General features: G+C 56.2%; 3 protein-coding genes across 3 annotated transcripts in view; all 3 read left to right on the forward strand.

Moving 5' to 3' along the window:
* LOC142821094 (granzyme B-like) overlaps positions 1–1,662 on the forward strand; it is a 7,445-nt gene extending 5,783 nt beyond the window's left edge. Inside the window, exons 4-5 of the mRNA XM_075911885.1 lie at positions 1,063–1,323; positions 1,513–1,662. Of these exons, the coding sequence (XP_075768000.1) occupies positions 1,063–1,323; positions 1,513–1,662 (411 nt within the window). The remainder of the gene's footprint in view (positions 1–1,062; positions 1,324–1,512) is intronic.
* A 911-nt stretch (positions 1,663–2,573) lies between these two features.
* On the forward strand, positions 2,574–15,341 carry LOC142821095 (mast cell protease 1A-like). The gene is made up of 5 exons (XM_075911886.1): positions 2,574–2,596; positions 4,119–4,277; positions 12,206–12,341; positions 14,748–14,963; positions 15,192–15,341. Exons 1-5 carry the CDS (start codon positions 2,574–2,576, stop codon positions 15,339–15,341), a joined length of 684 nt encoding a protein of 227 aa, XP_075768001.1.
* Positions 15,342–63,208: 47,867 nt separating this feature from the next.
* On the forward strand, positions 63,209–68,366 carry LOC102455167 (mast cell protease 1A-like). Its single transcript, XM_075911833.1, has 5 exons — positions 63,209–63,284; positions 64,526–64,673; positions 65,135–65,270; positions 66,937–67,194; positions 68,223–68,366. Exons 1-5 carry the CDS (start codon positions 63,209–63,211, stop codon positions 68,364–68,366), a joined length of 762 nt encoding a protein of 253 aa, XP_075767948.1.
* Positions 68,367–70,354: the final 1,988 nt, after the last annotated feature.

The raw sequence follows: 70,354 nt of genomic DNA on the forward strand, positions 1-70,354 counted from the left end.
CCGTCCCATCCCATCCCCCACCCCCAGTGACCTCACACTGCTGCAGGTACCACCCCCATCCCATCCCCCACCCCCAGTGACCTCACACTGCTGCAGGTACCGCCCCCATCCCATCCCCCACCCCCAGTGACCTCACACTGCTGCAGGTACCACCCCCATCCCATCCCCCACCCCCAGTGACCTCACACTGCTGCAGGTACCGCCCCCATCCCCTCCCCCACCCCCAGTGACCTCACACTGCTGCAGGTACCGCCCCCATCCCATCCCCCACCCCCAGTGACCTCACACTGCTGCAGGTACCGCCCCCATCCCATCCCCCACCCCCAGTGACCTCACACTGCTGCAGGTACCGCCCCCATCCCATCCCCCACCCCTAGTGACCTCACACTGCTGCAGGTACCGCCCCATCCCATCCCCCACCCCCAGTGACCTCACACTGCTGCAGGTACCACCCCATCCCATCCCCCACCCCCAGTGACCTCACACTGCTGCAGGTACCACCCCCATCCCATCCCCCGCCCCCAGTGACCTCACACTGCTGCAGGTACCGCCCCCATCCCATTCTCCACCCTCAGTGACCTCACACTGCTGCAGGTACCGCCCCATCCCATCCCCCACCCCCAGTGACCTCACACTGCTGCAGGTACCACCCCATCCCATCCCCCACCCCCAGTGACCTCACACTGCTGCAGGTACCGCCCCATCCCATCCCCCTCCCCCAGTGACCTCACACTGCTGCAGGTACCACCCCATCCCATCCCCCACCCCAGTGACCTCACACTGCTGCAGGTACCGCCCCCGTCCCATCCCCCACCCCCAGTGACCTCACACTGCTGCAGGTACCGCCCCATCCCATCCCCCACCCCCAGTGACCTCACACTGCTGCAGGTACCACCCCCATCCCATCCCCCACCCCCAGTGACCTCACACTGCTGCAGGTACTACCCCATCCCATCAGCCAAACCCTAGTGAACTCATGGCTGTGCATTTTTTATGGGATCTTTCTGTTGGCCTGGTGAGCTTTGTATTCTTCCTTGTCCTTGTGTCCGTGCCTGTGTGTAGCTGCAGGGTGAGGCTCATCGCAATAAATATGTGGACTTCATCAAGCTGCCAGCGACCAAGCGACGAGTGCGTCCGAAGACCAAGTGCAGTGTGGCCGGCTGGGGCCGGACTGATCCAAGGAGTAAACAGACCACAGGGACACTTCAGGAGGCCCACATGGTGGTGATGGAAGATGCCAACTGCAGTGAGACATTACTCGACTATGACGCCGCCACCATGATGTGTGTGGGGGACCCAGACAAAGGCAGCATTTCTTCCAAAGTAAATCCCAGCCCCCCCACCTGCAAGCTCCTTTGTAAAACTGGTGGTTTGTGTGAGGCTTCTGGGGTGGAGGTCAAGCCTCCGAGACTTAGTCTCTCTGCGCTCGGGGCTGTACAAATGAAATGGGAGCTGCGACCACTGGCAATGCAAAAGAGTGCAACTCACCCCTGTTTTTTTTCCATGTCGCAGGGAGACTCTGGGGGCCCCCTGGTGTGTGGGGGGAAAGCTCAGGGCATCGTCTCCTGGGGACCCGAGGATGGAAACCCCCCTGATGTGTACACGAGAGTCTCCACTTTCGTGCCCTGGATCAAGGAGACGATGAGGAAGCTGCAGGGCTGAGCTCTGCCAGAGAGACCCCAAAAGTCTGGAATTGCATTACTTCTGTGTCTTGGCTTGGCCCAGATGTAGGGCCTGCTTTGCAAGGGGGGGCTGAGTCCCCTCCCCCAGCCATGGCATCCAGGCAGGGAGCCCAGCTCCGGGAAGGGAACTCTGGGAAATCGGCATTCAGCTCCTTGCCAGTCAGTCCCCAGCACCGATCCCCTGCTTCCCTCCTCCCCTGCCCTGCCGCAGGGCCCATCCCCAGCACTGAATAAAAATGGTACCAAAAATGTGTTTGGGGTCCTGAGTGAGAAACCCGAGTGGCAAAACCCAGAGCAGTATCGGTACCCGCCAGGGCTGGATGGGCTCCGCTCGGACGGGATCAGGCTGGGCTGGTGGGTCATGGCTGGACCTAGCTGGGCTCCGGGGTTCCTAGCACAAAGAGGAGATGTGGGTGCAAAGAATCCCTGCCCCCTACAGTGCCCCGACCATTAACCCCCTCTGTCCTGGGGGCAAATCATGTGAGTCTGTAACGCTGACGTATATGGCCACGCCCCCTGGCTGTGTACATCAGCGCCCTGGCAAGAGGGGAAGGGTAGTGGTATCTATCTATCTATCTATCTATCTATCTATCTATCTATCTATCTATCTATCTATCTATCTAAGGGTATGTCTACACTACCACCCTAGTTCGAACTAGGGTGGTTAATGTAGGCAACCGAAGTTGCAAATAAAGCCCGGGATTTAAATATCCCGGGCTTCATTTGCATCTTGCCGAGCAACGCCATTTTTAAAGCCCCGGTAGTACGGACTCCGTGCCGGCGGCTACACGCGGCACGGAGTAGGTAGTTCGGATTAGGCTCTCTAATCCGAATTACCGTTACTCCTCGTGGAACTGGCAGGGAGCTGAGCAGCAATTGGGACAGTTGAGTATGAGCCCCAGATGTGCCCAGCTGTGAGTCGGCACCTGGAGCAGCCCTGGAGCCTGCTGGACATGTCCCCACTGGGGTCTTCTCCATCCCATGGTGCATCATTCAGCTGGCTGTACACAGACCCAGCTACTGGGCTGATGTGCGGCCTGTTGTTCCCCCAGCCTGTGTGGTCAGCTGTGGTTGTAAAATACATTTTGATGAGTGTTCACATGACCTTGAGGTTTCCTGCCCCCTTGAATCCCTCCCCAGACCAGCTGAGTCTATAAACCCTGCAGGTCTGTGGCAGAGACACCGCCCCTACACTGATTGCAAACATGCAGGTCCACATCTTGTTTCTGCTCCCCCTGGCCTTTCTCCTGCCCCCTGGGACTTGAACCGGTGAGTTCCACTGGGTTTGGGGGACCTGGGACTTTGGGAAGTATGAGGTTCTCGGGGATTGGGTTCTGTGGGTGCTACCTCAGGGCTTGTGACAAGTTGATCTCCTTTGTTCATCACTTCTTATATATTTTATAATATATAGTGTGCCTTGTGAAGTATCACCTAAAAACTCATAATGTGCTGACCATTATTGACCTGATAAAATAGCTGTGGCAGATAAAGTGATAAGATTATACTGCCGGGTGTTTATCAGACAAGTTTCAATTGTGTGGAGCCACCACAAACCGGTTCCCCAGAGGCAAAAGACTAGCCGATGCCTCAGCCAGCTGTCGATTAAATGAAATGGCCCTTCACCTGGTCATTCTGGGGCAGGAAGTCGGACTTGGATGAAAAATGTCCATCATGATGAATGAAGAGCTGGGGTTCCCACCTGCCTTTTGTCTCCTAAGCCCCAGTGGAAGATGACTCTCAAAGAAGAGAAACAGCTACACAAGGCAGGGAGCAGGGACCGCAAATGATCTCCCCCTCTCTCTACCCTCAGCATTCCCAACACCTGATACACAAAGGCAGCCACAGTGGATTGAGGGAGGGATCCTCAGAAAAGGCAAATTGAGCCAGAAAGTTTGCAGGAAGGTGGTGGGAAAGATCTCCCCAGCAGAGATGAAAACGTATCGCTGTCCTGTTCTGCGGTGATGTCTGTCACAGAGGATGGGGGGGATTTGTTTCACTAAGCGCCGATAACCTCAGTGTCACCCACTGCAGCAGGAAGGAAGAGCTGAAGAAAATGATCCCTGGATCAGTGACAGACGCTCTGAGCCCCGGGTCCCATTCCCCAGCCCGGAACCAGCCCGTCCCTGTGTGGGGGTTGCCGGGCCTGCTCCAGTTCGACCTTGGCCACCAACGTCATTGTGGCAAGTCCGTGCGGTGACTCACCCATTGCTGGTGCATCTGGCACCACTTCCTGCCACAAAGAGATCAGATCTTTTGGTTTCCCCTCCAGCCCCATGGGGGTGGATAGTGTGGGACAGAGCTGAGCAGGGTGCCGGGATACAGGCACAGGGATCCCCCAGGGAGAGCATTGCAGGCTGCGAAGGCTCCACTTTGCAACGAGGCAGTCAGAGCTAGCCCAGCCCAAGGGAGGTGAGGAGGCTCTTTGCATCGACCGAGTCTCCCTCCAGGGGACATCATCGGGGGGCATGAAGACTGGCCCCAGTCAAGGCCCTACATGGCCTTTCTGCAAGTACATCGAGGGGACAAGACTATTCGCTGTGGCGGGTTCCTGGTGGTGGAGAACTTTGTGCTGATGGCCGCTCACTGCAAAGGAGAGTAAGTGCCCCTGGGCTGGAGCGTGGGGATGGGTTGGGTCAGTGGGGTACGGGGAGCTGGTGTGGGGGGCAGGCTGGGTAAGGAATGGGGTCCCCGGCCTCTGTTTGTCAGAGGGTGGAGATGGATGGCAGGAGGGAGATCACCTGATCATTCCCTGTTCTGTTCACTCCCTCTGGGGCATCTGGCCTTGGCCAATGTCGACAGAAACGACACTAGGCTAGATGGACCTTTGACCAGACCCAGAGTGGCCAGTCTGATGTTCTTATGTCAGAAGCTCCCTGAGAGGGACCCGTCTGACCTTCCAGCCTGTCTCCCTGGACACCCCAAAGTCACAACCCCCCAGTGACTCCTGCCTCCACCACGGCCCCCGGTCACCTGGTCCCCTGGCTCCATGTTCAATCTCTTCAACTTAGTCCCAGATGGGCTATTGCTGATTTTAACCTCTGGCTCTTGGGTCTCGTCCTGCCTTAGCCCATGAGGGTGAAGAGCCACCTGCCCTCAGAAACTCCCTCCCCCTGGAGGTCCCTACTGGCCGGTGCTGAGTCCGGTTTTACCTACAGTCATCTCGGGAGTTGACCTTCTCCAACGTACCTAACGCCTAACATGCTGGTAACAACTCGGTCAATTCCGGTATTGGACAGTGAAATTGACAGCAGCTGTTTGAACACCCCCCCTGGATTTCTTCTTTAGCGTGTTCTCACAAAATCCTTTTCTTGGCCCGCAACACTGGGTAGAAGAAGCCAACTTTTATGTCTAGCAAAACTTAAAATTTTGTCCACAAATTAGGTTGAAAGTCCAGCACACCAGGTTTCGTTCACTAACTCCCAGCTCCGTGTCACCTGGTTTTAACAAGTGTGATTTCAGCTGGGTCCTTAGGTTATATCAAAGTCTTTTTTTAGATTAGACTAATCTAATGTCTGTGTCGGGTTCCTTGCACCTTTCATATGATAAGAAAGCCGAGGAGCTTACAACTAACTCTCTTTATACTAAACTAAAACTGAAACTCACTGCTGTTAAGTGGCTGTCAGATACTTAGAAAAACCAGATTTTTTCATGGCATTGGCTGTGTGCCCAGCATGGGGAAAGAGGCAAAAACTCCCTCTCTGCTCTTTTATTGTTCATACAGTTGAACTTAAATAGTTCCACAAATAGTAACTTTGTCGGCACTAATAGACGAGCTTGCTTACGTGGAGAAAATCATTAAACCTGAGGGCATGCTTACTTACGTGACTGGCCATTCATAAAAAGACAGAAAAAAAACCCTGGTTCCTTTCAAATCAGTTTTACTTTCACAAGCCACATAGAATCATAGAATCCTTGAATCCCCAGGCTGGAAGAGACCTCAGGAGTCATCGAGTCCAGCCCCCTGCCCAAGGCAGGACCAACCCCAACTCAATCATCCCAGACGGGGCTTGGTCAAGCTGGGACATAAACACCTCTAGGGATGGAGATTCCACCCCCTCCCTAGGGAACCCAGCCCAGCGCTTCCCCACCTGCCTAAGGAAATCAGTTTTCCTAATATCCAACCTGGACCTCTCCCACTGCAATTTGAGCCCATTGCTCCTTGTTCTGCCACCTGCCCCCACTGACAACAGCCTCTCTCCAGCCTCTTGGGAACCCCCTGCAGGGAGTTGCAGGCTGCTCTCAAATCCCCCCTCACTCTTCGCTTCTGCAGATTAAACAAACCCAAATCCCTCAGCGTCTCCTTCTAGGTCATGTGCTCCAGCCCCCGAATCATTTTGGTTGCTTTCTCAGACGATCCCCAGCCTGTACCAATGTTGGGGATTCTTCCGTCCCAAGGGCAGGACTCTGCACTTCTTGCTGAACCTCCTCCGATTTCATTTGGCCCAAACCCTCAATTTGTCCAGGCCACTCTGGACCCGATCCCTGCCCCCAGCGTATCAACCTCTCTCTCTAGTGTCATCCACCAACTTGCTGAAGGTGCAGCCCCTCCCCTCATCTGGGCCATTCAGGAAGATGTTGAACAAAACCAGCCCCAAAAACAATCCTCAGGGCTCTTGCAACATCTAAATATGATACAAAACCAGAGACATTTTTACTCTGTGACGGAGCCGGCCCATGTGTGTTACCACCCACAGTCATGAAGACAAAATAGACACAGGGCCACCTTGGCTAATCGTGGGATGTGACCCGTGTGTCTGGCACCCTGGTGTCCTGGATGCAGAGAGCGATGTAACTGATTGAAAACTGCCAGTAAAAGTCGGTGTTGCAATAGGCCTGGGCTCTCTGCAATTGACATGCAATTCACAGGGTTGTTTCCTTCAAGTCGCAGGGTTCCTGGGCTCCCATTGATCAATCTCCACCCAGCATGTCCCTAGGTAGCACTTCCCTAGGCCTCGACATCAGGACAGAAATTCCTACTGCCGGCTAGTAAACCCCATTTTTCAGAAAGAGCCAGCACCAGCTCCCGGGGCACCCTTCTCCCCCGGACTGAGCCCTGTGCCCGTATCGTCATGTGTCGAAACTACACCCCTTTTTCCAGGACGTGAGTTCCCTTCAGAGGAGGGTTTCTGGGAGCCCAGCAGAACAGCCCCAGTTGCTCATTCCACAGCTGTGACCTTTGGGAGGGACAAGCCAGAGACACAGGACTTTGTACCAATTGGGAACAGGAGACACAGGGACGGTCCATCTAAACGACACCCATTTTCTGAGAAAGGGATGTAGATTAGGAGCATGGATATTACAAATGAAACCGAGATTTACATATCCCGTGCTTCATGTGTATAATGGCGGCTGCCATTTTTTTCTGAAGCAGGATTTTTTTGGGAAAAAACAGCAATTTAGAGGGGATCTTTTCAACATTTCGCCCTTTTTTGCAAGATCCCTTTTGCCTCACAAAATGAGGTTTCCAGGATCTTGCGAAAAAGGGCTTGCTGTTCGAAAGATCCCATCTAAACTGCCGTTTCTTCTTGAAAAAGCCCCATTTCGGAAAAGAGCAGCCGCAGCCATTATGCAAATGAAGCATAGGGTATATCAACTACCGGTTCATTTGTGATATCGACAGACCTAGTCTCCATCCCTTTCTCGGAAAAGGGGTGCCGTTTAGACAGACGGTCACTGAGTCACCTGCTCCCACCCGGTACGAAGTCCCGTGTCTCTGGCTAGTCCCCGCCAAAGGTCACAGCTGTGGAACGGGCAACTGGGGTTGTTCTGTGGGGCTTGCCAAAACCCTCCCCTAAAGGGAACTCATGTTATAGCAGAGACAGCTGGGAACAAGGAGCAGGAGTTTATTGAGTCTTTATTGGGCTGATCCTGCCCTGCCAACGCAGGGATTTTCCTGCACTGAACTTTGCTCAGCTTGTGACTAACTCCCAATTTGGTACCTGTCAGAGCCCTGGAGAGCTCAGTGCAGCCAGGGACACAGATCCAGCTGTGCCACCTCAGCAGCCAGGTGTCGGATTCTACACCCGCCACATTGAGGTGACCTGGGAGAGCGGCTGAGCAGCAGGATCCTGCCTAGCACGAACCCCACTTTACAGATCCAGGTGTCCATCGAGCTGAGGCAGGAGGGGCCGGCCCCCCAGAGCACGTGTGTGTGGTGAGACACAGGAGCCTGGGGAACACCCCCCGAGGGTGACCTGGGGTGAGTACTGGGGGGCACGGGGAGCAGTGAGGTGAGGCCGGGAATGGGGCTCCTACTCATGGGAAGAGCATGGACACAAAGGGTGTGGGGATAAGAGGCTGGAAATGCAGGGAGGGAGTTTTGGGGGGCACCAGGATGGGAGGACAGAGAGTGGCACTAGGGGGAGGCCGAGGAGGATTGCAGTGTGGTGAGGACCGTGGCCAGAGAAAGTGGGGTCCCCTCCCCTTCCCTTCTGCCTGGAGTCCCCAGAAATCCTACCAGGGCATGGGGTCAAGGCGCAAGGGCTGGCCCCTCTCTACTAGGTGCCTCTGGTCCTCAGAAGGGGCTCTTGGTGAGCCCCACACCTCCCCACCCTGCTCCAAAGAAGGAACCTCGGTTCCTGGAGTGGGTTCAGGAACAAGGGAGCCCCAATTTCCAGGTGATGCTGGGGATAGGTGCCGCTGGCCCAGTGGACCATCTACCACTGGGGGACGGGGAGGTGGTGAGGGGGTTTGCTTGGCTCAGAGGGGGAGGAAGCAGAGAGAAGTTGGGGGGCGGCAAAGAGGAGGAGGTAGAATTGTGGGGCAGCCACATGGGTTACTGGATGGAGTAGACAGGTGGGGGAGGGCAATGCTAGCTCAGCGAGCAGGCAGAAGCCTGAGGGGAGGTCGTCTCTTGGGCAGGAAAGGACACAAAGCCTGGGGGGGCGGATGTCCATAGCTCAGTCTGTGTCCGGGCATTTACAGATTCTCAGCCCACAGGGTGATCGTAGTTGGCTGCCTCCTCGCTGCCCTGGGAGTTGGGAACTTGGCCTGGTACCTGATGAGGAAGTCAGGTGAGTGATGCCCCCTTCTGATGTCTGGTATCTGCACCGCCTACAACTCCACCAGCTGGGCAGCTCCTGTTCTGCAGCCTCTGGAGGAGTATCTGTCCTGAGCTTTGTGGCTGGGCACCAGGAACCTGCAGTCTGTTCCCCATCCCCTGCTCACTGCTTTAAGACACCACCTGGTTAGGAAGGGGGAACTGAGCCGAGCCAAGCCAGCGCCCGCGTTCTCCACCAATAGGATGCTGGCGCTGAAGATGCTCCTGGTGCCAGGTGTGCTGGCTCCAGGAAGGCCCACATGCTCAGGTGAGGCTGCCCCATCCCAGAGAGACTTGCCCATAGGGCTCTTTCCTTCAAGGAGATATTGTCTCCCAGCCCCCCGCTCCCTCCAGCCAGGAAGTAGCCAGCCATGCAGCGGCAGAGCTAGGGGTAGAAATTTGGGTGGGTGGTTAATGATGAGGTGTCAGAGGGGAGGGGGCAGACAGGATCCCCCTACCTGGACACCTCTAGCCCATCCTTATTGCTCAGCAGACCCCAGAAGATGAAGCCACGCAGGCTGAGGGGAGCACCCATGGGCTGGGAGGAGCACTATGGGGGCTTGATCTCCACTCACCCCTCCGGAGTGACCAGGTCTCTAGTTTCAACCAAAACACTTTGATCGTATATATTAGAGCAGCTGGGGGAGCTGCTCCTGTTGGCTGGGAACCACGGCCAATGGGAGCTGCAGGGGTGGAGCTAGTGGGGGAATGAGGTACATTCTGCTGGGCGCCCACACCCAGATCCCATCCTCGGCCCTAACTTTGTGCCCCAGCCCCAATTCCCCTCCTGCCTCCTGATTCCTGTCCTACACCTCAAACTCCTAATCCCCAGCCTCATCCTAGCAGAGCCTTCTCTCCCAGAAACACCAGGCTCTTCACCCCCAGATATCTTCCTACTCTCTGAACCTCTCAATCCCAGCCCAGAGCACCTTGCCACACACCAAATTCCTCCTTCCCACTTTGCATCCCCAGCAAGAGCCCTCATCTCCTGCCCGGGCGCTGGGCAGGTCTGGCTCAATGGACTGTTAGTGACCCCACCACCCAGCCAACCACACCTGTCTGCCCTGCTGGCACCTCGGTGGGTTATGGTTTTAGGGGCGTTTTGGAGGGAGATTCGGCTACACCCTTTTTAAAGATTTTCCGGCTGTGCTGCTGATCAGTTCTCCTGATTCTCCAGACACGCCCAGCGAGGAGGCAGTGTCTTAATTGATACACACACCCCTGTCCGGAGGAGAGCCAGAGAGGAGGGACAGCAGTGCTCAGCAGAGAAGGAACCAGAGGCACCAGAGATCTTCAGAAAAGCTACCTCTGCTCCTGTTTGGGTGGGGCTGGATACTAAGGGGAGGGCCTTTGCCCACCCATGTTCTCCTGTGTCTAAACCCTGCCCCACACCTGTCAGGAGCCTGATGCTGAGGTTTCTGAGGGTCTCTGCAAGGTCCGATTGGCCCACAGCTGGAGAGCTTGGTACTAGCTCTATAAATTCCCCAAGGCTCAGACACAAGGCCTGCTGATTTCCCTAGATTCTGATTCTAATGCTGATGCTGATCCACATCCTGATGCTGAGAATTGCAGGTGCTGGGGCCGGTGAGTACACAGGCACGGGGTCCCATGGGGAAAAGAGCTGGGAGCTCTCTGGGCTGCCTGCACGTCCCCGCTCCTCCCCAGAGTCAGAGGCTTCTGCCAGGGCGATGGATGGTTCCTGGGAACCAGCTAGGGGATGGTGTGGAGGTGGGGGTGAGGGAACCTGTTATGCATGGGCCCCATTTCGGGAAAATGGGGGTGGGCAGCCGCCGGGCGTATGGGGACACATCTTGCTTTTCCGGTTCCCATGACTAACAGGGAGAAAGGGGAAAGCAGCAGATTTCATGAGTCGCACGAGAGGCACAGAAATCCTTGCTGATCTGGAGATCAAGTCCTCCTGGTGCAATATAGCATGAGATGGACACCCAGGGCCACGAATTCAGGACAATGTTTAGCTCACACCAGGAACTTTTGACCTCTGTGATGGGGCGTCCGCCTTTCTGTTCCTCCACCCCCACTTTTCAGTGCGCCTCTCCACCCCACTCTCGGCCCCGGTGCCCACAAGTCGGCCATTAGGTCAAGTCCAATCTGTGGCTGGTGCAGCCCGTTTTGGTACTGCAGTTGGCATATCTCCCAGTTGCTCAGTCTTTCGGCAACCCTCAGCAGGAATTGCAGGAGAAAGGGGGGTGGGCTTGCCTCCTTTCATGGGCCCCAGCCCAGGTCCCCAAGGACGCAGAGAAGTCTCGTCGTCCGGTCCGACTGGCGGTGCTTTCTGCCGCAACTCGCCTGTACCACGCCCGCCTGGCCACGAGACAGACTGCGCTCGGCGGTCCTTCAATGTGGGGTGGCTCTGCCCTGTCACAACATCACTTTTCTCCCCTGCAAGATCACAGCTGGAGATTCAATCCACAGCCCCGTGGGGGGCCTGGTGTGGTGCAGAGAGGAGCAGAGGCTAGGGATCCAGGCCCAGGGATCCCCACAGAGAGCACCATGCCGCGGGCGGGGGGGATGAGATGACACGGCAGAGCTCCCATAGAGATGGAACCATGTGTATGAACCTGTTCTCCCCTAATATGGGATCACTAGGAGGTGTGAATCCCGGCCCCACTCCCGACCCCACATGGCCTATCTGGACATACAGCGTGGAGAGAAGTATTTTTACTCTGGCGGGTTCCTGGTGGCGGAGAACTTTGTGCTGACGGCCGCTCACTGCCAGGGAGAGTAAGTGCCTCTGGGCTGGGACGTGAGGGTGGGTGGGGTCAGCGGGGTAGGTGGAGCCAGGACACTGGTGCTGGCATGGGGGGCAGGGAAGGGCCAAGGGGTGGCCAGGCACGGGGAGCAGAGCCCAGGAGTCTGATTTGCTCAGGGGGTGTAGGCGAGTCTCCAGGAGCCTCTGCAATGCAAGGACCAGTCCCAGCACTTGGTAAATCAATGGGGCTGTCCCCAGGGAGCCCAGCTGGAGTCTGACCCCCTGTCCAGTGTGGGTCAGGGAGGGGTCACAGCCCTAGGGCACCTCTGCTGGGCACTGGACTGGGACTCCTGTGTGGATCTAGCAAGGAGAGACACAGAGACGCAGGAGGACTGAGACCCAGGGGCCATGGGGCAGCGGGGAGGGAAGCTCAGGGCAGCAGCACAAGGGGCTGGTGCTGAGAGAAGTTGGGATCCCAACCCCACTGGGCAGGGGCTTTGTGCTTCTGCTGCCCCCTGAAGAGAAACACTCCTGGTGCCCCCCCCCCCCGAGCCAGCCAGACCCAGGCCCTGCCCAGACTGAAGCTCACAAAGCCCCCAAGATGCACAGATCTTTCTCCTTGAAAGAGGCTGAGTTTGAGAACTCAGCCTGAGAACCTCAGGTTTCCCTCTGCCCCTCACATTCTGTCCAAGAGTGGGAACCTCACGAGCTCATCCCCCACTGAATGTCCTATCCTGCCCCCAATGGCCCATGCATAGCTCTTGGCTTTCGCAGTGAGATCACCGTCATTCTCGGAGCCCACAACGTCAGAAGAAAAGAATCGAGCCAACAACGCATCCGCGTGCGCCGGCAGATCCCCCATCCAGAGTATGACATGAAGACCTTAAACAATGACATCATGCTGCTGCAGGTACCATCCCCAACCCATCCCCCACTGCAGTGACCTCACACTGCTGCTGGTATCACCCTCATCCCCCACCCCCAGTGACCTCACACTGCTGCAGGTACCACCCCATCCCATCGTCCACCCCCAGTGACCTCACACTGGTACAGGTACCGCCCCATCCCATCCCCCACCCCCAGTGACCTCACACTGCTGCAGGTACCGCCCCCATCCCATCCCCCACCCCCAGTGACCTCACACTGCTGCACGTACCGCCCCATCCCATCCCCCACCCCCAGTGACCTCACACTGCTGCAGGTAACGCCCCATCCCATCCCCCACCCCCAGTGACCTCACACTGCTGCAGGTACCGCCCCATCCCATCCCCCACCCCCAGTGACCTCACACTGCTGCAGGTACCACCCCATCCCATCCCCCACCCCCAGTGACCTCACACTGCTGCACGTACCACCCCATCCCATCCCCCACCCCCAGTGACCTCACACTGCTGCACGTACCGCCCCATCCCATCCCCCACCCCCAGTGACCTCACACTGCTGCACGTACCGCCCCATCCCATCCCCCACCCCCAGTGACCTCACACTGCTGCACGTACCACCCCATCCCATCCCCCACCCCCAGTGACCTCACACTGCTGCAGGTACCACCCCATCCCATCCCCCGCCCCCAGTAACCTCACACTGCTGCAGGTACCACCCCATCCCATCCCCCACCCCCAGTGACCTCACACTGCTGCACGTACCGCCCCATCCCATCCCCCACCCCCAGTGACCTCACACTGCTGCAGGTACAACCCCATCCCATCCCCCACCCCCAGTGACCTCACACTGCTGCAGGTACCGCCCCATCCCATCCCCCATCCCCAGTGACCTCACACTGCTGCAGGTACCGCCCCCATCCCATCCCCCACCCCCAGTGACCTCACACTGCTGCAGGTACCGCCCCCATCCCATCCCCCACCCCCAGTGACCTCACACTGCTGCAGGTACCACCCCCATCCCATCCCCCACCCCCAGTGACCTCACACTGCTGCAGGTACCGCCCCATCCCATCCCCCATCCCCAGTGACCTCACACTGCTGCAGGTACCGCCCCCATCCCATCCCCCACCCCCAGTGACCTCACACTGCTGCAGGTACCGCCCCATCCCATCCCCCACCCCCGTGACCTCACACTGCTGCAGGTACCGCCCCCATCCCATCCCCCACCCCCAGTGACCTCACACTGCTGCAGGTACCACCCCATCCCATCCCCCACCCCCAGTGACCTCACACTGCTGCAGGTACCACCCCATCCCATCCCCCGCCCCCAGTGACCTCACACTGCTGCAGGTACCGCCCCATCCCATCCCCCACCCCCAGTGACCTCACACTGCTGCAGGTACCATCCCATCCCCCACCCCCAGTGACCTCACACTGCTGCAGGTACCGCCCCATCCCATCCCCCATCCCCAGTGACCTCACACTGCTGCAGGTACCACCCCATCCCATCCCCCACTCCCACTGACCTCACACTGCTGCAGGTACCGCCCCATCCCATCCCCCATCCCCAGAGACCTCACACTGCTGCAGGTACCACCCCATCCCATCCCCCACCCCCAGTGACCTCACACTGCTGCAGGTACCACCCCCATCCCATCCCCCACTCCCACTGACCTCACACTGCTGCAGGTACCGCCCCATCCCATCCCCCACCCCCAGTGACCTCACACTGCTGCAGGTACCACCCCCATCCCATCCCCTACCCTCAGTGACCTCACACTGCTGCAGGTACCACCCCCATCCCATCCCCCACCCCCAGTGACCTCACACTGCTGCAGGTACCACCCCCATCCCATCCCCTACCCTCAGTGACCTCACACTGCTGCAGGTACCGCCCCCATCCCATCCCCCACCCCCAGTGACCTCACACTGCTGCAGGTACCGCCCCATCCCATCCCCCACCCCAGTGACCTCACACTGCTGCAGGTACCGCCCCATCCCATCCCCCACCCCCAGTGACCTCACACTGCTGCAGGTACCACCCCCATCCCATCCCCCGCCCCCCGTGACCTCACACTGCTGCAGGTACCACCCCATCCCATCCCCCACCCCCAGTGACCTCACCCTGCTGCAGGTACCGCCCCATCCTATCCCCCACCCCCAGTGACCTCACACTGCTGCAGGTACCACCCCATCCCATCCCCCACCCCAGTGACCTCACACTGCTGCAGGTACCACCCCATCCCATCCCCCGCCCCCAGTGACCTCACACTGCTGCAGGTACCACCCCCATCCCATCCCCCACCCCCAGTGTGATCTTTAGCCCTTCAGCATGCTCTGGAAATCTTTGGAAGGTGTTTCTGGTCAAGATGTTCATCTCTTTTCCCTTTGGTGCGACTCTGATATTTATATTCATCCTTCGTGTGTGACAGCTGGAGAAGCCTGCGAAGCTGAATGGATTTGTGAAAACCATCCCCCTGCCTCAGAATAGTGAATGGCTGGAGCCCAGAACAGTTTGCAGTGTGGCCGGCTGGGGCCGCACTATTGCTGAAGATGGTTCATCTGGTTCCCAAGTGCTGCGGGAGGTGGACGTGAAGGTGCTGGAGGATAAGAATTGCACGTATCACAACTATGACCCAGTGACCATGGTATGTGCGGAGCACCCACAGAAGTGTGGAGACACCGCAAAGGTAAATCTGCCCCTGGCCTGAAGCTCTTAGTGCATCGCTGCTTTGAGGGAGTGTGTGAGACAAGGAGGCTGGTCTACTGAGGGGCCAAGGAGGGGCTGGGGGGAATCGGGGTGTCACTGAGCCGGTCAGCAGCGGGGAAACGACTCCCTGAGCAGTTCTTCCTCTGTAATCTGGTTTGCTCTGCAGGGCGACTCCGGAAGCCCCCTGGTGTGCGATGGAAAAGCCCAGGGCATCGTCTCCTGGGTATCAATGGATGGGATCACCCCTGGTGCGTACATGAGAGTCTCCACTTTCATCAATTGGATCCAGAAGGAAATGGGTCGGCCGCAGCCCTGAGCCCCACCAGGGGTCACTGCACAGGCCTGCTCTGCCTTGCTCCTGTGCCTTGGAGAGGCCCAAATGTCAGGCCTGCTTCGCTGAATGCCCCACATCCCAGCCTGAGTTTCCTCCCTCTTGCAAGCTGCAGTCCCCTCTCCCAGCCACTCTTCTGCTCTGGTCACGCCCAACCCATCAGGAGACTTAAGGTCCAGGTTCAGGGCTGGGTTCTGCCCCTGGGCTAGGGAGCGGCTGGGTCACATCAGAGAGGAGCCAAACCCTGGGGCAGACCCAGCAGATTGATGCTCTCCCTGGTGTGAGCCAGCTGAGGGCAGGCTTGTGGCAGCTCCTTCCCATAACATCCACCTGTGCGTACCTGCTGGAACCGCCCCCAACTCTGTTCTCTCTGGATCTTCCTCATGTGCTGGTCCCCTGGAGCATCCACCGCCCCTTCCAAACACACCCGGTTGTGGAGGCAGCCAGGCCAGCAGTACGGGAAGTCTGAGATGGATGCCCTGATCTGCTGCAGATCAAAAATCAGCCCTGATCCTCTGCTGCCCATCTCCCCTGACCTGCTGTATTTCGCTCAGCTCCCCTGCCCTGCAACCTGCTCCACAGCCAGACAGTAATAAAGTCAAGTTACAAAAGATACGGGTCCTGACTCATCGGCCCAGAGCTTTGCCATATAGAGCAGCCGCTGGACCTGCCCAGGCCAGGACAGGATGGATCTTACGGGGAGGCCGGGATGCTCATTAATGCTCTTGGGTGTTCATCCCTTTTCCCTTTAGTGCAACCCTGATATTTATATTCACCCTTCCTATGCGACAGCTGGAGAAGCCTGCAAAGCTGAATAGATTTGTGAAAACCATCCCCCTGCCTCAGAATTCCTCAGTGTTCCAACACATCCGGGTTCAGTGAGGATCTGGGGGTGTGGGTGGGAGCTGAACCCCTCGATGCGGTAGGTTTACCCGTGTGCTGGGATGGGCACAATGTTTACAGCGAGGAGAAAAATAACTTGTGCCGTTACTTCTACCGTTACTTGTCCTTACTCCTGAAGTCACCACAGTTGGAAAATTTGGGACAGGTTTGAAGCAGTTCTAGCTGCAACCAGATCTAATCTTCCAATTCCCATCCACCCATCCATCCATGCATCCATCCATCCCCGTACATCTCTCTACCCTGTCTCATAAGGGGTACTTCTCAGTGGACTTGCCAGCCATGACTGACCACCGGGGCTAGTTCATGGACATCTATGTTGGGTAGCCGGGAAAGGCGTGCGACACTGTGTTTTCTGTAACTCAAACGTGCTCCAAATGCTTCATGCTGGGGACTTTCTTCCCTGACGGCACCAGCAGGGTGAGGGATGTAGACATACCCATCTGCCTGGTGGAAGAAGTGGCCCATCCCTTACAGCTGTGGCTCATGAAGTCCTACACTGGCCACCTCAACCCCTCTTGAGTGGTGTTCAATGCCAGGCTGAGCAAGGCCCACATAGTTGTTGAGGGCCCCTTTGGCTGTTTGAAGGGGCAGTTCAGATGCCTCCTCATCTCACTGGACCTCAGGGAGCACAACATCCCGTGTGTGATGGCTACGTGCCCTGTCCTGCATAGCACGTGTGAAGGGAAGGGGGAGGCCTTCCTGCCAGGGTGGGGGATGCAGGCTGACCACATAGGCAGGGCCTACGAGCAGCTGTGCACAGCTGCCATCCAGCAGGCCCATCAGCGGGCCAGGCGCATCCAGGATGCACTAAGGGAGAGCTTCTCCCCAGGGGACCAGTGACACTATCCCCTGGGCCTCCCCTCTGGGGGTTTCTGCTGCACCCCTCACTGCTGCTCCTCCCCTTACGCCTCCCTGACAATCCCCCCCTTTCCTGATGAAAAAAGAAAGCTCATTGAAAACACTCTGCATTTTTACCTTGGGGGTCAAAGAAACCGGGGCGAGGCTGGGAAAGAACCCGGGAGAGGGGAGGAGCGAGGGTGGAAGAAGGAGGGTGCTGAGAACCTTGCAGGGGGGAGGAAGGATCTGGAAGGGGGAGGAGAGCTCAGGGTTGGGGCTGGGAGTGTCGACGGGCTCTGTGGATCCCACCGCCAGGGCTGCGGGGGCCTCGGTGGGATGGGGAGGGTCTGGAGGGAGATGGAGGAGAGGAAGAGGGAGTGGGAGGAGGAGCTACAGCTGGAAAGGGAGCAGAGGCTGGAGGGGGAGGAGGCAGCACGCTCTGCACAAGGGAGGGGAGATCATTGCACAGGGAGGGGCCTTGCACAAGCAGCTCCCCCCAGCTCTCCCACCGCAGCCGGAGCTCCTCCTGGCCCATACCTGCAGGGTTTGGTGCAGCGCTCAGGGAACCCCCAGGTGCTGTTGCTGGGACTCGGCCACAGAGGTTAATTTCATTGATGCTTATCAGCCAGGCTGGGTAAGGAATGGGGTCCCCGGCCTCTGTTAGTCAGAGTGTGGAGATGGATGGCAGGAGGGAGATCCCTGGATGATTCCCTGTTTGGTTCACTCCCTCTGGGGCAACTGGCGTTCTTATGTCATAATCCCCCTGAGAGGGACCCGTCTGACCTTTCAGCCTGTCTCCCTGGACACCCCAAAGTCACAACCCCCCAGTGACTCCTGCCTCCACCACGGCCCCCGGTCACCTGGTCCCCTGGCTCCATGTTCCATCTCTTCAACTTAGTCCCAGATGGGCTATTGCTGATTTTAGCTTCTGGCTGTTGGGTCTCGTCCTGCCTTAGCTCATGAGGGTGAAGAGCCACCTGCCCTCAGAAACTCCCTCCCCCTGGAGGTCCCTAAGGGATGGTGCTGAGTCTCGGTTTTGTCCACAGTCATCTCGACCTCCTCTAATGTACCTAATGCCTAACATAAACTCCCAACTCCTTGTCACCTGGTTTTAACAAGCATCTTTTCAGTCTGGGCCTTAGATTATATCAGCCTTTGTTTAGATCAGACTAATCTACTGTCTATGTCGGGTACCTTGCACCTTTCACATGACAAGAAAGACAAGGTGCTTACAACTAAATTCCTTTCTGCTAAACCGAAACTGAAACTCACGGCGGTGAGCTGGCTGTAAGATATTTAGAAAGAAACGCTTTTAAAATTGCCTTGGCTGTATGCCCAGAATGGGTAAAGATCCAAAAACTCCCTCCCTGCTCTTTTATGACTCATATAGTTAAATGTAAGTAGTTACGCAAATATTAACTTTGTCGGCACTAATAGATCAGCTAGCTTCCGTGGAGAAAAACATTAACCCTGAGGGCATTCTTACGTGACTGGCCATTCTTAAAAAGTGGGAAAAAAAACCCTCGTTCCTTTCAAACCATATTTGCTTTCACAAGCCACATAGAATCCTTGAATCCTGGGCCTGAAAGAGACCTCAGGAGTCATCGAGTCCAGCCCCCTGCCCAAGTCAGGACCAACCCAACTCAATCAACCCAATCGGGGCTTGGTCAAGCCGGGACTGAAACACCTCTAGGGATGGAGATTCCACCCCTCCCTAGGGAACCCAGCCCAGCGCTTCCCCACCCGCCTAGGGAAATCGTTTTTCCAAATATCCAACCTAGACCCCCCGCAATGTAACGTGAGAGCGTTGCTCCTTGTTCTTCCATGTGACACTACTGAGAACAGCCTCTCTCCAGCCTCTCTGGAACCCCCCTGCAGGAAGTTGCAGGCTGCTCTCAAATCCCCCCTCACTCTTCTCTTCTGCAGACTGAACAAGTGCCAATCTCTCAGTCTCTCCTCGTAGGTCGTGTGCTCCAGCCCCTGAATCATTTTGGTTGCCCTCCCAGTCAGTCCCCAGCCTGTACCAATGTTTGGGATTCTTCCGTCCCAAGGGCAGGACTCTGCACTTCTTGCTGAACCTCCTCCGATTTCATTTGGCCCAATCCCTCAATTTGTCCAGGCCACTCTGGACCCGATCCCTGCCCCCAGCCTATCAACCTCTCTCTCTAGTGTCATCCACCAACTTGCTGAAGGTGCAGCCCCTCCCCTCATCTGGGCCATTCAGGAAGATGTTGAACAAAACCAGCCCCAAAAACAATCCTCAGGGCTCTTGCAACATCTAAATATGATACAAAACCAGAGACATTTTTACTCTGTGACGGAGCCTGCCCATGAGTGTTACCACCCACAGTCATGAAGACAAAATAGACACAGGGCCACCTTGGCTAATGGTGGGATGTGACCCGTGTGTCTGGCACCCTGGTGTCCTGGATGCAGAGAGCGATGTAACTGATTGAAAACTGCCAGTAATAGTCGGTGTTGCAATAGGCCTGGGCTCTCTGCAATTGACATGCAATTCACAGGGTTGTTTCCTTCAAGTCGCAGGGTGCCTGGGCTCCCATTGATCAATCTCCACCCAGCATGTCCCTAGGTAGCGCTTCCCTAGGCCTCGACATCAGGACAGAAATTCCTACTGCCGGCTAGTAAACCCCATTTTTCAGAAAGAGCCAGCACCAGCTCCCGGGGCACCCTTCTCCCCCGGACTGAGCCCTGTGCCCGTATCGTCATGTGTCGAAACTACACCCCTTTTTCCAGGACGTGAGTTCCCTTCAGAGGAGGGTTTCTGGGAGCCCAGCAGAACAGCCCCAGTTGCTCATTCCACAGCTGTGACCTTTGGGAGGGACAAGCCAGAGACACAGGACTTTGTACCAATTGGGAGCGGGAGACACAGGGACGGTCCGTCTAAACGACGCCCATTTTTGAGAAAGGGATGTAGATTAGGTGCATGGATATTGCAAATGAAACCGAGATTTACATATCCCATGCTTCATGTGCATAATGGCAGCTGCCACTTTTTTCTGAAGCAGGACTTTTTTGGGAAAAAACAGCACTTGAGAGGAGATCTGTTCAACATTTCGCCCTTTTTTGCAAGATCCCTGATGCCTCACAAAATGAGGTTTACAGGACCTTGCGAAAAAGGGCTTGCTGTTCGAAAGATCCCATCTAAACTGCCGATTCTTCCCGAAAAAGCCCCGTTTCGGAAAAGAGCAGCCGCCGCCATTATGCAAATGAAGCATAGGGTATATCAACTCCCGGTTCATTTGTGATATCGACAGGCCTAGTCTCCATCCCTTTCTCGGAAAAGGGGTGCCGTTTAGACCGACCGACGCTGAGTCACCCACTCCCACCCGGTACGAAGTCCCACGTCTCCAGCTAGTCCCCGCCAAAGGTCACAGCTGTGGAACGGGCAACTGGGGTTGTTCTGTGGGGCTTGCCAAAACCCTCCCCTAAAAGGAGCTTATGTTATAGCAGAGACAGCTGGGAACAAGGAGCAGGAGTTTATTGAATCTTTATTGGGCTGATCCTGCCCTGCCAACGCAGGGATTTTCCTGCACTGAACTTTGCTCAGCTTGTGACTAACTCCCAATTTGGCACCTGTCAGAGCCCTGGAGAGCTCAGTGCAGCCAGGGACACAGATCCAGCTGTGCCACCTCAGCAGCCAGGTGTCGGATTCTACACCCGCCACATCGAGGTGACCTGGGAGCAGAGGGAACAGGTGCCCCGGGAGAGCAGCGGAGAAGTGCCCAACGTGGCCCCACCTTCCAGATCCAGGTGTGCATTGCGCAGGGATAGATGGGGCCGGCCCCTCAGCACACGTGTGTGTGGTGAGACACAGCAGCCTGGGGAGCACTCCCCTGAGGGTGACCTGGAGGATGTGCAGGGGGAGCAGTGGGGTGAGGCTGGGAATGGGGTACCTACTCATGGGAAGAGCGTGGACACAAGGGGTGGGGGGATGAGAGGCTGGAAATGCAGGGAGGGAGTTTTGGGAGCACCGGGACTGTTGGACAGAGAGTGGCACTGGGGGGGAGCAGAGGTGGATTGTAGTGCAGTGGGACCCTGGGCCAGAGCAAGTGGGGTCCCCTCCCCCTCCTCCCTGCTTGGAGTCCCCAGTACTCCTGCAAAGGAGTGGGGTCAAAGCACAGGGGTATCTCTGGTCCTCAGACGGAGCTCTGGGTGAGCCCCACACCCCCACCCTGCTCCCAAGCAGAAGGATGGGTGGTTGGAGTGGGTTGGGGCAAAGAGGATCCCCAATTGCCAGGTGCTGGCCCAGCTAGGTGTCGCTGGCCCAGTGGACAATCCACCGTTGGGGGAGGGGGATGCAGTGAGGGGCTTTGCTTGGCTCAGAGGGGGAGGAGGCAGAGAGCAGCTTGGGGAGTGGCAGAGAGGAGGGGTAGAGTTGTGGGACAGCCATATGGGCTACTGGATGGAGGAGACCGGTGGGGGAGGGGAATGCTAGCCCAGGGAGCAGTTGGGGGGTGCCGAGAGGTCGTCTCTTGGACAAGGAGGGACACAGAGTTTGGAGAAGGGTCCATAGCTCTGTCTGTCTCGGGGCATTTACAGATTCCCAGCCCACGGGCCAGGCTGGTACCATGGCAAACGCATATGGCAGCCCCCTCTCTTCCCTGGGATTTGGGACTAGCATCTCGTATATGATGAGGAATCTAGGTAAGTGATGTCCCCTTCTCATGTCTGGTATCTGCACTACCTATGGTTCCAGTAGCCGGCCGGCTCCTGTTCCCTGCCCTCTGGGGGAATGCCTGCCCTGGGCTTTTCGTCCGGGTGCCAGGATCCCAAACCAGTTCCTCATCCCTTGCTCGCTGCCCTGAGACACAGCCTGGTTAGGAAGAGGGGAACTGAGCCAAGGCAGCGCCCGCGTTCTCCACCAATAGGATGCTGGTGCTGAAGATGCGCCTGGCACCAGGTGTGCTGGGCTCCAGACAGGTCCCTCATGCTCAGGTGAGGCTGCCCCATCCCAGAGGGACTTGCCCATGGGCTCTTTCCTCCAAGGAGATATTGGCTCCCAGACACCCCGCTCCCCCAGCCAGGCAGCAGGCAGACATGCAGCGGCAGAGCTAGGAGAGGAAATTTGGATGGGTGGTTAATGAAGAGGTGTAGAGCGTAGTGGGGAGAGAGGGTCCTGCACCCTGGCCCCCTCTAGCCCACCCTTATTGCTCAGCAGGCACCAGAAGATGAAGCCACATGGGCTGGGGGGAGCACCCATGGGCTGGGGGGAGCCCTACAGGGACTCTATACCCACCCACCCCTCCATGGTGACCAGGTCTCCGGTGTTTGACCAAAACACATGGCTCGTGCATGTTAGAGCAGCCCGGGGTGCCACTCCTGTTTGCTGGGAGCCACGGCCGATGGGAGCTTCAGGGGTGGGGCTGGTGGGGGGCTGAGGTACATTCTGCCTGGTGCCCACACCCGGATCACATCCTTGGCCCAAACCTTCTTCCCCAGCCCTGGTTCCCCTCCTGCCTTCTGAACCCCTGGGTCGCAGTCCTGATGCCTGCCCTACACCCTGTCAAAGTCACACAGGACTCACAGATTTGTCAGACCGCTCTGTTTATTATCAAAGCCGCTCTGCTAAATGCTCCCAGAAAACGTGAGTGCCATACAAGGTTCAAACCCCTTGATTTATACAGTCAAAAGAAAGCCAAGTTAACAGGATTAAAAGAGGGGCAAAACTTCACATGATTAGTGTGAGGCTAGTCAAGTATCTTCATTTCCACATCAAGCACACAGCAATCTCCTGTCCATGTCTCCCTGGTTATCTCAATTGCTTTCTCCCTAACACCTAATGTTCCTTTCCTATTAACTCAGGCCCACCCGGCTAGCACTCTGATCTGCAAACCTACAAACAACATTAACGTACTTTTCTTCTTCCTGTTCAGAGACAAACAGTATTCCTTCAACGTATTCGATTATTACAGCATAATTCATCTTTCTCTTAGGCTACGTCTACACTCGCACAATTTTCAGAAAATGCTTTTAACGGAAAAGTTTTCCGTTAAAAGCATTTTCGGAAAAGCGCGTCTAGATTGGCAGGACACTTTTCCGGAAAAGCACTTTTTGTGGAAAAGCATCCGTGGCCAATCTAGTTGCGCTTTTCCGCAAAAAAGCCCCGATAGCCATTTTCGTGATCGGGGCTTTTTTACGGAAAACAGTACTGTGCTGTTTACACTGGCCCTTTTGCGCAAAAGTCTTTCGGAAACAGACTTTTGCCCAAACGGGAGCAGCATAGTATTTCCGGAAAAGCATTGACGATCTTACATGATTGTCAGTGCTTTTGCGGAAATTCAAGCGGCCAGTGTAGACAGCTGGTAAGTTTTTCCGGAAAAGCGGCTGATTTTCCGGAAAAACTTGCCAGTCTAGACACAGCCTTACAGTATAATTCTTTCTACTTTCACAACCCCGAATTCCTAATAGTGAGCCTCGCCCTAGTCAAAGCATCCCCTTTGACAAACACCAGTTCCTCCACGCCTGGTTCCTTTCCAACCCTCTGAACCCTTCAATCCCAGTTCAGAGCACCTTGCTACACCCCAAAATCCTCCTTCCCACTTTGCACCCCCCAGCCAAACCCCTCAACTTCTGCCCGGGTGCTGGGCAGGTCTGGCTCAATGGACTGTTAGTGACCCACCACCCAGCCAACCACACCTCTGCCCTGCTGGCAGCTCGGCGGGTTGTGGTTTTAGGGGCATTTTGGGGGGAGATTTGGCCAGGTCCTTTTTAAACATTTCCCGGCCGTGCTGCTGATCAGTTGTCCTGACTCTCTGGACATGCCCAGCGAGGAGGCAGAATCCTGATGGATACGCAGCCCCCTGTCTGGCGGAGAGCTGGGGAGGAGGGACAGCAGAGCACAGCAGCTGAGCCCAGTAGAGAAGGACCCAGGGAACCCAGAAATCTTCAGAAAAGCTACCTCAGCCCTGGGGCTGGATGAAGGGCGGGGGGGCTTTGCCCAACCAGGCTCTCCTGTGTCTAAACTCTGCCCCCGCTGTCATCACCCTGATGCTGAGGTTTCAGAGGGTCCCTACTAGCTCTGATTGGCCCACAACTGGAGAGCTTGCTGCTGGCTCTATAAACCCCCAGGGCTCAGACTCAAGGCCTGCTGATTTCCCTAGATACTGATGCTGAAAGCCACCGGAGCGGGTGAGGACGCAGGGATGGGGTCCCATGGGGAACTGAGCCAGGTGCTCTCTGGGCTGGCTGCACATCCCGGCTCCTCCCCAGAGTCAGAGGCTTCGGCTGGAATAATGGCTGGTTCCCGGGACCCAGCTAGGGGATGGTGTGGTGGTTAGGGTGGGAGAACCTGCAATGGAGGAGCCCGTTTCGGGAGAGTGCGGGTGGGCAGCCCCCTTGTACATGGGGACACCGCTTGCTACTCCTGTTCCCATGACTACCAGGGAGAAAGGGGAAAGCGCACAGATACCAAGTGTCACGGGAGAGGCAGAGAAGCCCTCTGGCCCAATGTGGCATCAGGTGGACACCCAAGGCCACAAATTCAGGACAATGTTTAGCTCTCGCTGGGGGGCTTTTGACATCACTTCTCCCCATGCAAGATCACAGCTGTACATTCAGTCCTCAGACCTGTGGGGCAGAGACGAGCAGGGGCCAGGATTCAGGCCCAGGGATCCCCAGGGAGAACATCATGATAAAGGGGGAGCGAGATGAGGCAGTGAAGCTCTGGCAGGGATGGGGCCTTGTGTATGAACCTGATCTCCCCGTGAACAGGGATCAATAGCAGGTGTGAAGCGCGGCCCCACTCCCGACCCTACATGGCCTGTCTGGAACGACCATGTGGAGCCAGTTACATTCACTGCGGCGGGTTCCTGGTGGCGGAGAACTTTGTGCTGACGGCCGCTCACTGCCAGAGAGAGTAAGTGCCTCTGGGCTGGGATATGGGGGTGGTGGGATAAGTGGGCAGTGAACAGCCAGGAGCTCTGGTGCCGGCATGGGGGGCAGGGAAGGGTCAGGCTGGGGGAGCAGAGCCCAGAGGTCGGCTTTGCTCAGGAGGTGTCGGCGAATCTCTAGGGGCCTCTGCAACCCACGGCCCAGCCCCAGAGCTGGGATAATCAATGGGGCTGTCTCCAGGGTGCCTAGGTGGGGTTTGGCCCCTTGCCCAGTGTGAGGCAGGGAGGAGTCTCACCCGCAGATCAGCTCTGCAGGGTGGTGGGCTGGGGGGCTGGGCATGTACATGTTAGTGAATCCATCAGGGAGTGACACAGAGATGCAGGGGGATGGAGACCCAGGGGCCATGGGGGCAGGGAGAGAAGCTCAGGGCAGCAGCACAAGGGGCTGGTGCTGAGAGAAGTTGGGATCCCAACCCCACTGGGCAGGGGCTTTGTGCTTCTGCTGCCCCCCGAAGAGAAACACTCCTGGTGCCCCTCCCCCCTCCTGAGCCAGCCAGACCCAGGCCCTGCCCAGACAACAGCTCACACGGCCCCCAAGAGCCACGGATCTTCCTCCATGTCAGAGGTTGAGTCTGAGACCTCGGCCTGAGACCCCCAGGCTGCCCTGTGCCCCCCACGTCGCTCATCGCCCAACGCACGTCCCATCCTGCCCCCAACGGCCCATGCGTAGCTCTTGGCCTTTACAGCGAGATCACCGTCATCCTTGGAGCCCACAACATCACGAAACAGGAACCGAGTCAACAACGCATCCGCGTGCGCCGGCAGATCCCCCACCCGCAGTACGACAGCAAAACCCTAGAAAATGACATCATGCTGCTGCAGGTACCACCCCATCCCATCCCCCACCCCCAGTGACCTCACACTGCTTCAGGTACCACCCCATCCCATCCCCCACCCCCAGTGACCTCACACTGCTGCAGGTACCACCCCATCCCATCCCCCACCCCCAGTGACCTCACACTGCTGCAGGTACCACCCCATCCCATCCCCCACCCCCAGTGACCTCACACTGCTGCAGGTACCGCCCCATCCCATCCCCCACCCCCAGTGACCTCACACTGCTGCAGGTACCACCCCATCCCATCCCCCACCCCCAGTGACCTCACACTGCTGCAGGTACCACCCCATCCCCTCCCCCACCTAGTGACCTCACACTGCTGCAGGTACTACCCCATCCCATCCCCCACCCCCAGTGACCTCACACTGCTGCAGGTACCACCCCATCCCATCCCCCACCCCCAGTGACCTCACACTGGTACAGGTACCACCCCCATCCCATCCCCCACCCCCAGTGACCTCACACTGCTGCAGGTACCACCCCCATCCCATCCCTCACCCCCAGTGACCTCACACTGCTGCAGGTACCACCCCCATCCCATCCCCCACCCCCAGTGACCTCACACTGCTGCAGGTACCACCCCCATCCCATCCCCCACCCCCAGTGACCTCACACTGCTGCAGGTACCACCCCCATCCCATCCCCCACCCCCAGTGACCTCACACTGCTGCAGGTACCACCCCCATCCCATCCCCCACCCCCAGTGACCTCACACTGCTGCAGGTACCGCCCCCATCCCATCCCTCACCCCCAGTGACCTCACACTGCTGCAGGTACCACCCCCATCCCATCCCCCGCCCCCAGTGACCTCACACTGCTGCAGGTACCACCCCCATCCCATCCCCCACCCCCAGTGACCTCACACTGCTGCAGGTACCGCCCCCATCCCATCTCCAACCCCCAGTGACCTCACACTGCTGCAGGTACCGCCCCCATCCCATCCCTCACCCCCAGTGACCTCACACTGATACAGGTACCGCCCCCATCCCATCCCCCACCCCCAGTGACCTCACACTGCTGCAGGTACCGCCCCATCCCATCCCCCACCCCCAGTGACCTCACACTGATACAGGTACCGCCCCCATCCCATCCCTCACCCCCAGTGACCTCACACTGATACAGGTACCACCCCCATCCCATCCCCCACCCCCAGTGACCTCACACTGCTGCAGGTACCACCCCATCCCATCCCTCACCCCCAGTGACCTCACACTGCTGCAGGTACCACCCCCATCCCATCCCCCGCCCCCAGTGACCTCACACTGCTGCAGGTACCACCCCATCCCATCCCCCACCCCCAGTGACCTCACACTGCTGCAGGTACTGCCCCCATCCCATCCCCCACCCCAGTGACCTCACACTGCTGCAGGTACCACCCCCATCCCATCCCTCACCCCCAGTGACCTCACACTGCTGCAGGTACCATCCCATCCCATCCCTCACCCCCAGTGACCTCACACTGCTGCAGGTACCGCCCCATCCCATCCCCCACCCCCAGTGTCCTCACACTGCTGCAGGTACCGCCCCCATCCCATCCTCCACCCCAGTGACCTCACACTGCTGCAGGTACCACCCCCATCCCATCCCCCACCCCCAGTGACCTCACACTGCTACAGGTACCTCCCCCATCCCATCCCCCACCCCCAGTGACCTCACACTGCTGCAGGTACCACCCCATCCCATCCCCCGCCCCCAGTGACCTCACACTGCTGCAGGTACCGCCCCCATCCCATCCCCCACCCCCAGTGACCTCACACTGCTGCAGGTACCACCCCCATCCCATCCCCCACCCCCAGTGACCTCACACTGCTGCAGGTACCACCCCATCCCATCCCCCGCCCCCAGTGACCTCACACTGCTGCAGGTACCATCCCATCCCATCCCCCACCCCCAGTGACCTCACACTGCTGCAGGTACCGCCCCCATCCCATCCCCCACCCCCAGTGACCTCACACTGCTGCAGGTACCGCCCCATCCCATCCCCCTTCTATACTGTGTACTTTTTCCCATGTAGAAGCAAACGTCTTTGGGAGGTTTTGCTGGGGGTGATTTTCATCCCTTTTCCCTTTAGTGCAACCCTGAGATTCATATTCATCCTTCCTCTGTGACAGCTGGAGAAGCCTGCAGAGCTGAATAGATTTGTGAAAACCATCGCCCTGCCTGGGACTGGTGAAAGGGTGGAGCCCGGGACGGTGGGCAGTGCCGCCGGCTGGGGTGGCACCGTCACTGAGGTGCTGCAAGAGGTGAAGATGAAGGTGCTGGAGGATAAGAAGTTTTCAAAGTATAAGAATTATACGTACGACCCAGCGACAATGCTGCAAGCGGAGAACCCAGAGAAGTGTGGAGATACTGTGCAGGTAAATCTGCCCCTCACTTGAATGGCCGCTCCGAGGCAGTGTGTGGGGGATCAGGGTGAGACAAGTGGGCTGGGCTTGTGAGGGGCCAAGGAGGGGCTGGGTGCATCGGGGTGTCACTGAGCCCGTCAGCAGTGGGGAAATGACTCCCTGAGCTGTTTTCCATCCGTGGTCTGGTCTGTTCTTCAGGGCGACTCCGGTGGCCCCCTGGTGTGTGATGGAAAAGCCCATGGCATCGTCTCCCGGGGGTCTGCCCCAGATACATTCACCAGAGTCTCTGCTTTCATCAGTTGGATCCAGGAAGAAATGGGTCGGCCGCAGCCCTGAGCCCCAGCAGGGATCACTGCACAGCCCGGCTCCGCCTCGCTCCTGTGCCTTGGAGAGGCCCAGACGTCAGGCCTGCTCAGCAAAGGGGCTGAATGCCCCACAGCCCAGCCTGAGTTTCCTCCCCCTTGCAAGCTGCAGTCCCCTCCCCTAGCCGCTCTTCTGCTCTGGTCACACCCAAGCCATCAGGAGACTTAACATCCAGGTTCAGGGCCGGGTGCCCCTTGGCTAAGGAACGGCTCGGTCACGTTAGTGAGGAGCCAAACCCTGGGGCAGACACGTCAGGTTAGAACATAAGAACATAAGAACGGCCGTACTGGGTCAGACCAAAGGTCCATCCAGCCCAGTATCCTGTCTGCCGACAGTGGCCAGCACCAGGTGCCCCAGAGAGGGTGGACCGAAGACAATGATCAAGCGATTTGTCTCCTGCCATCCCTCTCCAGCCTCTGACAAACAGAGGCCAGGGACACCATTTTATCCCCTGGCTAATAGCCTTTTATGGACCTAACCTCCATGAAATTATCCAGCTTCTCTTTAAACTCTATTATAGTCCTAGCCTTCACAGCCTCCTCTGGCAAGGAGTTCCACAGGTTGACAACATGCTGTGTGAAGAAGAACTTCCTTTTATTAGTTTTAAACCTGCTACCCATTAATTTCATTTGGTGTCCTCTAGTTCTTCTATTTAGGGAACTAATAAATAACTTTTCTTTATCAGCCCTCTCCACACCACTCATGATTTTATAGACCTCTATCATATCCCCCCTCAGTTGTAGCTCTCCGCAGTGTCAGCCAGGCAAGTGACGGTTTCTGGGAGCTCCTCCCTGTAGCATCCACCTGCACATTCCTGCTGGAACCGCCCCCTGCCCTGACCTCTCTGGGCCTCCCCCACCTGCTGGCCCCTGGGGCATCCACCGCCCCTTCCAAACACACCCGGTCCAAGAGGTGGCCAGGCCAGTGCGAGGGAATTCTGGGACATCTGTGCTGATCTGCTGCCAAACAAACATCGGCTCTGAACCTCTCTTGCCCAGCTCCCCTGCCCGGCTGCATTTCGCTCAGCCCCCCAGCCCCGCAGTCTGGCCCACAGCCAGCCAGTAATAAAGTCAAATTGCAAAAGATTCGGGTACTGATCCATCCACCCAGAGCTTTGCCTTCCAGACCAACAGCTGGACCTGCCCAGGCCAGGAGGGGACGGACCTTAGGGGTGGCTGGGTTGGTGGTTAATGCTCTTGGGTGGGTGCCAGGACACTTGAGTTCAGTGATGTCACACACAAAGTGGATCTGGGGGTGCATGTGGGACCTGAACCCCTCGAGGCGGGAGGTTTCCCCACGGGTTGGGATGCATCCAAAGGTCACTCAGAGGAGAAAAGCAACTTGTGCCATAACTTGTCCAGACTCCTGAGGCCGCTACGTCTGGAAAATTGAGGATGGTTTTGAAGCAATTCTAGCTGCTACCAGATCTAATCTTCCAATTCCCGTCCACCCATCTGTCCATGCATCCTTCCATCTATCTACCCTATCTCGATCTAAGTATCTCTCTGACCAACTATTGCTCTCTCTCTCTCTTTCTCTCTTCCCCTCCTCTCTTCCCACCTATCTATCCATCCATCCCCATGCATTTACCTGTCTCAGGGCACAGTCATTATGATAAATCATTAAGCAGGTTTGGTTTATTAACTACTGGAGGGTAGATTGCCAGCAATTAGAAATGAGAGGAATCAGATCTAAGCCATCCACCTAGGAAGTTACTAAAACTTCAAGCTACATCTTACATATGGGTTAGAGGGGATTTGAATGAGCAATTTCTCACCCTGACTGATGATAGAAGCAAACTTGCCTCCTCATTTCTACATCCTCTATCTCCCAACTGCTCCATCTCCCAGAGGTTCTTTCATGTCCTGCGTTGGGGAGAAATGCGGAGCAATCGCAAGGTCTCTCCCCACGTTCTATTCTTCCCCATTTCGAGGGAACCTCTTTGCTCCAAAGTAAGTTCCTAGCCCAGAGCGTGGGAAAATACCGGTACTAAAGTAGAGGTCAGGGTCATCTGATCTGGTCACATATTCTAGCTGCTTTGCTGATTGACAGCCGCCCGTACTCGCAGCTTCTCTGTAAGGTTCATGACGAGGCCGAACTCTGCACCGCTGGGGGCCAGTTGCAAAAGATTCGGGTACTGACACATCCACCCTGAGCTTTGCCATCCAGAGAAGCAGCTGGACCAGCTCAGGCCAGGAGGGGACGGACCTCATGGGGAGGCCGAGCTGGTGGTTCATGCTCTTGGGTGGGTGCCAAGACACCTGGGTTCAGTGATGTCATGCACAGTTGGGATCTGTGGGTGCGGGTGGGAGGTTTTGAGGCGGGAGGTTTCTCCGAGGGTTGGGACGGGTACAAAGAGGGGAAAAGCAACTTGTTCCATTACTTGTCCTGGCTCCTGAGACCGCTGCGTCTGGGAAATTCGGGACGGGTATGAAGCAGTTCTAGCTGCAAACAGATCTAATCCTCCAAATCCCACCCACCCGTCCATCCGTGCATCCTTCCATCCCTGTACATATCTCTGCCCTATCTCACAAGGGTTGCATCTCCATGGTCTTGCAGGCCGTGACTGACCACCGGGGCCAGTTTATGGACATCCATGTGGGTTAGTCAGGGAAGGCGTGGGACACAGGTGTGATCCGTAACTCGCACATGTTCCAAAAGCTGTACGATGCGGTCGTTCTTCCCTGACTGCAGCAACAGGGTGGGGGCCGTGGATATGTCGATCTGCCTGGTGGAAGATGCGGCCCATCCCCTACAGCTCGTGAAACCCTACACCGGCCACCTCGACTCCTTTCCAGTGGTGTTCACTGCCAGGCTGAGCTGGGCCCACATAGCTGTTGAGGCACCTTCAGCCATTTGAAGGGGCGGTTCAGATGCCTCCTCACTTGCCTGGACTTCAGGGAGTACAACATCCCGTGTGTGATGGCTATGTGACCTGTCCTGCATAGCACATGTGAAGGGAAGGGGGAGGCCTTCCTGCCAGGGTGGGGGGTGCAGGCTGACCACATAGGCAGGGCCTACGAGCACAGCTGCCATCCAGCAGGCATGTCAGGGGGCCATGCACATCCAGGATGCCCTAAGGGACAGCTTCTCCCCGGGGAACCAGTGACAATCTCCCCTGGGCCTCCCCTCTGGGGTTTCTGCTGCACCCCTCACAGCCGCCCCTCCCCTTACGCCTCCCCGATCCCCCCCCCCCTTTCCTGATGAAAAAAGAAAGCTCATTGAAAACACTCTGCATTTTTACCTTGGGGGTCAAAGAAACCGGAGCAATGTGGGGAAAGAACCCGGGAGAGGGGAGGAGCGAGGGTGGAAGAAGGAGGGTGCTGAGAACCTTGCAGGGGGGAGGAAGGATCTGGAAGGGGGAGGAGAGGCTCAGGGTTGGGGCTGGGAGTGTCGACGGGCTCTGTGGATCCCACCGCCAGGGCTGCGGGGGCCTCGGCGGGATGGGGAGGGTGGGGAGAGAGAAGCGGGAGAGGGAACGGGAGAAGGAGCTACAGCTGGAGAGGGAGCAGAGTTTGGAGGGGGAGGAGGCAGCACGCTCTGCACAAGGGAGGGGAGATCAGTGCACAGGGAGGGGCCCTGCACTAGCAGCTCCCCCCAGCTCTCCCACCGCAGCCGGAGCTCCTCCTGGCCCATACCTGCAGGGTTTGGTGCAGCGCTCAGAGTACGGCCAGGTGCTGTCGCTGGGACTCAGCCACAGAGGTTAAGTCCATTGATGCCTCTTAGCCAGGCTGGGTAAGGAATGGGGTCCCTGGCCTCTGTTAGTCAGAGGGTGGAGATGGATGGCAGGAGAGAGGTCACTGGATGATTCCCTGCTCTGTTCACTCCCTCTGGGGCAACTGGCGTTCGTGTGTCAGAAGCCCCCTGAGAGGGACCCGTCTGACCTTCCAGCCTGTCTCCCTGGACACCCCAAAGTCACAACCCACCCAGTGACTCCTGCCTCCACCACGGCCCCCGGTCACCTGGTCCTTTGGCTCCAAGTTCCATCTCTTCAACTTAGTCCCAGATGGGCTATTGCTGATTTTAGCCTCTGGCTCTTGGGTCTCGTCCTGCCTTAGCCCATGAGGGTGAAGAGCCACCAGCTCTCAGAAACTCCCTCCCCCTGGAGGTCCCTATCTCAGGAGTTGACCTTGTCCAATATACCTAACGCCTAACATGCTGATAACAACTCGGTCAATTCAGGTGACAGTGAACTTGACAGCAACTGTTTGAACACTCGCCCTGGATTTCTTCTTTAGTGTTTTCTCACAAAATCCCTTTTTTGGCCAGTAACCCTGGGTAGAAGGAGCCAACTTTTATGTCTAGCAAAACTTACTATTTTGTCTATAAATTAGGTTGAAAATCCAGCGCACCAGGTTTCATTCATTAACTCCCAGCTCCATGTCACCTGGTTTTAACAAGTGTGATTTCAGCTGGGTCCTTAGTTATATCAAACTCTTTTCTAAGATTAGACTAATCTAATGTCTGTGTCGGGTTCCTTGCACCTTTCACATGATAACAAAGGCGAGGAGATTGCAACTAACTCTCTTTATACTAAACCAAAACTGAAACTGACTCCTGTTACGTGGCTGTAAGAGATTTAGAAAAACCAGTTTTTTTCAATGCCTTGGCTGTGTGCCCAGCCTGGGGAAAGATGCAAAAACTCCCTCCCTGCCCTTTTATTGTTCATACAGTTAAATTTAAATAGTTCCACAAATATTAACTTTGTCGGCACTAATAGACGAGCTTGCTTCCGTGGAGAAAATCATTAAACCTGAGGGCATGCTTACTTACGTGACTGGCCATTCATAAAAAGATTGAAAAAAAACTCTGGTTTCTTTCAAATCAGATTTCCTTTCACAAGCCACATAGAATCATGGAATCCTTGAATCCTGGGGCCGGAAGAGGCCTCAGGCGTCACCGAGTCCAGCCCCCTGCCCAAGGCAGGACCAACCCCAACTCAATCATCCCAGATGAGGCTTGGTCAAGCCAACACTTAAACACCCCTAGGGATGGAGATTCCACCCCCTCTCTAGGAAATCCACCCCAGCGCTCCCCCACCCGCCTAGGGAAATCGTTTTTCCTAATCTCCAACCTAGACCTCCCCCACTGTGACTTGAGCCCGTTGCTCCTTGTTCTGCCACCTGCCCCGACTGAGACCAGCCTCTCCCCAGCCTCTTTGGAACCCCCCTTCCTCAAAAGCTGTTCTCAAATCCCCCCTCACTCTTCTCTTCTGCAGACTAAACAAACCCAAATCCCTCAGCCTCTCCTCGTAGGTCATGTGCTCCAGCCCCCGAATCATTTTGGTTGCTTTCTCAGATGATCCCCAGCCTGTACCAATGTTTGGGATTCTTCCATCCCAAGGGCAGGACTCTGCACTTCTTGCTGAACCTCCTCCGATTTCATTCGGCCCAATCCCTCAATTTGTTCAGGTCACGCTGGACCCGATTCCTGCCCCCAGCGTATCAACCTCTCTCTCTAGTGTCATCCACAAACTTGCTGAGGGTGCAACCCATCCCTTCATCTGGGCCATTCATGAAGATGTTGAACAAAACCAGCCCCAGAACCGATCCTTGGGGCGCTTGCAACTCCTAAATATAACACAAAATCAGAGACATTTTTACTCTGACAGAGCCTGCCTCTGTGTGTTACCACCCACACTTATGAAGACAAAATGGTCACGGGGCCAACTTGGCTACTTGTGTGTGTCTGGCACCATGTTGTCCAGGACACACAAAGCGATGGTCACTTACTAAAAACTGCCAGTAACAGTCGGCATTGCAATAGGCCTGGATTCTCTGCGATTGACATGCAATTCACAGGGTTGTTTCCTTCAAGGTGCAGGGTGCCTGATCTCTCATTGATCAACCTCCACCCTGCATGTCCCTGGGTACCACTCCCCTAAGCCTTCACATCAGGAGACAACTTTCCCCTGACAGCTAGTAAATCCTGGATTTTAGAACGAGCCGGTGCCAGCTCCTGGTGCACCATCCACAACCTGAGCCCTGTCCCCGTATCTTTGTGTGTCTAAACTACACCCCTTTTTCCAGATTGTGTGTTTTCTTTCTGGGAGCCCAGCAGAAAAGCCCCAACCTCCTATCCCACAGCTGTGACCTTTGGGAGGGACTAGCCAGAGACACAGGACTTTGTTCCCAGTGGGAACGGGAGACACAGCAATTGTACGTCTCAATGACACCCCTTTTCCGAGAAAGGGATGTAGACTAGGCACATCGATATTGCAACTGAAGCCGGGATTTAAATATCTCGTGCTTCATTTGCATAATGGCGGCTGCCGCTTTTCTCTGAAGCAGGGTTTTTCGGCAAAAAATGGCAGTTTAGAGGGGATCTTTTCAGCATCAAGCCCTTTTCTGCAAGATCCCTTATGACTCAAAAATGAGGTTTATAGGATCTCGCGAAGAAGGGTTTAATGTTAGAAAGATCCCGACTACACAGCCGTTTCTTCCCAAAAATGCCCGTTTCGGAGAAAAGCGGCAGCCGCCATTATGCAAATGAAGTGTGAGCTATATCAATCCCGGTTCATTTGCGATATCAACGTGCCTAGTCTCCATCCCTTTCTCGGAAACGGGTGTTGTTTAGATGGAGCGTCGCTGTTTCTCCTGTTCCCACCTGGTACAAAGTCTTTTGTCTCCGGCTAGTCCCTCCCAAAGGTCACAGCTGTGGAATGAGGAGCTGGGTCTGTTCTCCTGGGTTCCCAGAAGCCCTGCCCTACAGAAAACACATGTTATAGCAGAGACAGCTGGGAACAAGGAGCAGGAGTTTATTGAGTCTTTATTGGGCTGATCCTGCCCTGCCAACGCAGGGATTTTCCTGCACTGAACTTTGCTCAGCTTGTGACTAACTCCCCAGGTGATACCTGTCAGAGCCCTGGAGAGCTCAGTGCAGCCTGGGACACAGGACCGGCTGCATCGCCTCATCTCCCAGGTGACGGGGTTCTACCCCTGCCACATCCAGGTGACCTGGGAGCAGGGTGAGCAGGTGGCCGAGGGAGAGCAGCTGAGAAGTGGGATCCTGCCAACGCAGACCCCACCTTCCAGGTCCAGGTGTCCGTTGAAATGGGTCAATGGGGCAGCCGGCCCCCCGAAGAACGTGTGTGTGGTGAGTAAGCCTGGGGAGCATCCCCTGAGGGTGACCTGAGGTGAGTGTGATGGAGCGTGGGGTTCCCCCGATTTCTGCACCCCCGTAATGGCACGAACAGACTCCACCAGCCAGTAAAATACAGGGAGTTTATTGCTTCTCCAGGATACAGCACAGCATAGATGTCATCTGGTTCCAGGGCAGGCCTAGGATGGCTCAGCCCCCTTGAGATGGGGGAGACTGGGCCCCTAAATTCCAGCCCCTTCCCTCAGCTGCTTCCTCCATGATCCCGGACAGAAACTAAAACTCCCTCCCAGCCCTGCCCTCAGACAGGTGCTGGTCTCTGCTTTCCTTCCTTTGTCTCTCCCTGGGAGGCTGAGCCTGGGTTAATAGACATTTGGGAGAGTCAGTGAGAATCTCCCATCCCAGCACAGGGGGACCCCGGGTCACAGAGCAGACAACACCCCCACCACACCACAGGGGGGAAGAATGTGGACACAAGGGGTGGAGGGATGAGAAGCTGGAAATACAGGGAGGAAGTTATAGGAGGCACCAGGATGGGTGGACAGAATGGCACTAGGGGAAGGCCGAGGTGGATTGCAGAGTTGTGAGGACCTTGGGTTGGAGTAAATGGGGTCCCCTCCCCTCCCCTTCTGCCTGGAGTCCCCAGAACTCCTGTCAGGGAGTGGGGTCAGGGCACAGGGGCTGGCCCCTCTCTGCTGGTCCTCAGATGGAGCTCTGGGTGAGCCCCACACATTCAAGCAGGTATCTGGGTGGCTGGAGTGGGTAGGAGAACAGGAGAGCCTTAATTGCCAGGTGCTGCTGGGGATAGGGGCTGGTGGCCCAGTGGACCATTGGGGGACGAGGAGGAGGTGAGGGACTTTGGCTCAGAGGGAGAGGAAGCAGAGAGGGTATGTCTACACTACCACCCTAGTTCGAACTAGGGTGGTTAATGTAGGCAACCGAAGTTGCAAATGAAGCCCGGGATTTGAATTTCCCGGGCTTCATTTGCATATTGCCGGGTGCCACCATTTTTAAATCCCCGCTAGTTCGGATTCCGTGCCCGCGGCTACACGCGGCATGGACTAGGCAGTTCGGATTAGGCTTCCTATTCCGAACTACCGTTACTCCTCATGGAACTGGGGCCCTGGTCTCATACTTCATGAAGAAGCCAGGTGAGTGCTGGCTCCTTCTCATGTCCGGTATCTGCACCGCCTACCGCTCTACCAGCTGGCTGACTCCGGTTCCTTACCCTCTGGGGGAATGTCTGTCCTGGGCTTTGTGGCCGGGCGCCAGGACCCCAAAACCAGTTCCCCATCCCCTGCTCACTACTGTGAGACACAGCCTGGCTAGAAAGAGGGGAACTGAGCCAGGGCAGCGCCCGCGTTCTCCACCAATAGGATGCTGGAGCTGAAGATGCTCTTGGCATCAGGTGTGCTGGCTCCAGGCAGGTCCCTCATGCTCAAGTGAGGATGCCCCATCCCAGATGGACTTGCCCATGGGGTTCTTTCCTCCAGGGAGATATTGTGTCTTGCAGTGGCAGAGCTAGGAGTGGACATTTGAGTGAGTGGTTAATGCTGGGTGTCAGAGGGGAGGGGTCAGACAGGATCCTCCTACCTCCCCCCCTCAAGTCCATCTTTATTGCTCAGTAGGAACCAGAAGATGAATCCATACAGGCTGAGGGGAACACCCATGGGCTGGGGGGAGCCCTACAGGGGCTTGATCTCCACCCACCACTCCAGAGTGAACAGGTCTCCAATTTCAACCAAAACAAGTGGCTTGTACATGTCAGAGCAACAGGGGGAACCACTCCCATTGGCTGGGAACAATGGACAATGGGAGCTGCAGGGGTGGAGCTAGTAGGGGACTGAGGTACACCCTGCCAGGCGCCCACACCCAGATCCCATCCTTGGCCCAAGCCTTCTGCCCCAGCCCCGATCCCCCTCCTGCCTTCTGATCCCCTGGGTCTCAGTCCTGATGCCTGTCCTACACTCCCGACTCCTAATCCCCAGGCTCGCCCTAGATAGAGACGTCCCACCTGCCACGAACAGCAGGCCTCCTGCCTCCATTTTTCTTCCTACCTTTTGAACCTCTCGATCCCAGCCCAGAGAACCTTTCTACATCCGAAAATCCTCCTTCCTAGTTTGCACCCCCAGCCAGAGCCCTCAACTCCTGCCCGGGTGCTGGGCAGTCTGGGTCAATGGCCTGTTAGTGACCCCGCCACCCAGCTGACCACACCTCTCTGTCCTGCTGGCATTGCCATGGGTTGTAGTTTTGTGGGCACTCTGAGGGGGAAATTTCCTGGCCGTGTGGCTGATCAGTTGTCCTGACTCTTTGCACAGGTCCAGCAAAGAGGCGTCATCCAGATCCAGAGCAGAGCACAGAAGATGAAGGCCCAGCGGCATCAAAGATCTTCAAAAAAGGTACCTCTGCTCCCATTTGGGTGGGGCTGGGTGCTAGGGGATGAGAGCAGAGGCCCAGCCCCAGCACTTGGTGAATCAATAGGGCTGCGGGCCCCTTGTCCAGTGTGGGGCAGGGAGGTGTCACAACCCCAGGGCTGCACTACACGGTGCTGGGCTATGGGGCTGGGCATGGACCCATGAGTGGATCTAGCTGGGAGTGACACAGAGATGCAGGGGAATTTGACCCTTCCAGACTCTCCTGTGTCTAAACCTTGCCCCCCACCTGACAGCAGCCTGATGCTGAGGTTTCTGGGGGTCACTGCTAGGTCCGATTGGCCCACAACCGGAGAGCTTGGTGCTGGCTCTATCAATCCCCCAGGGCTCACACATAAGGCCTGCTGATTTCTCTAGATCCTGATGCTGATCCTCGTCCTATTGCTGGTAGCCGCCAGAGCGGATGAATATGCAGGGACGGGGTTCCACGGGGAACGGAGCCGGGTCCTCTCTGGGCTGGCTGCACATCCCAGCTCCTCCCCAGAGTCAGAGGCTTCTCCCAGGATGATGGCTGGTTCCTTTGACCCAGCTAGGGGATGGTGTCGAGGTGAGGGTGGGGGAACCTGCAATGCAGGGGCCCTGTCTCTGAAGAGCGGGGGTGGGCAGCCACCGTGCACATGGGGACACAGCTTGCTTCTCCTGTTCCCGTGACTACCAGGGAGAAAGGGGAAAGCGGCAGATTTCCAGAGCCAGGGGAGGGGCAGAGAAGCCCTCGCTGAGCAGGAGATAAAGTCCTTCTGGCCCAGTATGGCAGGAGGCCAACACCCAAGGCCACGAATTCAGGAAAATGTTTAGATCTCGCTGGGAGCTTTTGACATCACATCTCCCCCCTGCATTATTGCAGCTGTAGATTCAGTCCTCAGCCCCATGGGGGGGCCCAGTGTGGGGCAGAGACGAGCAGGGACCAGAATTCATGCCCAGGGATCCCCAGGGAGAACATCATGGTGAGGGGGGAGTGAGGTGAGGCAGTGGAGCTCTGACAGGGATGGGGCCTTTTGTATGAACCTGGTCTCCCCGTGAACAGGGATCAATAGCAGGTGTGAAGCCCGGCCCCACTCCCGGCCCTACATGGCCTGTCTGGAACGACCATGTGGAGCCAGTTACACTCACTGCGGCGGGTTCCTGGTGTCGGAGAACTTTGTGCTGACGGCCGCTCACTGCCAGAGAGAGTAAGTGCCTCTGGGCTGGGACGTGCGGGTGGAGGGGTAAGCAGAGACAGCCAGGAGCTCTGGTGCCGGAAAGGGGGGCAGGGAACCGTCAGGCAGGGGGAGCAGAGCCCAGAGGTCGGCTTTGCTCAGGGGGTGTCGGCGAATCTCTAGGGGCCTCTGCAACTCACAGCCCAGCCCCAGAGCTGGGATAATCAATGGGGCTGTGGCCAGGGTGCCTAGGTGGGGTTTGGCCCCTTGCCCAGTATGAGGCAGGGAGGAGTCTCACCCCCAGATCAGCTCTGCAGGGTGGTGAGCTGGGGGGCTGGGCATGGACCCCTGTGTGGATCCAGCTGGGAGCAAGACAGAGACGCAGGGGGCCTGAGACCCAGGGGCCATGAGGCAGCGGGGAGAGAAGCTCAGGGCAGCAGCACAAGGGGCTGGTGCTGAGAGAAGTTGGGATCCCAACCCCACTGGGCAGGGGCTTTGTGCTTCTGCTGCCCCCCGAAGAGAAACACTCCTGGTGCCTCCCCCCTCCTGAGCCAGCCAGACCCAGGCCCTGCCCAGACCACAGATCACACGGCCCCCAAGAGCCACGGATCTTCCTCCATGTCAGAGGCTGAGTCTGAGATCTCGGCCTGAGACCCCCAGGCTGCCCTGTGCCCCCCACGTCGCTGTGCAAGAGCGGGAACCTGGAGTGCTCATCCCACAACGCACATCCCACCCTGCCCCCAATGGCCCATGTGTAGCTCTTGGCCTTTACAGAGGGATCACCGTCATCCTTGGAGCCCACAACTTCAGTCGACAGGAATCGAGCCAACAACGCATCCGCGTGCGCCGACAGATCCCCCACCCACAGTATGACAGCAAGACAGTAAAAAATGACATCATGCTGCTGCAGGTACCACCCCATCCCATCCCCCACCCCCAATGACCTCACACTGCTGCAGGTACCGCCCCCATCCCATCCCCCATCCCCAGTGACCTCACACTGCTGCAGGTACCGCCCCCATCCCATCCCCCATCCCCAGTGACCTCACACTGCTGCAGGTACCACCCCCATCCCATCCCCCACCCCCAGTGACCTCACACTGCTGCAGGTACCGCCCCCATCCCATCCCCCACCCTAGTGACCTCACACTGCTGCAGGTACCACCCCATCCCATCCCCCTCCCCCAGTGACCTCACACTGCTGCAGGTACCACCCCCATCCCATCCCCCACCCCCAGTGACCTCACACTGCTGCAGGTACCGCCCCCATCCCATCCCCCACCCCCAGTGACCTCACACTGCTGCAGGTACCGCCCCATCCCATCCCCCCCAGTGACCTCACACTGCTGCAGGTACCGCCCCCCTCCCATCCCCCACCCCCAGTGACCTCACACTGCTGCAGGTACCACCCCCATCCCATCGCCCACCCCCAGTGACCTCACACTGCTGCAGGTACCGCCCCATCCCATCGCCCACCCCCAGTGACCTCACACTGCTGCAGGTACCGCCCCATCCCATCCCCCACCCGCAGTGACCTCACACTGCTGCAGGTACCGCCCCATCCCATCCCCCACCCCCAGTGACCTCACACTGCTGCAGGTACCGCCCCATCCCATCCCCCACCCCCAGTGACCTCACACTGCTGCAGGTACCACCCCATCCCATCCCCCATCCCCAGTGACCTCACACTGCTGCAGGTACCGCCCCATCCCATCCCCCACCCCCAGTGACCTCACACTGCTGCAGGTACCACCCCATCCCATCCCCCACCCTCAGTGACCTCACACTGCTGCAGGTACCGCCCCCATCCCATCCCCCACCCCAGTGACCTCACACTGCTGCAGGTACCACCCCATCCCATCCCCCACCCCCACCCCCAGTGACCTCACACTGCTGCAGGTACCGCCCTCATCCCATCCCCCACCCCCAATGACCTAACACTGCTGCAGGTACCACCCCATCCCATCCCCCACCCCCAGTGACCTCACACTGCTGCAGGTATCACCCCTGTACCTTCCCCCTTCCATAGTGTGTTCTTTATGCAATCTGGGATCAATTGTCTTTGGGGGGTTTTGCTGGGGGTGATGTTCATCCCTTTTCCCGTTAGTGTAACCCTGATATTCATGTTCATCCTTCCTCTGTGACAGCTGGAGAAGCCTGCGAAGCTGAATGGAGACGTGAAAATCATCCCCCTGCCTCGGATGGGTGAATGCGTGAAGCCCGGGATGGTGGGAAGTGTGGCCGGCTGGGGCTGCACTATTGCTGCTGCCAACGTGCTGCAGGAGGTGGACGTGGAGGTGGTGGAGGATGACAAGTGCTTGGTCTATGATTACTACGACCGGGCGACCATGCTGTGTGCGGAGCACCCACAGAAATGGGAAGATATTGTACCGGTAAATCTGCTCCTGGCTTGAAGCTCTCAGTGGATTGCCTCTCCAAGGGAGTGTGTGGGTGATCGGGCTGAGACAAGCGGGCTGGGTTTGTGCTGGGCCAAGAAGGGGCTGGGTGCATTGGGGTGTCACTGACCATTTTCCATCCATGTTCTGGTTTGTTCTGCAGGGCGACTCCGGCGGCCCCCTGGTGTGTGATGGAAAAGCCCAGGGCATCGCTTCCCGTGGGTCACGCCCTGGGAAAATCCCTGGCACGTACACTAGAGTCTCTGCTTTCATTGGTTGGATCCACAAGGAAATGGGTCTGCTGCAGGCCTGAGCCCCCCCAGGGGTCACTGCACAGCCCGGCTCTGCCTCGCTCCTGTGCCCTGGAGAGGGCCAGGTGTCAGGCCTGCTCAGCAGAGGGGCTGAATGCCCCACAGCCCAGCCTCAGTTTCCTCCCCCTTGCAAGGTGCAGTCCCCTCCCCCCACCGCTCTTCTGCTCTGGTCATGACCAACCCATCAGGACACTCAAGATCCAGGTTCAGGGCCGGGTTCTGCCCCTAGGCCAAGGAGCGGCTGGAGCATGTTCGTGAGGAGCCAAACCCTGGGGTGGACCCGATGGGTTTCTGCTTTCCCAAGTGTGAGCCGGGCAAGTGCCGGCTTGTGTGAGATCTTCCCCGTAATGTCCACCTGCACGTCCCTGCTGGAACCGCCCCCGGCCCTGCCCTCTCTGGGCCTTCCCTCCATGCTGGCCCCTGGAGCATCCACCGCTCACTCCAAACACACCCGGATACAACCAGTCCAGCGGGAGAGAACTCTGGGACATCTGTGCTGACCTGCTGCCAATCAAACATCAGCCCTGGTCCTCCCCTGCCCCAGTCTCCTGCTTCTCTGCATTTCGCTTGGCTCCCCTGCTCTGCTGCCTGCTCCACAGCCAGCCAGTAATAAAGGCAATTTGCAAAACATTCATGTATTGATGCATCCAGTTTTGCCCACCAGAGCAGCGGCTGGACCTGCCCAGGCCAAGAGGGGACGGACTTTACAGAGAGACCGGGCTGGTGGTTAATGCTCTTGGCTGGGTGCCAAGATGCCTGAGTTCAGTGATGTCATGCACAGTGAGGATCTGGGGGTGTGGGTGGGACCTGCACCCCTCAAGAGGGGAGATTTCCCCGTGGGCTTGGACATGCAAAGGTCACATATGGGAGAAAACTGACTTCTGAGGCCACTGCTTCTTGGAAATTGGGGACGGGTTTGAAGCAGTTCTAGTTGCAATCAGATCTAATCTTCCTATTCCCACCCACCCGTGCATTTATCCATCCCCATACCTCTCTCCACCCTCTCTCACAAGGGATGTTTCTCGGTGGTCTTGCAGGCTGTGACAGACCACCACGGCCCGTTCATAGACATCTCACTGGGGTGGTGGGGGAAGGCGTGTGACTCAGGTGTGATCTGTAACTCGTGCGTGTTCCAGAAGCTGCACCTTTCTTACCTGACCACACCACCAGGGTGGGGTCCATAGACATGCCCGTCTGCCTGGTGGAGGAAGCAGCCCGTCTCCTACAGCCGTGGCTCGTGAAGCCCCACACCAGCCACCTCAACCACTGTGGAGCCATGTTCAATGCCAGGCTGAGATGGGCCACTTGAAGGGGCGGTTCAGATCCCGCCTCACCTGCCTGGAGCTCAGGGAGCACAACCTCCCATGTCTGCTGGCTGTGTGCTGTGTCCTGCACAACACGTGTGAAGGGAAGGGGAGGCCTTCTAGCCTGGATTAGGAATGGAGGCTGATCACACAACTGCCATCCAGCAGGCCGATCAGGGAGCCGTGAGCATCCAGGATGCCGTAACGGAGAGCTTCCCTCTGGGTGATCAGTGACACTCTCCCATAGGCATCCACTCTGGGGGCTTCTACTTCACCCCTCATTGCCGAACGTCCCCTTATGACTCTTTCCCCCTACCCCCCTTTTCTGATGAAAAAAGAAAGCGCACTAAAATAGTCTACTGTGGGGATCAAGGAAACTGGGGCGAGGTGAGGAAAGAACCGGGGAGAGGGGAGGGGCGAGGGTGGAAGAAGGAGGGTGCTGAGAACCTTGCAGGGGGGACGAAGGAGCTGGAAGGGAGAGGAAGGGGGAGGAGAGACTCAGGGTTGGGTCTGGGAGTGTCGCCGGGCTCTGTGGATCCCACCAGCATGACTCCAGGGGCCTCGGCGGGATGGGGAGGGTGGGGAGGGAGAAGCGGGAGAGGGAATGGGAGGAGGAGCTACAGCTGGAGAGGGAGCAGTGTCTGGAGGGGGAGGGGGCAGCACGCTCTGCACAAGGGAGGGGAGATCAGTGCACAGGGAGGGGCCCTGCACAAGCAGCTCCCCCCAGCTCTCCCACCGCAGCCGGAGCTCCTCCTGGCCCCAGCCCTGCAGGGTTTGGTGCAGCGCTCAGAGAACCCCCAGGTGCTGTTGCTGGGACTCGGCCATGGAGGTTAAGTCCATTGATGCTTATCAGCCAGGCTGGGTAAGGAATGGGGTCCCTGGCCTCTGTTTGTCAGAGGGTGGAGATGGATGGCAGGAGAGAGGTCACTGGATGATTCCCTGTTTGGTTCACTCCCTCTGGGGCAACTGGCGTTCGTGTGTCAGAAGCCCCCTGAGAGGGACCCGTCTGACCTTCCAGCCTCTCTCTCTGGACACCCCAAAGTCACAACCCACCCAGTGACTCCTGCCTCCACCACGGCCCCCGGTCACCTGGTCCCCTGGCTCCATGTTCAATCTCTTCAACTTAGTCCCAGATGGGCTATTGCTGATTTTAGCCTCTGGCTCTTGGGTCTCGTCCTGTATTAGCCCATGAGGGTGAAGAGCCACCTGCCCTCAGAAACTCCCTCCCCCTGGAGGTCCCTACAGGTTGGTGCTGAGTCTCGGTTTTGTCCATCTCGGGAGTTGACCTTCTCCAACATACCTAATGCCTAACATAAACTCCCAGCTCCGTGTCACCTGGTTTTTACAAGCATGATTTCAGCCTGGGCCTTAGATTATATCAGCTTTTGTTTAGATCAGACTAATCTACTGTCTATGTTGGGTTCCTTGCACCTTTCACATGACAAGAAAGACAAGGTGCTTACAACTAAATTCCTTTATACTAAACCGAAACTGAAACTCACGGCGGTGAAGTGGCTGTAAGATATTTAGAAAGAAACGCTTTTAAAATTGCCTTGGCTGTATGCCCAGAATGGGTAAAGATCCAAAAACTCCCTCCCTGCTCTTTTATGACTCATATAGTTAAATGTAAGTAGTTACGCAAATATTAACTTTGTCGGCACTAATAGATCAGCTAGCTTCCGTGGAGAAAATCATTAAACCTGAGGGCATTCGTACTTAAGTGACAGGCCATTCTTAAAAAGTGGGAAAAAAAACCCTCGTTCCTTTCAAACCAGATTTGCTTTCACAAGCCACATAGAATCCTTGAATCCTGGGCCTGGAAGAGACCTCAGGAGTCATCGAGTCCAGCCCCCTGCCCAAGTCAGGATCAACCCAACTCAATCAACCCAATCGGGGGCTGGTCAAGCCGGGACTGAAACACCTCTAAGGATGGAGATTCCACCCCCTCCCTAGGGAACCCAGCCCAGCGCTTCCCCACCCGCCTAGGGAAATCGTTTTTCCAAATATCCAACCTAGGCCTCCCGCAATGTAACGTGAGACCATTGCTCCTTGTTCTTCCCTGTGTCACTACTGAGAACAGCCTCTCTCCAGCCTCTTTGGAACCCCCCTGCAGGAAGTTGCAGGCTGCTCTCAAATCCCCCCTCACTCTTCTCTTCTGCAGACTGAACAGACCCAAATCCCTCAGCCTCTCCTCGTAGGTCGTGTGCTCCAGCCCCGAATCATTTTGGTCGCCCTCCCAGTCAGTCCCCAGCCTGTAACAATGTTCGGGATTCTTCCGTCCCAAGGGCAGGACTCTGCACTTCTTGCTGATCCTCCTCCGATTTCATTTGGCCCAATCCCTCAATTTGTCCAGGCCACTCTGGACCCGACCCCTGCCCCCAGCGTATCAACCTCTCTCTCTAGTGTCATCCACCAACTTGCTGAAGGTGCAGCCCATCCCCTCATCTGGGCCATTCAGGAAGATGTTGAACAAAACCAGCCCCAAAAACAATCCTCAGGGCTCTTGCAACACCTCAATCTGGTACAAAACCAGAGACATTTTTACTCTATGACGGAGCCTGCCCATGAGTGTTACCACCCACAGTCATGAAGACAAAATAGTCACAGGGCCACCTTGGCTAATGGTGGGATGTGACCCGTGTGTCTGGCACCCTGGTGTCCTGGATGCAGAGAGCGATGTAACTGATTGAAAACTGCCCGTAAAAGTCGGTATTGCAATAGGCCTGGGCTCTCTGCAATTGACATGCAATTCACAGGGTTGTTTCCTTCAAGGCGTAGGGTTCCTGGGCTGTCAGTGCTCAACCTCCACCCTGCATGTCCCTAGGCCTCGACATCAGACAGAACTTTCCCCTGCCAGCTAGTAAACCCCAGATTTTAGAATGAGCCGGTGCCAGCTCCCAGTGCACCCCCCCCCCCAACCTGAGCCCTGTGCCCGTATCGTCATGTGTCGAAACTACACCCCTTTTTCCAGATTGTGTTTTTCCTTTAGGGGAGGGTTTCTGGGAGCCCAGCAGAAAAACCCCAGCCTCTATTCCACAGCTGTGACCTTTGGCAGGGACTAGCCGGAGACACAGGACTCTGCCCCAGGTGGGAACGGGAGGCACAGCGACGTGATGTCTAAACAACACCCCTTTTCCGAGAAAGCGATGTAGATTAGGCACATCGATATTGCGAATGAAGCCGAGAGTTAAACATCCAGTGCTTCATTTGCATATTAGTGGCTGCCTCTTTTCTCTGAAGCAGGGCTTTTTGGGAAGAAACAGCAATTTAGAGGGGATCTTTCGAACATAAAGCTCTTGTTTGCAAGATCCCTTATGCCTCACAAAATGAGGTTTCCAGGATCTTTCGAAAAAGAGCTTGCTGTTCGACTGATCCCTTCTAAACTGCCGATTCTTCCCGAAAAAGCCCCGTTTCGGAAAAAAGCGTCAGCCACCATTATGCAAATGAAGTGTGGGATATATCAATCCCAGCTTCAGTTGCGATATCGACAGGCCTAGTCTCCATCCCTTTCTCGGAAAAGGGGTGTCGTTTAGATGGACGGTTGCTGAGTCACCTGGTACGAAGTCCCGTGTCTCTGGCTAGTCCCCGCCAACGGTCACAGCTGTGGAACAGGCCTCTGGGGTTGTTCTGCTGGGCTTGCCAAAACCCTCCCCTAAAGGGAACTCATGTTATAGCAGAGACAGCTGGGAACAAGGAGCAGGAGTTTATTGAGTCTTTATTGGGCTGATCCTGCCCTGCCAACGCTGGGATTTTCCTGCACTGAACTTTGCTCAGCTTGTGACTTCCTCTGAATTTGGCACCTGTCAGAGCCCTGGAGAGCTCAGTGCAGCCAGGGACACAGATCCAGCTGTGCCACCTCAGCAGCCAGGTGACGGGGTTCTACACCCGCCACATCGAGGTGACCTGGGAGCAGGGTGAGCAGGTGGTGACACACAGCAGCCTGAGGAGCACCCCCCTGAGGGTGACCTGAGGTGAGTACTGGGGGGCAGGGGGAGGAGTGGGGTGAGGCCGGGAATGGGGCACCTACTCATTCAAAGAGCATGGACACAAGGGGGGGGATGAGTGGCTGGAAATCCAGGGAGGGAGTTTTGGGAGGCACCAGGACCGGAGGACAGAGAGTGGCACTAGGGGGAGGCCGAGGTGGATTGCAGAGCAGTGAACACCCTGGGCCAGAGCAAGTAGGGTCCCCTCCCCTTCCCTTCTCCCTAAAGTCTCCAGAATTCCTGCCAGGGCAAGGGGTCAGGACACAGGGGCCGGCCCCTCTCTGCTGGGTGCCTCTGGGACTCAGACGGAGCTCTGGGTGAGCCCCCCACACCCCCACTCTGCTCCCAAGCAGAAGCCTGGGTGGCTGGAGTGGGTTGGGGCACAGGGGAGCCCAAAATTGCCAGGTGCTGCTGGGGTAGGTGCTCGTGGCCTCGTGGACAATCCACCATTGGGGGAAGGGGAGGTGGCGAGGGGCTTTGCTTGGCTCAGAGGGAGAGGAAGCGGAGAGCAGGTTTGGGGGGATGGCGGAAAGTCAACATGGTTTCTGTAAAGGGAAATCCTGTCTTACTAATCTATTAGAGTTCTTTGGAGGGGTTAACAAACATGCAAACAAGGGGGATCCAGTAGATATAGTATACTTGGATTTTCAGAAAGCCTTTGACAAGGTCCCTCACCAAAGTCTCTTGTGTAAATTACATGGCCATGGGATCAGAGGGAAAGTCCTTTCTTGGATTGAGAACTGGTTAAAAGACTGAAAACAAGGGGTAGGAATAAATGGTTAGTTTTCAGAAAAGAGAGGGGTAACTAGTGGTGTCCCTGAAGGGTCAGTCTTAGGACCAATCCTATTCAACTTATTCATAAATGATCCAGAGAAAGGGGTAAGCAATGAGGTGGTAAAGTTTGTGGATGATACTAAACTGTTCAAAGTAGTCAAGACAGAAGCAGACTGTGAGGGACTCCAAGAAGATCTCACCAAACTGAGTGTTTGGGCAACAAAATGGCAAATGAAATGTAATGTGGATAAGTGTAAAGTAATGCACATCGGGAAAAATAACCCCAACTATACGTACAGTATGATGGGGGCTAATTTGGCTACAACAAATCAGGAAAGAGATCTTGGAGTTATTGTGGACAGGTCTCTGAGAACTTCCACACAGTGTGCAGCGGCGGTCAAAAAGTCAAATAGGATGTTAGGAATCATTAAGAAAGGGATAGAAAATAAGACCCAGAATATCTTACTGCCCCTGTATAAAACTATGGTACATCCACATCTTGAATACTGTGTACAGATGTGGTCTCCTCACCTCAAAAAAGATATTTTGGCCTTGGAAAGAGTTCAGAAAAGGGCAACTAAAATGATTAGGGGTTTGGAACGGGGTCCCATATGAGGAGAGGTTAAAGCGACTGGGACTTTTCAGTTTAGAAAAGAGGAGACTGAGGGGGGATATGATAGAGATCTATAAAATCATGAGTGGTGTGGAGAGGGTGAATAAAGAAAAGTTATTCGTTAGTTCCCATAATAGAAGAATTAGAGGACACCAAATGAAATGAATGGGGAGCAGATTTAAAACTAAGAAAAGAAAGTTCTTCTTCACACCGCACACAGTCAACCTGTGGAACTCCTTGCCAGAGGAGGCTGTGAAGGCTAGGACTATAACAGAGTTTAAAGAGAAGTTAGATACATTCATGGAGGTTAGGTTCATAAAAGGCTGTTAGCTGGGGGTAGGAATGGTGTTCCTGGCCTCTGTTTGTGGAAGGTTGGAGAAGGATGGCATGAAACAAATCGCTTGATGATTGGCTTCGGTTCATCCCCTCCGGGGCACCTGGTCTGGCCACTGTCGGCAGACAGGCTACTGGGCGAGATGGACCTTTGGTCTGACCCAGGAGGGCCATTCTTATGTTCTTATGACAGCTACATGGGTTACTGGATGGAGCAAAGTGGCTGGGGAGAGGGATGCTAGCCCAGTGAGCAGGCTGGAAGGAGAGAGGACAGGGAAGGACACAAAGATTGAGGGGGAGTCCATTGCTCACTCTGTTTCGGGGCATTTCCAGATTCCCAGCCCACGGGCCAGGCTGTTACCATTGTGATCGTAGTTGGCTACCTCCTTGCCGCTGTGAGCGTTGGGAACCTGGGCTGGTACCTGAGATGGATGCCAGGTGAGTGATGCCCCCTTCTCAAGTCTGGTATCTGCACCACCTACGCTTCCACCAGCTGGGCAGCTCTTGTCCCCCAACCCCAGGGGGAATGTCTGCCTTCGGCTTTGTCGCCAGGCACCATCCACTGCTGTGAGACACGACCCAGTCAGAAAGGGGGGAACTGAACCAAGCCAGTGCCCGCGTTCTCCACCAATAAGATGCTGGAGCTGAGTATGTGCCTGGAATCAGGTGTTCTGGTTCCAGGCAGGACCCTCATGCCAGGTGAGGATGCCCCATCACAGGGGGACTTGCCCATGGGCTCTTTCCTCCAAGGAGATATTGTCTCCCAGTGCCCCGCTCCCTCCAGGCACCAGGAACCCACTGTCTGGTCCCCATCCCCTCCTCGCTGCTATGAGACACTACCCAGTTAGAAAGGGGGCGCCCGCGTTCTCCACCAACAAGCCAGCGCCCGCGTTCTCCACCAATAAGATGCTGAGTATGTGCTGGGCTGTTCTGGTTCAATGGACTGTTAGTGACCCTGCCACCCAGCTGACCACACCTCTCTGCCCTGCTGGCACTTCGGTGGGTTGTAGTTTTAGGGGCGTTTTGGGGGGAGATTCGGCCAGGCCCTTTTTAAACATTTCCCGGCCGTCCTGCTGATCCGTTCTGACTCTCCGGACATGCCCAGCGAAAAGGTGTTGTGCCGACGGATACGCATCCTCCTGTCTGAAGGAGAGTCGGGGAGGAAGGACAGCAGAGACACAGCCGCAGAGCCCAGCAGAAAAGGACCCAGCGGCACCAAAGATCTTCAGAAAAGGTACCTCTGCTCCCATTTGCGTGGGGCTGGGTGCTGGGCGGGGGGGCTTTACCCACCCAGGTTCTCCTGTGTCTAATCCCCGGCCCCCACCTGTCAGAAGTCTGATGCTGAGGTTTCTGAGGGTCCCTGCAGAGTCTGATTGGCCCACAACTGGAGAGCTTGCTCCTGGTGCTATAAATCCCTCCGGGCCTGGTGCTTTCCCTAGATACTGATGCTGATAACTGCCGGCGCTGGAGCCAGTCAGTACGCAGGGAAGGGGTCTCATTGGGAATGGAGCGGGGAGCTCTCTGGGCTGCCTGCACATACTGGCTCCTCCCCAGAGTCAGAGGCTTCTGACGGGACGATGGCTGGTTCCCCGGACTCAGCTAGGGCAGGGTGTAGAGGTGGGGGCAAGGGAACCTGCAATGCATGGCTCCGTTTCTGAAGAGCGGGAGTGGGCAGCCGCCAGGCGTATGGGGACACATCTTGCCTTTCTTGTTCCCATGACTACCAGGGAGAAAGGGGAAAGGGTCAGATTTCCAGAGCCAGGGGAGGGGCAGAGAAGCCCTCGCTGAGCGGGAGATAAAGTCCTCCTGGCCCAATGTGACATGAGGTGGACACTCAAGACCACGAATTCAGGACAATGTTTAGCTCTCACTGGGGGCTTTTGAGATCACTGCTCCCCCCTGCAAGATCACAGCTGTAGATTCAGTCCTCAGTCCTATGGGGAGCCCAGTGTAGGGCAGAGAGGAGCAGGGAGCCAGGATCCAGGCCCAGGGATACCCCAGGGAGAGCATTATGGGAGGGTGGCAGGGTGAGATGACACGGTGGCGCTCCTGTAGTAATGAGATCTTGTGTATGAATCTGGTCTCACCCTGAATATGTGATCACTAGGAGGTGTGAAGCCCAGCCCCACTCCCGACCCTACATGGCCTTTCTGGAAATACAAGATGGAGATGAAAATTACACCTCCAGTGGGTTCCTGGTGGCGGAGAAGTTTGTGCTGACGGCCGCTCACTGCCGGGGAGAGTAAGTGCCTCTGGGCTGGGCTGTGGGGACAGGTGGGGTGAGCTGGGAGTACAGGCAGGAGGTGGCCAGGCTGGGGAAGCAGAGTCCAGGGTTCTGACCTGCTTAGGGGGTGTCAGCGAGTCTCTAGGGGCCTCTAAACCCCACAGCCCAGCCCCAGCAATGGGTACATCAATGCGACTGCGAGCAGGGAGCCCACCTGGGGTTTGGCTCCTTGCCCGGCGTGGGGCAGGGAAAGGTCACAGCCCCAGGGCAGCTCTGCAGGGCACGAGACTGAGGGGCTGGACATTGACTCATCTGTGGATCCAGCTGGGAGCAAGACAGACACACAAGGGGACTGAGGCCCAGGGGCCATGGGGGCAGCAGGGAGGGAAGCTCAGGGCAGCAGCACAAGGGGCTGGTGGTGACAGAAGTTGGGATCCCAACCCCACTGGGCAGGGGCTTTGTGCTTCTGCTGCCCCCCAAAGAGAAACACTCCTGGTGCCTCCTCCCCCCTCCTGAGCCAGCCAGACCCAGGCCCTGCCCAGACCACAGCTCACAAAGCGCCCAGGAGCCACGGATCTTCCTTCATGTCAGACACTGACTCTGAGATCTTGGCCTGAAGTCCCCAGGCTGCCCTGTGCCCCCCACATCACCGTGCAAGAGTGGGAACCTCGTGTGCTCATCCCCCTCGGCACGTCCCATCCTGCCCCCAACGGCCCATGCGTAGCTCTTGGCCTTTGCAGCAAGATCGCCGTCATCCTTGGAGCCCACGACGTCACAAAACAGGAACCGAGTCAACAACGCATCCGTGTGCGCCGGCAGATCCCCCACCCGCAGTACGACAGAGAGAACTTAAAAAATGACATCATGCTGCTGCAGGTACCACCCCATCCCATCCCCCACCCCCAGTGACCTCACACTGCTGCAGGTACCACCTCCATCCCATCCCCCTCGCCCAGTGACCTCACACTGCTGCAGGTACCGCCCCCATCCCATCCCCCACCTCCAGTGACCTCACACTGCTGCAGGTACCACCCCATCCCATCCCCCACCCCCAGTGACCTCACACTGCTGCAGGTACCACCCCATCCCATCCCCCACCCCCAGTGACCTCACACTGCTGCAGGTACCGCCCCCATCCCATCCCCCACCTCCCAGTGACCTCACACTGCTGCAGGTACCGCCCCCATCCCATCCCCCGCCCCCAGTGACCTCACACTGCTGCAGGTACCACCCCCATCCCCTCTCCCACCCCCAGTGACCTCACACTGCTGCAGGTACCACCCCCATCCCATCCCCCACCCCCAGTGACCTCACACTGCTGCAGGTACCGCCCCATCCCATCTCCTACCCTCATCTAGAAACAAATGTCTGTGGGAGGTTTTGCTGGGGAAGACATTCATCCCTTTTCCCTTTAGTGCAACTCTGAGATTAATGTTCATCCTTCCCGTGTGACAGCTGGAGAAGCCTGCAAAGCTCAATGGATTTGTGAAAACCATCCCCCTGCCAGAGCCCGGTGAAAGGGTGGAGCCCGGGACTGCGTGCAGTGTCGCTGGCTGGGGTCGCACGATTGGTGCTTCCAATGTGCTGCAGGAGGTGGATGTGGAGGTGCTGGAGGATGACGAGTGTTTGAAGTATGATTACTACGACCCGGCGACCATGCTGAGTGCGAGGCACCCACAGAAGTGCAGAGACACTGCAAGGGTAAATCTCCTCTTGGCTTGAAGCTCTTCGTGCATGGCCACTCCGAGGCAGTGTGTCAGGCTGGGACAAGTGGGCTGGGCTTGGGAGTGGCCAAGGAGGGGCTGGGTGGCATCAGGGTGTCACTGAGCCGGGCATCGACGGGGAAACGACTCCCTGAGCCATTTTCCATCCCTGTCCTGGTTTGCTCTGCAGGGCGACTCCGGCGGCCCCCTGGTGTGTGATGGAAAAGCCCAGGGCATCGTCTCCCGGGTATCAGACCCTGGGATAACCTCTGGCATGTACATGAGAGTCTCCGCCTTCATCGATTGGATCCGGAATGAAATGCGTCTGCCACAGCCCTGAGCCCCAGCAGGAATCACTGCACAGCCCGGCTCTGCCTCGCTCCTGTGCATTGGAGAGGCCCAGACGTCAGGCCTGCTTCACAGAGGGGGTGAATGCCCCACAGCCCAGCCTCAGTTTCCTCCCCCTTTCGAGCTGCAGTCCCCTCCCCCAACCGCTCTTCTGCCATAGTCACACCCAACGCATCAGGAGACTGAAGATCCAGGTTCAGGGCCGGGTTCTGCCCGTGGGCTAGGGACTGTCTGGGTCACGTTAAGGAGGAGCCAAACCCTGGGGTGGACCTGGCGGGTTGTTGTGTGAGCCAGTCAAGTGACGGTTTTTGGGAGCTGGTCCCCGTAACATCAACCTCCTCCCCCCCCAGCCCGTCCTCTCTGTGTCTTCCCCATGTGCTGGCCCCTGCGAGCATCTACCGCCTGCTCCAAACACACCTGGTCCCGGAGGCGGATAGGCCGATGGGAGGGGAACTCTGTGATCTCTACGCTGATCTGCTGCTTTCACTGATCCTTCCCTGCCCAGCTCCCCTGCCTCACGGCATTTCACTCAGCTCCCCTGTCCTGCTAGTCCTGTCCATAGTTAGCCTGTAATAAAATCAAGTTGAAAAGACACATCCACCCTGAGCTTTTCCCTCCAGAGAAGTTGCTAGACCTGCCCAGGCCAGGAGGGGATGGACCTTATGGGAAGGCCAGGCTGGTCATTATTGCTGTTGTGTGGGTGCCAAGACACCTGGGTTCAGTGATTTCAGGCACAGTGAGGCTCTGGGAACTGAACCCGTGGAGGCGGGAGGTTTCCCCACGGGCTGGGATGGGCCCGAAGGTCACTCAGAGGAGAAAAGCAACTTGTGCCGTTACTTGTCCTGACTCCTGAGGCTGCTACGTCTGGAAAATTGAGGACGGGTTTGAAGCAGATCTAGCTGCAACCGGATCTAATCTTCCAATTCCCGTCCACCCATCCATCCGTATCCATGCATCCTTCCATCCTTATACATCCATCTACCCTATCTCGATCTAAATATGCCTCTGACCAATTATCTCTCTCTCCCTCTCTCTTTCTTCCCCGCATTCTCCATCCACTTATCTATCCATCCCCACGCATTTACCTGTCTCAGGGCACACTGATGAAGATAAATCATTAAACAGGTTTGGTTTATTAGCCACGGGAGGATGGGTTGTCAGGGATTACAAGGGAGAGCAAAACAGATCAAAGCCGTCCACCTAGGCAGTAAGTAGAACTACACGCTACCTCTTTCATATGGGTTAGATGGGATTTAATGGAGCAATTTCTTGCCCTGACTGATGATAGAAGCAAACTTGCCTCCCCATTTCCAAGTCCTCCATCTCCCAGAGGTTCTTTCAGGTGCTGTGTTGGGGAGAAATGCGGACCAATCGCAAGGTCACTCCCTGCCTTCTATTGTTTCCCCATTTGGCGGGAACCCCTCCCATTCCCCTGAAGAGCTATAGCAGATGAAGGGGCCAAGGACAAGCTGCTGAGGTGGAGCCAGCTGCCGCAGGACGACACTACAGAGGGTCCATGTTAAGGGGAGGTCCAATGTCCCAGCCGACGGGTTATCCCGGGATGGGAGCCTTGACCCTGCGCAGTGCGGTCTGGGATGGGGGAGGGATGGGACGGACCAGGGATCATGTGGCTGTTGCTTTGTGTGCTGTGGGTAGTTCCTACGCTCCCACCTGTGGGACACACCCAGGAGAGAACAACTCCTGCGTTTTCTCTGGGAGCCAGAATTCCAGGGCTCTGTCTCTGGGAAGGGGACTAGGGAGTGAGGTCTAGTGGTTAGAGCAGGGGTAGGATGATACTGAAGGGAGCTACAGGCCGGGTCTATGCTTCTCTCCGCTGTGTTATTTTCCCTCTGCACAGTCCAGCTCCCAGCTGCCAGGTGTCACGAAACAGCCACATCCCCCACATGAGGTCACAGAGTCATGGGGGGCTTCTCAGAAACCCTCCCCCTGTGGTCGCTGGGAGGGAGCCGATGCCTGCTCTGCCCAGCCCCACCTGGCTCAGGTCTGGCCCCACCCTGAGACAGATCAAAGGGCCCCGTTCCCACCCGCCACCGAGATCAGTCGCTGCCCCCCACCCCTTAGCGCCCAGTCCAGAAACACCAGCAGGAAGCTGAGTGAGGATTGGACTTGGTTACTAATAGCCCCAGATGTGCCCAGCTGTGAGCCAGCACCAAGAGCAGTTCTGGATCCTGCTGTACGCATCCTCACCAGGGTATTCTCCTTTCGGCAGTGCAGGGACCCAGCCAGGCCGTGGCAAGATCCAAGCTGCTGGGCTGATGCAGGGTCTGCCCTTCCCCTCAGTCCGTGTGGTTGGAAGCCGAGACACCTGCACAGGCAGTTAAACAAGAGTGTGTGTGTGACTCTGACTTTTCTTGCCTTCCGACTTTCCCTAAACTGAGTCTATAAAGCCCACAGACCTGAGGCAGATGCTCTGTCCCTGCCCTGCCTCTGAAGAAGCAGGCCCAGTTCTTGCTCCTGCTCCCCATGGCCTTTCTCCTCCCCCCTGGGGCTTGGACTGGTGAGTACGGCTGGGATCAGGGGACTCTGTGGGGGAGTTCTGGTATGGGGACTCTTTAGGAGATATCTAGAGACATGGGACAAGCTGTCCCCATTTTCACCCCTTGTACAGGATTCTGATATATTTAGAGCCAAGTGTGCCTTGCTTAAGATCATTAGAAAACTCATAATCAGCTGATCATTATTGTCCTGGCAAATAAGCATAGCTGATAAAGTGAAAAAGATTTGACTGTCGGGTGTTACTCAGACATATGCCACATCTGGGGAGCTGCCACCAGCCAGTTCCCCAGAGACAAAATACTGGTAGTATCAATGCATTCAATGGACCATCCCCTGGTGATGTGGGAGAAAAATCAAATAATTCTAATTGTGTCTAAGGGGGGACTGTGCAGGAAATCAAAACTCTCTAAAAGAAAACTGCTTTAATGGTTAAACGTTTTCCAGGCCTCTCTCGCTGTAACCGAGAGAAATCATCTTAACTCTAATCAAAACCCTGACAACGCCTCCTATCTCGACTTCATGGAGACGCCTAGTCTGTCACAAATTGTCATGTAAACTCTTATCTTTGTCACAGTTTGTCTTGTAGGCTCCCCACTCAGGTTCTCACGTGCCTTTGTTCTGTAAAACTTACTTCTAGCACTTCTGGTGTGAACAGAAACGTCTCCGAGTACTTCTGCTGAGACTTTGCTATGTTAAAGAAAACAATCAATAACTGAACTGTCTGAGCATACTGTATAAAGGGTCCAAAAACCTGTATCTCAGGGCTGCTGCTGCTCTCACTCTGGTAGCTGTCAGCCTGCCTGCCTGCAGAATAAAGTTTTCCTTCTAGATTTCTCCCCTGCCTCACTGCTTTGACCTCCAGCCTCGGACCCTTCTGGGGGCTCTGTACCCCAGGGGAACGAGATTTCCTCAACAGTGAAGCATCCATTTTCGGGTAGGACGGGGGGAAATATGTACATCTTGACAAGCACATGGCGTGGCATGCCGGTCACCATGGACTTCCTGTCTCCTGAGCCTCAGCTGGAGACAAAGAAGAGAAAGAGCTGTAAGAAGGGGGAATGGCAGACGTTCCACAGGTAATCCTCATATGATCCCTCCCCTGTCACCCATCTACAGACAAAGACAGGCCAGGAACACCATCTCTATCATCCTGGCTAATAGCCATTGATGGACCGAATCTTCATCTAGTTCTTTTTTAAAGTTGTTATAGTCTGAGCCTTCACAGCCTCCTCAGGCGAGGAGTTCCACAGGTTGACTGTGCGCCGTGTGAAGAAGAACGTCCTTTCCCTCTTCGTCCACACAGGGCATTCGAAATACCAGAAGGGGGAAGAGGGCAGCATTGGGTGGGGGAAGGATCGTGCCTGAAGGCAACTCCCTGTGTCCATCTGGGGGCTGCCTGGACTAATCTGGGGTGATGCTGTCCCCCAAAGCCATTAACACGAGGCAGTGAAATTACCAATCTCATCCGGGTGTGTTGCACACTGACTCCCCACCCATCCACGTCAGAGCAGCAGATCTGCTTTGCAGCCCCGTGGGACATCTGGTATGGGGCAGAGTTGAGCAGGGGGCGGGGATCCAGGCACAGGGATCCCCCGAAGAGAATCACAGGGGGTGGAATGATGAAGCTGTGGGGCTCACATTTTGGATGAAGAGCTCGAACTGGGTTAGGGAGGTGATGGGGCTCTTTCTCTGAGTCTGGCCTCCCCCCAGGTGAGCTCATCGGGGGCATGAAGCCCAGCCCCACTCCAGGACCTACATGGCCTTTCTGCCCAGCATGTAGACACAACCACAAACTCAGTTTAACATAAGAAACACCTGGCGTATGAATGGAGCACATTGTCCCATGAAAGATGAGATCAGCGCGCTGCAGACCCTTACATCGAATCCCAGGGCTGGAAGAGATCTCAGGAGTCATCAAGTCCAGCCCCCTGCCCAAGGCAGGACCAACCCCGACTCAGTCATCCCAGACGGGGCTTGGTCAAGCCAGGCCTTAAACACCTCTAGGGATGGAGATTCCACCCCCTCCCTAGGGAACCCAGCCCAGCGCTTCCCCACCCTCCTAGGGAAATCGTTTTTCCAAATATCCAACCTAGACCAGGTGTTTCTTATGTTAAACTGAGTTTGTGGTTGTGTCTACATGCTCAGAAATCGGCTCGGATCTGTTTTCTGTCATGTGATCACTTAACACCCGTCCTTGGGAGTGAAGACGCTTTGGTTTTGCTTTCTCTGCGCCAGTGAGTCAGCACAAAGTGTGGGAGAATCGTATGTCAATGGCCAAAGGTTCTCATTTGTTCCTCTCTGCATTGAGGGAAGGGATGAACTTTATTATCCTGCATGCTTCCTGGTGTGGCACAAGACAACTCAGCTCATACTCGGGTGGGTCTGTCGGGGAGGAGAGTCTGGCAAGCTAGGGGATTGGCTGCTGCAGGTGCTTGATTGGCATGGGAGAGGTGCATCCCTCCGGTGGCTCAGGGTGGGTGTGTGGTGCCACCTTCTGGCTGTCCCCAGGCAGCGTGAGAAAAGTCAAGACGACTGTAGCTCCCACACAGCATCCCCGGAGATTACAACCCATCGTCTTAAACCCGCTGCCTGCTCAGGGTTCGCTGGGTCTGTCCCGGGTGTTAGTCCCTTTCAGGGACACCCCCGTTCCAAACAGACATGTTCCCACAAAGCCAGCAGGAAGCAAGTTGCCAACCCACAGAAATTTCATTCATGGACAAAATGGAAAAATTTACAGACAGACACATTTTTTTACAGACATAATTTTTGTACTATATTAAGACGACATAAATGGCCAAAAATGGAAAGTCGTCGTTGTCATTCATCCATCACAAAAACAACATGCTATTTAACTCCCTTTCATTTAGTTAGTCATGGTCCTAGAATTTTGCACGTGATGTCATCTCAACCGTTGAGCTAAATAAACAACGAAAATGTCCAATTCCCGCTACTCTGCAGTAAAATGGCTGAAGCAGCACAGAAGATATTTAGTTGCTCTGGAATATTTGCTGTCTTTTGAAATTTTATTGCACTTTTACGAAATTTACGGACACCTACATTTTTTTTTTTACCAACTTAAGAACATAAGGACATGAGAATGGCCATTCTGAGTCAGACCAAAGGTCCATCCAGCCCTTCACAGACATGCCCAATTGCGGCTAATTTTTTACACACTTTCTGTAAATTTACTAATGGTCAGCAACCCTGGCAGGAAGGAAACCCAGCGAGGGCTTCACCAAGCTGCTCATGGAGCAATTGCACAGTGGGAGGGTATGGAACTCACAGCTGGAGCCATGGCATGCACAGCTGGGGCTATGGAATGAACAACTGGAGCTGTGGATTGCACAGCTGGAGCCATGGCATGCACAGTGTGTGGGGGGGGGAGTATGGAATGCACAGCTGGATCAAGGTCTATTTTGAGCTGAGCTCAGCAGCCCTGCAGCCCGTGGAAGATCCCTCCACCCCGGTGCTGGGCTGGTGATGAATAAGGCTGGTGGCCTGTGAGTGGAGGGGAGACACCAGCCCCCTTCACTCACAGGAGGGGTGGGGGACGCGGCCCCCATGGGAGATGCAGAAGGGGATTGAAAGTGACTTAGTGCAGGGCTGGACCTGCGGGTTCCAGGCCTCAGGTGAGGGGCTGGAGGGTTCCCTGCCCCTCCGATCCATCCAGCTTCCCATATCTGGGTCCTGCTAAGAGCCTGTGCCTCTGTCCCCAGATGGGAAAGGTCCCATCCTGCTTTCCTGTTGTGTGGTTCGGCTTTTGGATACGAGAGGAGCCAGTAAAAACACCTCAGATAGACTCTTGTGAACTTTATTATGCACAGAGTAACCAAGGAAAGCAGTGCAAGGTTACACCGATCTATTTCAATGCACGGACAATAATTTAACACCTACACCTAGGGCAATACCCAAGATGCTTGATTTTAAGGATACTTATTTCTATAAATCTCTCTCTCACACACACTCACATATACAGAATTCCACCGGTAAGACCTTACGATTGTCAGATGATTGGTTGATTCTCAGATGATTGTCACACAGGAGGTCGTGGCCTCGTTGTTTCCCCGTGCGCACAATGTCCACAATGCAACTCTCTGGCAGGAACAGGCACAGCTTCTAGTTGCAGCGAGTAAGGTCGTGGGGACCCCCGACCCCATCCCTCCCACCCATTGTCTATTCTACCCTTATTTTATAACAAAGTGAGACTTGCCGTGGTCGTTCTAGTGAAATCTGCCAATTAATTATCTCTTAAGTGTATGCCCCTCTCTGGTACACATTCTGCTAATCAAACTACCGTCTTTTAGCGAATATACCCAACACCCAATATATGTCAGGGTGAATGTGATGGGGGTTCACACACTCACCCCCATGAGCTGCCACCGCATTGATGCTGCTGTCACACTGCAAGTCTGTGACAGGCCCGGCCCGTACGTAGCCATCCACGGGCAGGGGTACACTCCTCTGAGTTCCAGGAAATGTCCTTCAGCCACGTCCGAGCCAACCTGCGGGAAGTTCCCGGTCATAGGAGACGGGCGGTCGGGACTCCTGGGTCCTATCCCACGAATCAGACATCAGAAACAGTAACACACATGAACCTGCAGGGGAACATTGTAACCTGCCTGGTCACGCGATCATGGGTTCAGAAGTTGTCGTTCTTCTACAGAGGGATTTCACTAGCCAACTTGGAGAGAGTCTGCAGAACTGGGATTCATCGACAGATTGGACACCGTGACCCTGGGCTTGAACAGAAACGTTAACTGGTTAACTCACTACAAAGCCAATTTCCCCTGCCTTTCACATCGGCTTTTTCACATCAAAAGCTATGGAAAGGGCCCATCCAACCTTCTTAATTAGCTTCATTAATATGGGTCCTACAATTGGCAGGAAGCTGGTTTTGCTGTACTATAGACTTCGGATTCTCTTATTTCCACTCCAACCCATCTGATGAAGAGGGTTTTACCCACAAAAGCTCATGATGATATTTACATTATAAAACATAGATATTTGTTAGTCTCTGGGCTACTATATATATGATAGCAAGAGCTGAGGCAGGAATAGGTTAGCCTCTCTTCCCCACCCCATGGACCACTGACGCTCTATGTCCCTGCACCTCTGAATGGAAAGACAATTATAGGCTGGAAACAGTGATCCGCGGCCAATAGGAGGAGTGAACCCTTGTACCCACAGAGGTGCAGGTATACACGATGGCAGGGGGGCTGTTCAATTTGCTGGCTGAGAGTCACGTCTGGCTGTGGATGGGGGCGAAGAGCCTGAGGACTCCCCCATGTTCTATGCCCCCTAGCGACCACGTCCAGTTGACTAAGTAGATCTTGCTGTTTTGATCATAAACTGATCATTTTTGAAGTGATAACTTGATTGTTGTGTCCTGGAAGGTCACTGGACGTCTGTGGATACAAGCCTAGGACTCGGAGATCAGTTATAAGGGATAACAGTTGGTTTTCCGGGGTTTCTTTACACTCTCTTGTGGTAAAAGAGCTTGGGGTATCCCTTTGGGAGAAATCCAAGTGCTTCTTACCAGGCGTAAGAAGAAGGAGGAATTATTTTTACACTTGATAGTGACAGCGACAGCCCAAGGCCAAGCACTCTGTGACCATGGGGATATTTTTGAAACAGAAACCTTTAGAGGAAGGTATTTAATGTCACTGGCGGGCCCCCACCTTGTGCGCTTGGAGTGCCAGAGTAGGGAACAGCTTTGACAAGTGTTACAAACTCTGTTTCCGTCCTTTAATAGCTACCTATTGGTAAATGCATTCTCACTCTTTCCGATTTTCATCCTGGACGTCTCTCTTGGAATTGGGCTCTCCGATGGATGAGGGATGGGATTGATTCATGCAGATACAAGGAGACTGGGATGTCACCGTCCAGAGCGACATTCTCTGTGGCCTTTCCAAGGTCAACGTAGATGCATGAACATCCACCCAGCTCCATCTTGCTTCTTACCTGATTCATTCCAGTTGAGGCTGTTCCAGTTGTGATTAATCCAGGCCCACATGGCCATGCACAGATGGCTTTGAGATCCATGCAAATCCCTATGCGTCCATTCTAGATACATCTAAAGCCCCTCATTTGTGTTCAAGACCCATCTCTCTGCCCTTCCAGTTCTGGATCCACCCACCACTTGGACACTGCTGGTCTGGCCTGATCCAGAGGCAGCAGGGGGATGGTTGGGACCTTGCACACAGAAGATTGCTCCTGGCTCTATGTGCTTCGTCCTCTGTTTGGAGATGACACCTCCCACACTGGCCAGGGACCTAATCGACAGGGGACGGGGCTGAGCCCCGTTGAGGGTTGGTAAACTGAATAGGGCAGCAGAAGTGTCTGTCACTGGACTTCTGGGGGGGTGGGGGAGATGCTCGGAGTGTCACGTACGCAAGGTCTGAGGTGGGAGGTGGTATCAGGGAGATCAGAGCCACTTGTCTCTATCTCACACAGGGGCCAGGGTGTAATTTCGCACCCAGCTCAGATACTGATCCGTGCTGTGCACAGCCCATGTAATCAAGATGGAGAAGAGCAGAAATAGGTACTTGGAGCCAGCTGCACAGAGATGCCCTAGGGCAGGGGTGGGCAAGAGATTTGGCCTGAGGGTCGCATCTGGGACCTGACACCGGATGGCGGCATGAATGGGGAAGTTACTGTGGGTTAGGGGGTGTCTCTGGGGCACAATTTGGGGAGGGGTTCTAAGAGGGAGGTTACTTAAGTGGAGATACGGTGTGATGCTGGCTATCCCTGCTTATTGTCACCCGGTGCACCAGGCTGGCGGTGTTACAGCCACACTGCTCGTCCGGCCCTGTCACCGTACTGCTCAGAGCATCAGGGCAGGGGCTCCAAGAAATGCATGGCCCCTGTGCTGGGGAAGCTAAGGCTGTGGGGAAAGAGGCCAGATGAGGAGGGGCTGAGGGCCATCCCCAACTGGGAGGTCAGGGGTGGTAGAGAAGGGGCCGATATGGCCCGTGGGCCAAACTTTGCTCCCTCTGCCCTGGAGGGAAAAGGCCCCGTGTCTCCCACTGCCAACAGGTGGGTCTGGCCTCTGGAGTGAGCAGCGGGACAGGAATTGTCCCTCCTGGCCCCCCAATATTTCGGGGTGGGGGGATCTCACTACAGAACAGCCCTGGAGTGTTTCTGACACTGGTGGTTGGGGAGGGGCAGCGTTCGCCACATCCTCAGCCACGTCAAGGCAGTGGGGGCCGTGTTAGCCACATCCGCAGGCAGATGGACGGGCAGGGGCCCTGTTGGCCATGGCGCCAGGCCAGGGACCGGGGCAGAGAGGAAACGTCCCGCTAGGTGGGCACGGCCGTGACCTGAGAATTGCCCAATGGGCACCTTGGCCCGTGGCCCATCTCTAGTAGGTGTTCCCGGGCAGGAGTGTATGTGGGGCCCTGTGATTGGCTGGTCCTGCTCCCGCTCTCCCCGCCTGGTCCATATAAGCCTCAGGCTGGAAGGAGCGGCTCTGTGACCAGCCCAGGATGGCTCTGACGATGCAGCTCTTGGTGGTGGGGCTGCTCCCCTGGGCCTTCCTCCTGCCCCCTGGGGGCTGGGCTGGTGAGTGGGGGAAGGGTGCTGGGTGTGTGTGGAGAGGGGCCCATGCAGGGTAGGGGGCTGTGGGGTAAGTGTCTTCCCCTGACCCGCCGGAGGCCAAGGGACTATTGGGACCCCTGCAGCCTCCCTTGAGTACCTCTGGGGCTCTCAGCCTATAGGGGTGGGTGGATCAGCCCCCAGAGGGCATCTCTGGGACCCCACTGCCAAGCCGTGTGTCCTACTTGGAGATGCAACGGGCCACTAGCAGGGTGGCCGGGGAGACACAAGGAGCAGCTGGCGGAGAGGGGCAAGAGCAGGGAGCTAAGGGGAAGGGCTCGGACCTAAGAAACTTGGGATCCTTTTCCAGCTCAGCCCAGCATCTCTGGGGGGGGGAATTTAAACTTGTCTGTGGGGCTCTTATTTCCATGTGTTGCTGATGGAAATCAGGAACCTAAACCCCTTAGGAACACGCTCCCAGGGCCTCCAATTCCCCTTTTAAGATCGAAAATGATTCGGTGTCTGTTTGGACCAGACACTTCTTGGGGATGGGCTGGGGAGTCCGAGCAGTGACTAGCGCAGTAAGAGCTCCCTGACCTGGGTCCTGATCCCACATTAAAGCCAATCGCTGCCATTCCTTAGAGGGGAGAGTTTCCAACCCGCCCGCCCGCCCACCTGGCGCCTGCTCCTGAGCAGACCCCAGAGGGTTTGTCGTTTTCCCGAGGGACATTCCCGCTTTGCATTTTCAACCCCCAAATATTGTTTTTCAGCCCCCAAAGCCTGAAAATTGTCCTTTAGACATTTCCCAGCAAGTGCAGAGGACAGAAATGTAGGCATCTTTGAGAAAAGAAAGGGCTCCCTGGGGTAGGATTCATTCAGTCAAAGCCACTTCCCCTGGCACCGGTATTTCGGTGACTCGGGTGTGGAGCAGCCCAGCCTGGTTCCTGTGGGTGGGTGGAGAAGCAGCAGTCACAGAAGACCCGTCCGTGCCCTGCCGGGGACAGGCTGGACCAGCGTTGGGTGACAGACCTGTGAACACAAGGCAGGGCGATTCCTGCCCCGCTCCGGGTGCATTTGGCACCAATTCTCCACTCAGACACTTCAGATCTCTAGATTTTCCCCTCCAGCCCTATAGGTGTGGGGCCCACTGTGGGGCAAAGCAGGGAGCTGGGATCCAGGCACTGGGATCCCCCAGGGAGAGCCTCACAAGGCTGGGATGAGGTTGTGAAAAGGATGGGGCCTTCTGTATGCATTTGGTCTCCCCCCAGGTGAGATTATCGGGGGCAAGGAGGCCAAACCCCACTCCAGGCCCTACATGGCCTATCTACAAATGAAACGTAATAACGATCATTACACCTGCGGCGGGTTCCTGGTGGCGAAGAGCTTCGTGCTGACGGCCGCTCACTGCTGGGGAGAGTAAGTGTCTCTGGGCGGGGACATGGGAGCAGGGGCGGCGGTGGGGGATGGAGGAGCAGGATGCTTTGGTGCTGGCATGGGGGGCAGGAAAGGGGCAGGGGGTGGCCAGGCAGGGGGAGCAGAGCCCAGGGGTTGGCGAGTCTCTAGGGGCCTCTGCAAATCACGGCCCAACCCCAGCGCTGGGTCAGTTGATTCGGTCTGTCCCATGGTCACAGCCCCAGGGAGCTCTTTAGGGTGCCAGGCTGGGAGCCGGGCATGGACCCCTGCTGGGATCAGGGAGGGAGGGGGGAATTGGCTTGGGAGGAGTGGACACCTAAGCACAAAGGGGAGGGACGGAATCGGAGAACTGGTCTGAGATCCCTGGGCTGCCCCGTCCCTGCGAGATCAGAATTTCTGAGCCAGACGAATACGAGTTCATGCCCGGCTCTTAACGCCCCACGTGCTGCTCTCGGCTTTTACAGCAGGATCTCTGTCACCCTGGGAGCCCACAACATCAGAAAACGGGAACCGAGCCGGCAAGTGATTCAGGTGCGACGGCAGATCCCCCACCCGCAGTACGACAGGGAGACTTTAAACAATGACATCATGCTGCTGCAGGTACCACCCCATCCCATCCTCCACCCCCAGTGACCTCACACTGCTGCAGGTACCACCCCCATCCCATCCCCCACCCCCAGTGACCTCACACTGCTGCAGGTACCACCCCCACCCCATCCCCCACCCCCAGTGACCTCACACTGCTGCAGGTACCGCCCCATCCCACTGCCCCGCCCCCAGTGACCTCACACTGCTGCAGGTACCACCCCCACCCCATCCCCCACCCCCAGTGACCTCACACTGCTGCAGGTACCACCCCATCCCATCCCCCACCCCCAGTGACCTCACACTGCTGCAGGTACCACCCCATCCCATCCCCTACCCCCAGTGACCTCACACTGCTGCAGGTACCACCCCCATCCCATCCCCCACCCCAGTGACCTCACACTGCTGCAGGTACCACCCCATCCCATCCCCCACCCCCAGTGACCTCACACTGCTGCAGGTACCGCCCCCATCCCATCCCCCACCCCCAGTGACCTCACACTGCTGCAGGTACCACCCCATCCCATCCCCCACCCCCAGTGACCTCACACTGCTGCAGGTACCGCCCCATCCCATCCCCCACCCCCAGTGACCTCACACTGCTACAGGTACCACCCCCATCCCATCCCCCACCCCAGTGACCTCACACTGCTGCAGGTACCGCCCCCATCCCATCCCCCACCCCCAGTGACCTCACACTGCTGCAGGTACCACCCCATCCCATCCCCCACCCCCAGTGACCTCACACTGCTGCAGGTACCGCCCCCATCCCATCTCCCACCCCCAGTGACCTCACACTGCTGCAGGTACCACCCCATCCCATCCCCCACCCCCAGTGACCTCACACTGCTGCAGGTACCACCCCATCCCATCCCCTACCCCCAGTGACCTCACACTGCTGCAGGTACCACCCCCATCCCATCCCCCACCCCAGTGACCTCACACTGCTGCAGGTACCACCCCCATCCCATCCCCCACCCCCAGTGACCTCACACTGCTGCAGGTACCGCCCCCATCCCATCCCCCAACCCCAGTGACCTCTCACTGCTTCAGGTACCGCCCCATCCCCTCCCCCATCCAAAATGGCCCCAGACCCCGTGTGACATAGTAGGGGGCTGTCCACACTAGTAGCCGTCCATCCACTCTGGTTTGGCATTCTCTGGTTGTGGTGTTGTGCTGTGTGTGACCCCTACTGGCCTATGCTGGACTGCGGAGACTCTGGGTGTGTCTCTGTGCAGGGCCCAGCCGGGGATGGTCGCTAGGGGAGGCACGGCCCAGCCGCCTGACACCTGGGCTAGGTGGAGGCTATCAGAGCAAAGCAGGGGGTGTGGCCATGTGGGGAGTAAGGGCCCAGTTGCTGGGAGTTGCGTCAGGCTTGGCTGGGGGAAGCACAAAGAGAGCAGCCTGAGCGCAGTACAGGGGGTTCAGGGGCCTGTGAACCCCGTTCCCCCAAGAGGACTAAGGCTGTCTGCCCTCGCTCCTGTGCTGTACCTCGGAGAAGCAATAAAACCTTCTACTCTACTGGATGACTGAGAGTCCCATCTGGCTGCGGAGGGGGTGCAGGGTCAGGGGCTCCCCCCGACCTGCCATCCCAGCCTGGGACGGTTTTGCTGGGGACGATGTCTGTCTCCTTCCCCATGATGCCCTCCTCCTACTCATCTTCACCCTTCCTGTGTCCCAGCTGGCTGAGCCGGCGAAGCTGGATGGGTGGGTGGAAACCATCGCCCTGCCCTGTGCTGGTGAGGAGGCAGAACCCGGGATGGTGTGCCGTGTGGCCGGCTGGGGCCGCACTATTGCCACCGATCATTCGTCTGCAGCCAGCGCCCTGCAGGAGGTGGAGGTGGAGGTGTTGGCGGATGCCGAGTGCAACTATCGCAACTACGTCTCCTCGACCATGCTGTGTGCCGGGCTCCCATGGAAGGGGAAAGACTCTGCCAAGGTGAGTCTGCTCCTGGTATGGTCAGAGGTAAACAGGATGAGGTTTAATAAAGAGAAATGCAAAGTGCTCCACTTAGGAAGGAACAATCAGTTCCATACATACAAGATGGGAAGCGACTGTCTAGGAAGGAGCATGGCGGAAAGGGATGTAGGGGTCAGAGTGGACCACAAGTTGAATATGAGCCAACAGTGTGATGCTGTTGCAAAAAAAGCAAATATGATTCTAGGTTGTATCAACAGGTGTGTTGTAAGCAAAACTCGTGAAGTCGTTCTGCCGCTCTACTCTGCACTAGTTAGGCCTCAGCTGGAGTACTGTGTCCAGTTCTGGGCGCCACATTTCAAGAAAGATGTGGAGAAATTGGAAAGGGTGCAGAGAAGAGCGACAAGAATGATTAAAGGTCTAGAGAACATGACCTATGAAGCCAGGCTTCATGAACTGGGCTTGTTTAGTTTGGAAAAAAGAAGATTAAGGGGGGACATGATAGCGGTTTTCAAATATCTAAAAGGGTGTCACAAGGAGGAAGGAGGAAATTTGTTCCTCTTGGTTTCTGAGGACAGGACAAGGAGTAATGGGCTTAAAGTGCAGCAGGGGAGGTTTAGATTGGACATTAGGAAAAAATTCCTAACTGTCAGGGTGGTCAAATATTGGAATAAATTGCCAAGGGAGGTGGTGGAATCTCCCTCTCTGGAGATATTTAAGAACAGGTTAGATAGACATCTGTCAGGGATGGTGTAGACGGAGCTTGGTCCTGCCTTGAGGGCGGGGGGCTGGACTCAATGACCTCTCGAGGTCCCTTCCAGTCCTATTATTCTATGATTCTAGGACGCGCCCTTGGGACATCACTGTGATGAGTGAAGGTGTCCATAATGGTGCTGGCAGGCTGGAAAGGCTGGGCTGAGGTGGGAGAGGAGACCTGGGCCCACGTTGGGCGACACTGAGCCCTGCTCCTCGTGGTGACACTGGGCTGGGTGTTGGTGGCAAATGGCTCATGGGGATGTTCTGTATCCGTTGCCTCGTCTGTTCTGCAGGGCGACTCCGGTGGCCCCCTGGTGTGTGGGGCTAAGGCCCAGGGCATCGTCTCCTGGGGGCCCGACACCCCCCCTGGCGTGTACACAAGAGTCTCCACTTACAACAAATGGATCAAGGACACCATGAGGGGCGCGTATCCGTGAGCCCCGCCTGGTGTCACTGCCTAGACCAGCCCTGCACCGCTTCTGTCCTTTGGAGAGGCCCAGAAATAGTATAGACGGGAGCTGCCTCCCTTCCATCCTTTGGAGAGGCTCAGATGTCGGGCCGGCTTCACAGAGAGGCTCAGCCCCCCACCTCCCAGCCTGTGGTTCCTTCCCCCTTCAAGACGCTGTTCCCTCTCCCAGCCATTCTTCTGCTCTGGTTGTGCCCAACCCATCAGCATCAAGCCAGGAGAGTTAGGAGCCCCAGTTAAGGCCGGCTGCCTCTTTGGTAGCGAAGAGCTGGGTTGTGTTTGTTAGGAGCCAAACCCTGGGGCGGACCTGGAGAGTTGCGGCTCTTCCCCAAGTCAGCTAGTCGAGTGACAGCTTGTGGGAGCTCCTCTCCGTAACGTCCACCTGCACGTTCCTGCTGGAACCGCCCTGTCCTCTCTTGGCCTTCCCCACGCGCTGGTCCCCTGCAGTAGCCTCTGTCTTCTCCCCTGACACACTCCATTTCGCTGCCTGCTCCGTAGCCAGCCAGTAATAAAGTCAAGTTGCGATTCGGGTACTGATGTGTCCACCCAGAGCTTTGCCATCCAGAGCAGCTGCTGGACCTGCCCCGGCCAGGAGAGAACCGACCTTCGGGGGGAGGCTGGTGGTTCATGCTCTTGGTTGGGCCCCAGGACTCCTGATTTAGTGATTTCATGGCCAAGGAGAATCTAGGGGTGCAGGTGGGATCTGAGCCCCTCGAGGTGGGAGGTATCCCCATTGGCTGGGACAAGTTACTCAGGGGAGATTAGCAACTTGTGCCCTTATTTATCCTGACTCCCGAGGCCACTACTTCTGGAACAGAAATAAGACAGGTTTGAAAGAGTTCTAGCTCCACAAAAATGTAATCTTCTAATTCCCACCTATCCTCATACATCCATCTTCCCCATCTTGCTATAAATATTTATCTAACCAATATCTACTAGCCTCACCCACCCCCTCTATCTATCTATCTATCTATCTATCTATCTATCTATCTATCTATCTATCTATCTATCTATCTATCTATCTATCTATCTATCTATCCCCACACACCCCCTCTATCTATCTATCTATCTATCTATCTATCTATCTATCTATCTATCTATCTATCCCCACACACCCCCTCTATCTATCTATCTATCTATCTATCTATCTATCTATCTATCTATCTATCCCCACACACCCCCTCTATCTATCTATCTATCTATCTATCTATCTATCTATCTATCTATCTATCTATCTATCTATCTATCTATCCCCACACCACCCATCTATCTATCTATCTATCTATCTATCTATCTATCTATCTATCTATCTATCTATCTATCTATCCCCACACACCCTATCTATCTATCTATCTATCTATCTATCTATCTATCTATCTATCTATCCCCACACCCCCCATCTATCTATCTATCTATCCCCACACACCCCCTCTATCTATCTATCTATCTATCTATCTATCTATCTATCTATCTATCTATCTATCTATCCCCACACACCCCCTCTATCTATCTATCTATCCCCACACACCCCCTCTATCTATCTATCTATCTATCTATCTATCTATCTATCTATCTATCTATCTATCTATCTATCCCCACACCACCCATCTATCTATCTATCTATCTATCTATCTATCTATCTATCTATCTATCTATCTATCTATCTATCTATCTATCTATCACTCTTGCAGCCACGGTGATCACTGAGTTATTACATTCCCTTTTTGTTTGTGGTGCTGTGTGTGATTCCTCCTGTCCTGTGCTGCTCTGCAGTGACTGTGTGTCTGTGTCTGTGTGATGGCCAGTGGGTGACGGTATTTCCGGCGGAGGACTCCTGAAGCCCGTAGGCCATGGTCAAGGCAGGCCTGACACCTGAGCTGGGTGAAGGGTTTGCCCAGGAATCTGAACAAGGCAGGAGGCAGGGCTGCCTGGAGGCTGTGAGCAGGGGCTGGGAGTCAG

Source organism: Pelodiscus sinensis, chromosome 30, assembly GCF_049634645.1.
Source record: "Pelodiscus sinensis isolate JC-2024 chromosome 30, ASM4963464v1, whole genome shotgun sequence".
NCBI lineage: Eukaryota > Metazoa > Chordata > Testudines > Trionychidae > Pelodiscus > Pelodiscus sinensis.

Bases quoted from the DNA above. Each gene is read 5' to 3' on its own strand.
- LOC102455167 (XM_075911833.1), top strand. From the start codon at position 63,209: ATGGCTCTGACGATGCAGCTCTTGGTGGTGGGGCTGCTCCCCTGGGCC. The intron at 63,285-64,525 runs GTGAGTGGGGGA...GTCTCCCCCCAG, and splicing joins GCCCCCTGGGGGCTGGGCTG to GTGAGATTATCGGGGGCAAG. The intron at 64,674-65,134 runs GTAAGTGTCTCT...CGGCTTTTACAG, and splicing joins GCCGCTCACTGCTGGGGAGA to CAGGATCTCTGTCACCCTGG.
- LOC142821095 (XM_075911886.1), top strand. From the start codon at position 2,574: ATGAGCCCCAGATGTGCCCAGCT. The intron at 12,342-14,747 runs GTACCATCCCCA...CGTGTGTGACAG, and splicing joins ATGACATCATGCTGCTGCAG to CTGGAGAAGCCTGCGAAGCT. The intron at 14,964-15,191 runs GTATGTGCGGAG...TTTGCTCTGCAG, and splicing joins ACTATGACCCAGTGACCATG to GGCGACTCCGGAAGCCCCCT.